This window comes from Phocoena phocoena, chromosome 4 (genome assembly GCF_963924675.1).
Source record: "Phocoena phocoena chromosome 4, mPhoPho1.1, whole genome shotgun sequence".
NCBI classification, from domain to species: domain Eukaryota; kingdom Metazoa; phylum Chordata; class Mammalia; order Artiodactyla; family Phocoenidae; genus Phocoena; species Phocoena phocoena.
Window position 1 is genome coordinate 59,877,931 of NC_089222.1, and position 72,089 is coordinate 59,950,019.

The window sequence follows — 72,089 nt, forward strand, 5'->3', positions numbered from 1 at the left end:
GCGTGAATTATATCTCAATAAAGCTGTTGGAAAAAAAGCAAACTAGGGCATTATAGTTCTGAAGGATCATAATAAGATGGTATATAAAGTGTTGGACACGTGAAGCCCTTAGTAAATGGTGGCTATTACTCATTGATGGGTTAGTGTGTTTGCGTTTTCCTCACAATGATGAACATTTTATAAAGAACATTCTGTACATAGCAATATGGTGCACTTTTGAAGCCTCCATTTCCTTTCCTAACCTTTGGAGATGTAGAAGTGCTGATGGAACGTTATGTACATTTTTAAAGGACACCCCCCCCTCCGCCCCCTTTCCCCAGAAAGGCTAGGGCAAGGCCAGTGGGCATTTCCTTGAGGCGGTAGAGTGCCAGCAGAGCATCCTTTTCCAGAGTTTTTCTGTCAAAACGGTAAGACAACACACAGAAAAGAATACTTCCACTATTATTTCCAAAGGTCTTGCTTTGGGAAAAACTTTTATTGTTAAAACAAATATTCAAAGTATCTCAATCATAACGCTTACGGTACTGCTGCAGGTTCTGGTAGAAAAGCCAAATTGGTTCTGCTCTTATCCTGTTTCTGGAAGTTCGCGTTCACTGCAGCGGGGGAAAACTTGCTCTCCCTCTCTCTCGTTTCCCTGATTACCTTCTAACAATGATATTACCCCCTACATTTTGCTGCGGCTTGTAAACACAGCTAAGTTGAACTGGACGTAATTAGTTTGACTTTTTAAACAGCTAAAGTGGTAACAGGTGAGGAGAGAGCGGGGCCGAACAGTGTGGAGTCAGGAGGAGGCCACCGATTTTTTTTTTAAGACCGAGGCGAGAGAATTTACAGCCCACTGTATATCCATTTTTTTTTTTTTTTTTTTGTATATCCATTTTGAGGCTCCCTCTTTCCCCCAAAGTTTGTGCCAGTGGGCGTCTGAAGCCCCCAGAGTGGGGGCTTCTCTGGGTGGGGAAGCTACTTCAGGGTTACCAACACCTCAAGGAAGTTTCAGGGCAGGATGCGCGAAACCGGCAGAACGCAGAAGCGTGGGACAGGCGGCGCCCGCCGGGCCAGTTTAGTCCCGGCTGGCTGGAAGCCCGCACAGGCTGGGGCTGGTAAGCTGCGGGCACTGGGGGGCGGGGACGTAGGGGCGGGTCAACAAGGTCGGGCGATTGTGTCGGGAGGCGAACAGGACGTTGCGGCGGCGGGCGGAGCCGGGGGCTAGCGATGTAAGCAGCGGGGGCATCCCGCTGGGAAAATCAGGACTGCGCGGTGAGACCCCAGGGGTGTGGGGCGGGGGATCCCAGTCCCCGCCCCGTTTTCCCCGTCCCTCCCCCTGCCTCCTTCACGCCCCTCCCCCTCCTCCTCTCTGGTTGGAAAGTTTCTAGAATCTCTTCCCAGCGGCCTTTGCGGTTCCAACATGGCGGAGCTGACGGTGGAGGTTCGCGGCTCCAACGGGGCTTTCTACAAGGTACCGACCCTCTTGCCGCTTTGTCGGGTCTTCTGGGGCCTGGGGCCGGTTTGAGGGAGGGTTGGTGGTCCTGGAGAGTGAGGTTTGGGGTCGAAAATGGCGGCTAGGCCAAAGCCCGAGGCCGCTAGGTTCATCGCTTCTCCCCCCTCCACCCGCGGTTTAACGGTCTCGGGGGCCCGGGCTCCGTTATGTTTTGAAACAACACGTCGGATATCTTTTGCGTATTCCTATTTATTAATCTTCTTCTTGGATGCTCGTGTGGCCCTTGGCGGGCCGGTGAGGAGAAGCCGAATGGCGGCAGGGAGCTCCCTGGGAGCAGGCCCGAGCTCCGGGAGGTTGGGGGCAGTCGTGAAAGGAGGTGGTGGGATTGTGTGGTCACAGCCGCTCCCCCGCCCCTCGGACTGGGCCGAGCGGGAGCGCCTCGGCCCGCTGCTCCGACCCCTCCCCACCCCCTTGGGGGGGGCGCCTCGCGGAATCTTAGGAATTCACCTTTGTACTAGGGTTTCGAGCTAATAAACTTCTGTGTCTGAAGGGGGAGCGGGTGCCGGATTGAGGGTTAGGATCGAAGAGAAAACTAGAAAATCTTGAAATGTGGCGGGTAGAAATATTTTTTGCGGCCTGGGAAATTGGGCGGCGCCTTAGCTCCTCTATTACGGAAGAAAAGGCGAGAGTTCTAGGCTTTAAGATTTAAAATGTGAAATGGATTAAGGAGACACAGGTGGGGAGGCGACTAGTTTCTGTATCAGTTGGTACCCAGTGTTTTGGGAAGGTGTTGACCACCCCCCCGAGGTTTTTTGTTTCCATCGGGTGGAAGGAGGTGCATTACTGTGGGATCGGATCTGGAAAACGGAAGAGGAATTCGAGAGTAGAGGAATTTAGTAGGGGCTTCCAGTGTAGGGGTGACATAGATGAAAATGAAATCCTTACAGTTTAGTTTTGCCATTATAACGGTCCTTTCTCCGGATTCTCCCTTTCTCCCAAAGTATGCCACGAGGTTACAAGATCAATACAAAATCTCCCCAGCTGTTGTCTGTCAGTCAGTGTCACTAAGCCAGCATCTCAAATGTTTGAGAGTCCTGGCTATTTTTATGAAGGGCCTTCTCCTAATACAGGAGTAGTATTGTGAGTACGCAGAATGTATTCTCTCTGGGTTTCGTTTCAGCGTGCCTTTTATCCCGCACAGAATTTTTTTAACTAGGTGGTCACAATTCCTAGTTTCAGCGTTGCTTTTCCTCTCCTAGTTTGCTAATTAGCTATGTGGAATTGGTTTAGCTATCACTTGGTAATAGCATGGTGGGGAATCACGGTTGGCTCTGAAGGATCTCCGTAAGTATTTACAAGTTTAAATCTTAGGTGGTTAGCATGAAGTAAAAACTGGGACTGCTTGGTGGAAAGGAGTCCTTTAATCCTTTAATGTGTGACTGGTTACATTATCAGTCTAGGTTTACAACTAGGTGTCAGAGGAAAGACTTGAGTAAAATTTGAGTAGATAATTAACTTCTGTTCTTTATTTGTTTAAGGTTTTCTTTGATGTGGACCATATTTTAAAAGTCTTTATTGAATTTGTTACCACTCTTCTGTTTTATGTTTTGGTTTTTTTTGGCTGAGAGGCATGTGGGATCTTAGTTCCCCTACCAGGGATCCGGCCCATACCCCCTGCATGGAAGGCGAAGTCTTAACCACTGCACTTCCACGGAAGTCCCCTTCTGTTCTTAAACCTAATGGCTGCCTTCTCTGAACGACAGCAGATACAATTGTGGCACGATGCACAAAGAATGTGCTTATACTTTTTCTTGTCAAGGGTAGATAAGGTTCATCATATTTGTATCATTTTTACTATTTGGCTATTCAGTTCTTGTGTAATGGAGGTATGCATTTTTTTCCTGGCATATCGAAATACAGAAAAGATTATTTTGCCTTAACAAATTATTTTCAGCGTGTTGATGGTAGATACAACACCATTTCTTTCTATCCAAGTGTATTTTATTTATGTTGTTCACCTGCTATACATTTATTATTTTTTTTTAATTTATAAGGTTGAATAAGATCGTCAGTTTGAATGTTTTAGTAAAGATTGTTTACCATCTTACTTTGGTTTCCCAAAGTTTTTTTGTTGTTTTATTTTGCTTTTGGCAATTCACGAATCAAATGCCGCCATTTTGGAACTCCAAAGTATTTGTTGTTGATACCTATCCATACTCTACAAAATCTGCTTGATTCTTAAAGAGACTTGGATTCCATTACCCATTTTTGCCTAACAAAGTAAAGTAAGGTGGTTTTTTGGCAGAGGTTGGGAAGGACCCTAGTCACGTTGTCTCTACTGAGATAGCACTTGAACGTTTGGAATTTTATGTCCTGCCATATTCCATTTGTACATGCACTATGTGTAAACTACGGTCTTCGAACTCTGGAAGAGTGAGCATGATGAAGTGGAAGGAGCCGTGCATTTGAAGTTAAACACATGGGAATTCTAGGTCTGTACATACTTCAGCTTACTTAATGTTGTCTAGCAATGTACCCTTGACCGAATATCCCTGGGCTATAGTCTTTTGTATAAAATGAGGCTTTTGAAGTAGTTCAGTAGTCTACAGTATTTTTTTTTTTTTTTTGCGGTACGTGGGCCTCTCACTGTTGTGGCCACTCCCGTTACGGAGCACAGGCTCCGGACGCGCAGGCTCAGCGGCCATGGCTCATGGGCCCAGCTGCTCCGAGGCATGTGGGATCCTCCCGGACCGGGGCACGAACTCGCGTCCCCTGCATCGGCAGGCGGACTCTCAACCAATGCGCCACCAGAGAAGCCCTACAGTATTTTTTATCCCATGAAACTGTCCGCTTGGAAAAAATATTGGCTCACCGCAGAAGCAGTTTTATTAATTTAATGAATTTTTTTGAGATTAATTTGCATATGGTAAAGTGCATCTTTTTTGACATACAGTTATGTGAGCTTTGATAAATGCTAACAGTTGTGTAACCACTACCACTAGCATGGAGGGATAGAATAGTTCCACCATCCCCTTAATTTCTGTCCTGCCCCTTTGCAGTCATCCTCTCTCCACAACCTCAGAACCTGGGGTGGTTTCTGTCCCCATAGTTTTGCCTTTTCCAGAATGTCCTAAACATAGAATCATACAGATACTGTGTAGAGTTTTCAGTTTGGCTTTTGTTTAGTGTGGAAGTAATTTTATTTTAAGTAATTTTTTTTTAATTTTAAAAATAATACATGGTCAGTGAGGGATTTTAGAAACTATCAGAAAAAACCAGAAGTTGCCTTGAGATAACAGCAGGTAACATTTTGGTGTATTCTTTTCTTTCAATGGTGGTTTTCAATATACAGGTGATTGTGATTTTCCTCCTCATTTTCTCCCCTTTTCTCTGCCCTGCCCACCCCCAGCACACTTGGCTGTAAATGCGAATTGCCATTGAAGAATTTCAAAGTCATGGGATTAGTAGCCAGTATCATCATGCTTGAGGCAGTGCGCTTACAGATATTGATTAAAGATTTTTAGTGGAACTGAAACTTAATTGCACAAAATAATTGGAACCGGTGAAGAAGATTCAACCCCAAAATAGGATAGTTTCTTTTTTCCCCCCAAATATTTACACAAATGATTGCATACTAAATACTTTGTTCTGCATCCTGCACTTTTTACTTAACAGTGGATCTATGGTAGTTAAAGACATAAAAACTTGATACACTCTTGTTTGAAGCCAGATAACTCTATAGGGGTTGGGAAGAATGGGAAATATGGTAATTAAGCACTTGATGGGGGATGTAATTTTATATAAAAATTCGCTTTTATAGCCTTTTTTATCTGGAGTGAGGCATCATAGGGTTTATACTACTGGTCATTTAAGATGCCTTTTTTCTTTTTGTTTCCTTTTTAAAGCTCTCAGATGGAATTTACATTCTCTGGTAGTGTATTTACAGAGCTGTGTAACCATTACCACAATCTTATTTTAGAACATTTTCGTTAACCCCAAAAAAGCCTTGTGCCCATTTGGGGTCATTAAAATGCTTTTTAACTGATGTATATGATTTTAAGCTTTGTAATAGCATTGCAGCTTGCATAGCCGTGAGCAGAATATAATTTTAAATAGAAGTTGAAAGTAAGTCACTCAATTTCTGGCTCTTGGAGAGGAAAGTTTCCATGGTGTTCCAGGGAAATGTGTGATCTCTAAGATGGCTGAATGAATTTTCAGGCCTTCTCTGTAGAAGATAGAATTACTTTTAGAGCTCCATGATTTCTGGTTTTGACTGTGTAATTGATCAACTATAGAACATTTTAAAGTGCTATAATATTTGTAATATTTCCTTTTTGCTTTAGTTTAATATTTAAATGAAATTTGAGAGTAAATTATGCAATAGGTTTATTATTGCTAATGATGATGTTCTGTAGAGTTACAATAAAGGAGTTGTGTTTTGAAAATGTACTGACTTCAGGTTAGTGTAGAATATTGTTGATTTCTTTGTGGAGATTAGTAATTGAGGAAAAGATGGTTGCTCTCTTACCAGGGACACTATTAAGTTAAGAACATACAGTTGCAGATGTTACGAAGCTATTGTTAGTTGTACATGTTTTAAAATGCAGTTTTTTAAATATGTAAAAGAACTAGGATTTAACTAAATGAAAAGGCCACTTAATTTTTTTTTTTTTTTTTTTTGCGGTACGCGGGCCTCTCACTGTTGTGTCCTCTCCCGTTACGGAGCACAGGCTCCGGACGCGCAGGCTCAGCGGCCATGGCTCACGGGCCCAGCCGCTCCGCGGCATGTGGGATCTTCCCAGACCAGGGCACGATCCCGTGTCCCTTGCATCAGCAGGCGGACTCTCAACCACTGCCCCACCAGGGAAGCCCTAATTTTTAAAAATTAAATTTAAATACTTTGCCTGTGAAGTTTTGTTTTTGTATTACAAGAACAATGTGTAATTAATGAAAAATCTGAAAACACAAAAGCAAAGAAAGAAAACTGTAATCTCGGCACTTCCCTGGTGGCGCAGTGGTTAAGAATCCACCTGCCAGTGGAGGGGACACGAGTTTGAACCCTGGTCCAGGAAGATCCCACATGCTGCGCCACAACTACCGAGCCTGCACTCTAGAGCCTGTGAGCCATAACTACTGAGCCCATGTGCCACAACTACTGAAGCCCACGCCTGTGCTCCGCAACAAGAGAAGTCACTGCAATGAGAAGCCTGTGCACCGCAACTAGAGAAAGCCTGTGCGCCGCAACTAGAGAAAGCCCGTGTGCAGCAACGAAGACCAAACACAACCCAAAATAAATAAATTTATTTTAAAAAACAAACCGTAATCTTACCTATCTAGAGAATTTGTTGTCAAGGCCTTGGCTTTACTTACAGAAAACATACTTTTTTCCATATTTTTCTTTCTATGCACCTTTATATTTTTTATATCTTCAGATATTTGTGTGTATTCTGCGAGTAAAATAGTTTACTATTATCTGTTTACTATTACTATTATCTGTTTACTGTGTATTCTTTGAGGCTTGTACATGTACTTCCTGATTTTGTTCTCTCAGGGACTGCATGAGGTATGTGTTTTTATCATTTTACATATTAGGAAACTGACAATAATGATTAAATAACGTTCCAGTTACACTGTAGCTGAAATGAGATTTAACGCCAGGGCTTCTCACTTCCAGTTACCTAGTTCAACATAGCTTGAGAAGTTCGCCAAAGGAAGTCTCACGGCAGTAAGCTTATGTTTTAGCTAGGAAGACAAGGCAGACACTTGACTGGATAATAACAACTCAAGAACTGAATTCTCTATCACAGTGTTAAGGATGTAGCAAACTTGCTTTTTTGTAGTTGAAGAGCAGTGTGTATTCTATGATTGACCCCTAATTCTCGTACTAGCTAGTTGGTGAGGGCTTAGGTTTTTCATCCGCAGTATGAGGCACTTGGATTTCTTTTGACAGTTTATCAAGTGGTGGAATCTGCTAGGTTGTTAGTTCACTAAGGTCCTATCTAGCTCTAACAACAATAACAGCTATTATCTATTGAGCACTCAGACTATCAGACTGTGTAGGTACTTTACATGAATTTATCTTACTTAGTCCTCTCAGTCACAGTGAAAGAGATAATGTTACCCCAGTTGAGGAAAGTGAGGCTAAGCGAATCTATCCATAAAATTAATAGGCTGATTCAAGATTCATAATGATGTTTGGGACTTCAGAGAGCCTGATCTCTAACCATTATGTGATTTTTTTTCCCCCAAGTACGAATATGGCTTATCAAATTATTAATTATAAATTCTGATCAATACAGTGGGAGTCAAGAGGACTGAATTGGGAGGATTCCTGGAGAAATGATTTGAGCTTTGCTTCACATTACAGAAATCTGCCCTTTCCAATGGTAGCCACTCCTCATGGGGCTGAAATATACTAGCCTGAGTTAAGATGTGCTTTAATTGTAAAAGTTATACTAGATTTCAAAGACTTAGTATGAAAAAAGGAATGTAAGACTGCAATTTTAAAATTTTGATTACATGTTGAAATAATATTTTGGATATATAGGGTTAAAATTATTAAAATTAACTTCACCTGTTGCTTTTTACTTATTTTAATATACTTAGAAATTTAAAAACTAGACATGGCTCAAATTATAATTTGTGCTGGATAGTTGTGATTTATACCATCCTTAATTGTTAGCTTTATAGTGTTTGTTACGTGTAAGGTATTTTGGGAAATGTTTGAAATGCTTTTTTATATATGTATATGTATGAAACGTCCTGTTCAAATTTTAAGGTGTGGCAAAGTAGTTATCAAAAGGCTTGAGAAAATTCTTTGGCAGATGTTTAGCTAATAGTAGTAAATTCTATTGTGACGCTGGTGTAAAATTTTCTAGGATCAAATCTAAATTTTCTAGGACCAAATAAAGGATAGCTTGAGCAAAACAAAATTAAGTAATGCAAAGCATTACTTTTGTTAATCTGTACGTGTAATATCTATTTACACGAACAACAGTCTCTTCAGTTTATTTTTCCTTACATTAAAGAGGCTGATAGCCATGGCAACATTGAACCAAAGTTAAATCTAAGTTAAATGTTAGTTGTTATAACTTGTCTTCCATACTATAGCCTCAGCATTTTTTGCTTAGCTTTTTTGGGAGCATGAGTAGAGGTCTCCCCAGTAATAACTATGAAATTTATAGTTGTTGTTGGCAAAGCAACATGGCATTTCCCTGTCAGTATTTCTTCAGAATCAGGAATCTCATTTTTTGGGTTCCTATCTCCGTGCCTTTCTTATTCTGGCTAATTAATAATAGTAAAACTTCTTGGGACTTCCTTGGTGGTCCAGCGGTTAAGACTCTGTGCTCCCAATGCAGGGGGCAGGGGTTCAGTCCGTGGTCGGGGAACTAAGATCCTGATGCTGCACAGCGTGGCCAAAAAAAAAAAAAAAAAAAAAAAAAAGTAGAACTTTTCTTGTTTCATAGCTTTTTGCTTTAATAGTTTTCCAGGTTATTTTCAAGTCTTAAGTTTTCCAGTGACTTGATATGTATAGTTAGTTCATTAGTAGACCTTCAGTACATATTTGTTGAATGAACAAATAGATCAGTCATTCTTGGTTTCGAGACACTCTTTTGACTTGTTAATATTTGTATAAATGCATATATACAAAACTAAATTATTTCTGATTTTGATTCAAACTGAACTTAAATTTTTTTTTGAGGGGTTATACATTGATCCTGGTCAAGCTCAGATATGTCCCAGAACTTTATGCATATATAGAATTATAGAGAACTTCCAACTCAACTCTTGGCAACAGGAAAGTCATTATGGTTTTTGTGTGGCCATTTGAAACCTCTGAGTCTTTCTATTTCAGGAACTGTTGGATATTATAAACTTGTGAAATTAATAAGCCAAGAACATTACTAGTATGTAAGCATTAGTAGATATTTATGTATTCTTAGGAAATCCTCACATTTTCATTGTCATTTTTTATTCAGAACAGTTAAATGTTCAGTACTAAGGGATGCTGAAGGCTTGCCTTGAGTTATTTTTTTCCTTAAAAGAACATACTCCATAATGATGCAATAATTTCTGTAATACATAATGTAATTAGTAAATTTGTGGAGTTTATTTGTAGAACATGTGTCCATTGATTGGAAATAATTTCCGGACATAGATGTAGGTCCTTTAAAAAAAAAAGCGTGTATTGTTTGAAGTTAAGAAAATTTTTGTTTGCAGCAGTCTTTTTTGGGGTACGCAGGCCTCTCCCTGCTGTGGCCTCTCCCATTGCGGAGCAACAGGCTCTGGACGCGCAGGCTCAGTGGCCATGGCTCACGGGCCCAGCCGCTCCGCGGCATGTGGGATCTTCCTGGACCGGGCACGAACCCGTGTCCGCTGCATCGGCAGGCGGACTCTCAACCACTGCGCCACCAGGGAAGCCCGATTGCAACAGTCTTGAATGTGCTCGTTACTGGAATCAAATAACAACCCAGATCTTTTAGGTGTTGTATGTAAACATCAAACAAACGAGTTTATTACTTAGAATGTGGATTTGAGATCACTAGAGATGGAAAAATTAAAAAGATGTGGGGAGTGGTAATGTGTGTATATATGTGCTGTATGGAAATAGTGCAGATTGACAGAGTATTAAGGATAATCTCAACTCTTTAAAAATATTTATACATGCATATGCAAGTGTGTAATTTTATACATATGTATAAGCATCTACAGACTTGCTTTATTGTAAATTTTTTTCTTTTTCCCTTCGTTTCCCTTTTCCACATGATCTCTCATTCACAATCCATTTAGGTAGCCTGTTTATAGCCAAGTATACATTGTGCCAGATTTTTCTTCATACTCAGAATGTACATAGATACACATTCAGATACAAATGTAGGTGTTTTTCAGTATTGCTCTATAAAAATAAGATAATCTACATCTTGGCCATTTTCTGTTGGAGTGTAATTTATTTTTTAATGGTTACATATTTCACCATAAGAATTACTGTGAAATCCAGCCATTCCCTAGTTAATAGACATTTTGTTTTCAGTTTTTTTCTGCTCCATGTGTGTTTCCATTGGATAGGTTTCAAAGAGTGAGATAGCTTGGTGGAAGGGAACTTTTACCTGTTAACTCTAATAAATGTTAACAGATTGCATTCTGAAAAGCTTAACACTTTGTATTTTCTCAATTGATGAATGTCAGCTTTTTTTTTTATTACATCCTTGCCAGAAATAGGCATTATAATCTTTGATTTTTTGTGAATCTCTTGGATGTAAAGGTTGCAACTTTGATTTGCAAATCCCCACATGTGAATTTTAATGTTTGTTGGCCATTTGGATTTGCTTTTCCATAAATTACTTGTTTTTCCCCATTTTCCTTCTGGGATGTCATTTTTTGCTTTTTGAGATTTCTTAGGACTCATTATATGAATACCCCCTCCCCATCTATAATTTAACTCTCTGGTATCCTGGGCCATAGAGAAGTTCTGTTTTTTACATACTGAAGTACTTTTTCCCTGTTAAGGGTTCAGGGTTTCCAGCCTGGTTAAGACAGCCTGTGTCCAGATTATACATACAGTTCTTTAGGTTTTCTTAAAGTGTTTTATTTATTTCATATTTACTACATCAAGTCTTATTTTGAATATCATAGGCAGTTGTGCCTGCACCATGTATTAAATAATAATTCTCTGTTTTAAAGTTTTTTTTTGTTTCGTTTTTGTTTGCACATGGGGAAATTAGGTACTGTACTCATCAGCCAGATCTTCCTCACTTTTAAGATTGGGATGGGAGGAAGTCTACCATCTAGGAGAGCTGGGTCCCATTCAGGATTGATAGAACCTTCTGAGAATTGCTCCAAAAAGTCTCTGGGGTGCTCTGGGAAGACCATAAAGAGTTCCTAAAGGAGGACATTGTGACTTGCTTTTGGGCAAGTAAAGCCAGTTAAAAGAGTCTTATTTTCCTTACCTTACTGCTCTGGGCCCTCTCTTTTACCTACTGCATAGTAAGTAGTGGACCTGAGACCAGTCTTAACAGTAAAACCAGTGTATTGTATTGCTCAGTAAGTGTTTTTTTCCCTTTCCCTAATAAGGAGTTCTTTCTTTATCTGTTAAATGTATACACAGTCCAGAAACATAAAGTGTTTATTAAATTCTTTAAATTACTTGACATAAAAGTTCCAGGAAGATTAACCGTAGTATTTTGGGGGGGGAGAAGGAGAGGCTTTAAGTACTCTTGGCACACCTTTGAGTGCCTAGGAATTACCTTAGTTTAAGAAGCTTCAACTCCTTCAGTTTGCAGACTGAGACTCGTGTAAAATTGCTTAGGTCTGGGAGTCCCTAAGTCAGTTTTCTCAACCTTATAGTTTTTCATCTGAACTATAAAGCAGAGGAACACCGTTTTCTCAATTCTTCCAAGGATTGTGCATGGCTAGTACTATTCTAGATGCATGGGAGAGAAGTTCATTACACACAATGAATGACTTAGTGATTGGGCTGTATTCTCATAGAACCCTGATTAAGAAATAGTTTGCCGTATTCACTTTTTTTTTAATCCTGTAAAATGGATCATACATGTGTAGAGTGCAAAAGCAGGACAGCAGATGATACTGACTGTTGACACGTTGATTGATTTTAGGTATAAAAGTAAGCCATGGGTGGAGATGTGTAATTGGAAGTTGGGTTTTAGAGTCCAGGGAACAGGTTATTTTTCCATATGTAGATTTGGGAAATCAGTGGAAGAGCCATACAATTTCATTTTATTTAAAATGGCATCCAAAAAAAAATAAAAAAATAAAATGGCATCAGTTGTAAGAGGCACTAAAAAAGAAGAAATGTTGCCAATTGATTTATGAGTGGTAGTTTTATCTTTTAAAATTCTTTTCTATATCACCTGAAAGATTATTTTTAAACATTTGCATACATAAGGAAAATAGAAGCAAAATAAATTGAATAAAACATTTTCAGGTTCAGATGATTGTGTTTCTTCTCACAATATCTTCCTCAGTGCCATGGAGAGCATTGATGTTGCAAGCATACTTTAAAAGAGCTCTCCTCTATTATCTCCAGGATTTTCTTCCAAGAATTTTCACCCACTCTGCAAGTTTTGATGCTGGTGCTTTCTTGATTTTATCAGAAGGTGTCAACAGAACAACCTTCTGGTAAGAAACCTAAATCCTTCCTAAAATGTTACTTCATTGGTTTGCTGAATGAACTATTGAGGGGTTGCAATCAAGTGCCACAGAAAATTGCAAGCAAACCAAGTTTGAGCATGCTTAACAGTGACATTTATATCCTGGCAGCCATTCAGCTATTGGCTATCCTAAGATGCCATCAATTGTAGGAAGCATCCTGATTGCAGGGATGCAGAATTGTTAGAATTGATGGGCTGGGAAAGTAGACTGGGGCCAGAGAATGAATCACTAAACAAACTGATAATTGATCAAAGAATAACAAGTCATCATCCATTTTGTCAGTTCTTGAAAAACAAAAACCTGAGGCGAATTTTGCATAAATTATGCTATTAACTTTTCTTTTTTCATGGGTTATGGTTTTGTAATTACATTTATCCACAGCAGCAAATTTTAACTGTGGAGTTTGGGAAAATGGAGAGTTTACCCAGTCAGAGGAAAGGCCCTACAGGATCTAACAAACTGATTCCAGTGCCTCTTAATGTTCTGAGAATTTATTTTAAACAGTTTATTTTTATTTATTTTTTAAAAATTTTATTTTATTGAAGTGGAGTTGATTTACAACGCATTTCTGCTGTACAGCAGTGATTTGGTTATGCGTATATATATTTTTCATATTCTTTTCCATTATGGTTTATCACAGGACATTGGATATAGTTCCCTGTGCTATACAGTAGGACCTTGTTGTTTATCCATTCTGTATAAAATAGTTTGCATCTGCTAATGTCAAACTCCCAATCCATCCCTCCCCCACCCCCCCTCCCCCTTGGCAACCACAAGTCTGTTCTCTGTCAGTTTATTTTTAGAAATACAGCATTTTATCACAAATCTGCTTCAGTAATTGAGCCATCAACTGTAATGTCTTAATACATTGGAAAAGGGAACTAAAATTTATTTGACTGTTGTGCCAAATAAATATAAAATTTTTAAATGTCATACCAGTGATCCTGAGAAAGACTTCAAAGAGAAAAACTGGAGTAGATCTTAAATTATATAAGAATACTTGATCAGGTCTGAAGGAGGCAGTAATGTGACTGTGAGAACTTTTTGCTTGCTTAGGAGAATAAATGTGAACTAGAGGTTTGATTCCTGATGAATCCTTGCTTTTACCACTTGAGATAAGAGTCATTGAAAACATAGCCTCCATTTAGGAAGCTTGTTCTGTGTCTTGCTGGCCTTTTTTGCTCAGTCTATTGGCAATCAGTAAACTATTCTAACAAGAATTTTGAGGTTTAAGAGTTACAGCTTTAGGGTGTAAGTGTTGGGTTTTTGGGTATGGGCTTCCACTTTAAACCTCATTTTGAGGATTCAGGCTGTCTGACTTCTGGTAGTAGTTTGCTGAGTATTACGTTTTTTTTAATATAAATTTATTTATTTTTGGCTGTGTTCGGTCTTCATTGCTGTGCACAGGCTTTCTCTAGTTGCGGCGAGCAGGGGCTACTCTTCGTTGAGGTGTGCGGGCCTCTCATTGCGGTGGCTTCTCTTGTTGCGGAGCACAGGCTCTAGGCACATGGACTTCATTAGTTGCGGCGTGCGGGCTCAATAGTTGCGGCTGATGGGCTTAGTTGCTCCACAGCATGTGGGATCTTCCCGGACCAGGGCTCGAACCCACATCCCCTGCGTTGGCAGGCGGATTCTTAACCACTGCCCCACCAGGGAAGTCCCAGTATTAAGTTTTTTTAAGTTTCTACTTCCCCCTTTGTAAGATATGTGAATTTAGTGTTGTAATGAATTGTAATAATGGGAGGTCATTAGTGGATTTTTGAAAAATCTGAAGTAGCAGATGAATTTGAAATGATACTTTTCAAAGGAATTTTTTTTAGACTAGGATGATACGTTCCTAATGAGTTTAGTGGGAATGTTCTCAGAGGGATTCATGGATCTCTGTAGATTGCTCAGCCATCACTTAAGCAAAGCCTCTGATAAATTGATTAGTATATTAAACAAGGTAGCTGCCTTTCCAGTTGTAAATTAGATTTTGATATTTTGTTCTGGGACTTTGCCTTAAATAGGCTTTTTAGGAATGGTGCCTTATTTCTTCATAATAGTGTTGCTGCCAGACGTAACCTTTTAGAGTTTAAAGCTGTGAATTAGCAAAAGCATTTTGTCATTTAATTGATAATGATTTAATTGAAAAGAGTTCCAGACAGAAGATGAGGTTTTATTTATTTTTTTAAAACATACATTCATTTATTTTTTGGCTGTGTCAGGTCTTCGTTGTGGTCCCTGGGCTTCTCTCTAGTTGTGGTGCTCAGTAGTTGCCTGGTGTGGGCTTAGTTGCCCCGAGGCATGTGGGATTTTAGTTCCCAGACCAGGGATTGAACCATCATCCCCTGCATAGCAAAGACCGATTCTTAACCACTGGACTACTAGGAAACTCCCAGAAGATGAGGTTTTAAATTCAGTGTTTACAACCTCCTAGGGAATAAAACTTTGGGGCTATAATAGATGTATATAGTTTCAGCTTCTCTTTCTCTAAAATGAGGGATCTGGAAGGTCTGTAGAAGAAATAATGTTTCTCTTTGGAGTGGTTTTCCCACAGCCATCTGTTCTGACTTTATTTATAATCTCATTCTTTCAGTTCTTGAAGTTCATTCATACCATGTGTATTATTGCTTATCAATAGGATTTTTTCTCCCTGTGACTACCCTCATCGAGTTGAAAAACATTCTTTTCAGCTGTAGTGTTCTGTAACTTCAAAAATGTGTGTTTAAGTTAGGCAGATATCTGGAATGCACCTTGTTCTTTCCACAGGCCGTTGAAGCTCCCACCTCAAAATTGCCAAGCACCTTGTCTTTTTTGTCTTGATTATTGTAGCTTTAAAATAACTTTCAGTGTTTGGTACGGATAATGTTTTCTCATTATTCTCTACCCCCATTTAAAAGTTGCCTTACTGAATGCCTTCTTGTTTGTTTTTAAGATAGGCTTTGATGTAATTTTATTAAGGTTAACTCCTGTTCCCTCAACAGAATTACACATTCCTTTGTGTTTTAGTAGGATCCCATTTAGGGGCATGTTGAAAATTTTAAAATATCAAGAGTGCTTTACGTTTCCCTAAATAGTCTATTTCTATTCATTAGTCAAGTTTCACAGATGTCTGCACATAGGTCGTGTACATTTTTTTGTTGTTGAGGGCATTTCTAGGACCTTGCTGTTAGTAGAATATTTTTTTGTCTGTTTTATTTTCCAGTGCTTATTTTTAGCTAGAAAAGCTAATTTGGTTAACTTGCCACCTTACTAAATCTTTGGGTTTTCTTTTTACATTTTTATTTTAGGCTAGATTGGTTTTGAAAAAAAAAAATTCTTCAGTTAGTGCTTCCAGGGCTCAGAGATTCCTGCTATTCCCTCTGTTCCTCCCTTACTCCTAATTTACACATCATTTTTGGCATTCCTGGGTTTTTATTGTATGATGCTGTTTGTTATTTTGTCAGGGATAGCATTCTAAGATATTTTGATTACACTTTAAATATGTTAAAGTGCCTTGTTACTTATCTATAATTTTAAATTATAGTTAAGAGTTTCAAGTATAAACATATACCAGGCTTTGTGAATGAACAAATTAAGGGACCATTTTATGATGGCTTGGGCTTCCATGTTTGTAGCTGTATGGGGAGAAGAAAAAGAAATGTCATAGTATTCTAAGAAATACGGGTTCTGGACCAGATGAGTATGAATAGGAAAAGAGACCAAATCCCCAAAGGTTGGACTAACGAGAAGGACAGAAGTTATGGAGACTTAGTCATAAAGCCACCCCCCCCCCCCCGCCCTCCACCCACACCATGTGCAGGAAAATGTTGCCATTGTTATTTGGTGTCTCCTGACTTTCAAAACATTTTGGCAAAGACATAACCCTGCCGTTTTCCATCTCTTGAGTATATAGGGACCTGCCATTATTCTGGTGAATTGAAAAGTGTTGACTGTGTCCTGTATCAAATGCATCAATTTTATAGCGATCTGGCCATTAGAACCCCCTTATCCCTAGAATCTAGGGTTTGGGGATTAGAACATGTTTTCTGATTATTCACTACAGTCCAAATACACTTTATTTGGGTGTCACGTTTTTAGCTTGTTTAATCTGATGCCTGAAAGATATTAGCAATAAGAGTAGGTTCCAGAGCTGTATTTTTTCTTAAAGTGTGTGAACAGTGTGTGCACCCAGACAAAGATGATGCTGATGTTTGTGGTGGATGTAAAGTGGGGGTGGGGAGCAGTATAAGCACTGATTTTTAGATAGGAAAAAACCTTTTTATTATAACGAGTAGAATTTCCCAGTGATTTGGAGCTCTCATTTGCACTTATGCTGTATAAATTATACAGAAATGATAAAGATTAATGAAACATTTCAAACTATGAAAATTGTTTGTGAAGGACTAGAAAATGTTAGTGAAAGTATAAATATGACTAATCTATGATGGAAAGATGTTTTACTCTGATATTCATGAATTTGGTAATTCTTAGGTTATGAAAATAGTCCTTACAATTGGCAAGGGTATAATAGAGATGGATTTGCTGGTAACAGAACTATGAAAGTGCTGACCAAAATGATTGCTGAAAGTAGATGTGCGGATGAACTAGTAGAAATAGAGAAACTGGCCAGGAAGTCATTGTTGTAGCGTGATCAGATAATCACAACTTGAACTAGATGGCAGCTCTTAGTTTTTTAGCTTTGGGAGGAGAAAGAAGAACAAAAAATGTCTTCAGAATTGCAAGGCAAGAGCTACTTTAAATTTTCTGGCAGCCACTATATTTCTTTTATAAGTTTATTTTCGGCTGCTTTGGGTCTTCGTTGCTGCACACGGGCTTTCGTCTAGTTGAGGTGAGCGGCGGCTGCTCTTCCTTGCGGTGCACAGGCTTCTCATTGCGGTGGCTTCTCTTGTTGTGGAGCACAGACTCTAGGCACATGGGCTCAGTAGTTGTGGTGTACAGGCTTAGCTGTTCTGGCATGTTGGATCTTGCCAGACCAGGGATCGAACCCACGTCCCCTGCATTGGCAGGCAGGTGAATTCTTAACTGCTGTGCCACCAGGGAAACCCCAACTATAGCATTCTTGAAAGTATCTTGAGTTTTAGACCTCACATGAAGATATATGCATTGAAATTTCCCATAATACACAAGTTGACCACAGGCATTTCTCGCTGGAGAGAGATCAAGGCCAAATTACAGAATCATAAAATTTAGTAGCAAATGTGGGAGGAGGGTACTGAGAGGCTAGATACATGACTTATATACATTCTGTGATTGGTGATTGAAAATAAAATGATTTTATTTTCAGCTTCATCGGTTACCTTTTCCTCTATAAGACTTTATTCAGTTCCAAAGATTTTCTGGGGTGGCAGTGCTGATCTGTTTGCTTTTTGGTTTTTCCACCATCAGTTTGTTTCTTAGTCTTTGGTTTGCTAATTTGCTTAAAATAATATCTGACACATAGTGTTTAAATATTTTGGGAGGTAGATGAGGTAAACAGATGTACTCATTTTTGCCATGTTTTAACCAAGTACTGCAAGTGTGTGTATTTAATTAGTTTATAGTGTACATTATGGAGTGTAGTATGATAAAGACGTTTCAGAAAAGTTTTTGCTGAGTACCAAGTGGTTCAGAGTGTGTAAGCATTTGGCTAAGGTTGAGAACATTGCTCTTCTGATTGACAGTAGTACAGTGTTATTTAATGTCATTTGTAATCATGAAAGAGAGGTTAAGTAACTGCCAAGGTCAAACAGCTCATGAATGATGGAGATGGAAATCAAACCCAGATTAGCCTATTCCAAGCTCTGGGTTATTATTAGTACTCCATGTCATTTTTGTAGCTCTAATATAGTGGTTTAGAGTTAATGTAACATTTAATTGAATATTTATTTCCTTTTAATTTCTTTATAGGGATTTATCAAAGATGTTCATGAAGACTCTCTCACAGTTGTTTTTGAGAACAAGTAAGTTATTTTTTTATTGATAGAGATCCTAATTTTGAAGATTGGTAGTGCCAAACTGTTTGCTTTTGGCTGTTTCTATTGCCAGTGGAAAATGAGTGTGCTTTTGGGTGGGGGTCTTTGGTTTGATTATCTTTTTGAGTTCAAATAATTTTAGTTTTTGGTGACTTCACCTGGTTTTCTGCTCACAATTCACTTGGCACTTCTTCCAGGACCCCTTTCTTTGTCAAATCACATGTGGACGTGAATCAGTAAGTAGTTTTTGCAAAAATAGACGGCACGAATGGGATTATAATATGCTTCTTAAAAACGCAGAATTTTGAAATTATGCTGTAGATAAGTATTAGGCTGTCTTTAATTGATTATTCATAAGGAATAATAAAAAGTTGTATAGATATTGTAAAGGTTAGGTAAGTTGTGCTAAAAACGTTAAAGACTGTGTTCTGGGCTTGGTTAGGAAGGGTTATAAAGGAGCACTGTATAATTGAAGGTCAGAAAAGAAAACTGGTTAACTTTCACTTTTATGCTGCTTCTGTAACTGCCTGAATAGATATCGGCCCAACAGCTGTTTCTTGTAGAAACAAGTGTTGAGATGATTTCTGTCTTTTAGCAGCTGCCATTTAGACAGTAAAGATGAAAGAAAGCACTCAAATGTCTCTTTTTTTGCCCAGCGTTGGCACAGGGGAGCCATAGGAGTATTTTACGTGCTGCTCTACCTCCCAGGCACGTGAATGACCTATTAGAACTTAGAGTAGGAAAGCATTTTAGCTTTATCAACTTAGTTATAAAATACAACCCAAAAAATTAAGCAACAGCTCAAGTAGTAGTTTTAACACATTCGTATTTGCTACAAAGATTAAAAGTAAGTTTTTTCTAGGTTTTAATTACAATGTATGTGTTCATTGTAGAAAAATTCTGTGTAAGAAAATTAAATCCTTTCATAATTTAGCTATTCAGAATAATTGAGTAGTTTTCTATATTTCTGTGAACATGTACACTAAGAAATTATGCAGCTTATATTTTATAATCTCTGAAATTGTGTTCCTTAATAAATCATTGAGTGGCAAACGTGTTTGTAATAAGTTGATCCCACTATAGCAGTTTGTTACTCTGAACTTACCCTACTTCATTTGCAGAATAATGTATGTACTGTTACCTTAGGATGAGTAATTTGGAAGCAATATATAATTGTCAATGATGTTAACTATTTATAAACTTCACCAAGAGCCATGCAAAATCTGTTCTACCTCAGCAAACTACTTGGAAAAAGATTTAATACAGAGGTTGTTTTTCTTTGGGGAGAGCTAAATGATTGATTTGAAAAATATACAGTACTAAGCATAGACTACATAGCTTCTGTATTAGGGGCTATTAGAATAATGTATTTTAAAATTGTTAATTCCTTTTCTAATCCTTCAGTTGGCAACCGGAACGCCAGGTTCCATTTAATGAAGTTAGATTACCACCACCACCTGATATAAAAAAGGAAATTAGTGAAGGAGATGAAGTAGAGGTATGTATTTACAAGTTTATTTTCTTGTGTGCATATTTTTTTGTTTCAAATAAATATTCTTGTTGGAAAATCTGTTTAGCTGTTAGAGAATAAATCGAATTCCTTTTCTCCATTCGTTCTATTGGTAATGGCTGTGTAATGTAGCAATACTTGAGTTTTGGAGCCAGAACTGGGATTAATGTCTCAATGCTACCATTTTTAGGTTTGTAGCCTTGGTCAAGTTTTTTTGTTTTTAATGACTAAAGTGAAAATAATTTGAGAACTAAAGACAATAGTGCGTTTGAGTTTTGCACAGATTCTGGCAGAGACAACTATATGATGTTGGTCATTATTTTCCTTTTTTTTTTTTTTTTTTTTGCTGTTTTGCCTTGTGTTTTTTCCTCAGTATCTTTGTACAGTATTAGTAGCTATCCTTTATTGTAGTGATCATTAATATAGTTCCTGTGTAACAATATGAAATATTATAATTAGCATACTGCCTTTTTGAATATTCTAGAAATATTCAGAAAAATTTAAAAGGAAAAAACCAAAATCACTGCCCAGAGATAAAAACCACATTCCACGGTTTACATATTCTCAGGCTCTTCCTTTTTTCTCTTTTAAAAAAATAAAAATTTTACTGCTTCTTTGTATCTTGCTTTTTTCACATTTAGTAGGTCTTGAATGTCTGTCTTTTATATTTATTTTTGATTAACATGCCTGCTGTTATGTAAAAAGAAACTTGGAAATTGTCAAATAGAAGCATAATGAGTTTGTTGGAGATAGAAAATTTGATTTTCGATTTTTAAGAAATTGATACCTCCAAGGAGCTCAAATATACTAAAATGTATTTCTCACAAGGAATTGTCTTGATAGTGTTGAAAGAGATTTTCAAATCTCATTTGTACCTAATTTATGTAGGCTGGGGTAGGAGAACTGGGAACATGGGTCAATCTTTAGTGATGAAACAGCTATCTAAAAACACTTAACAGTATGTACTTTGTGCCATACACTGTTCTGAGTGCTTTGCACATGAACTCATTTAGTTACTTGCCATTTTTATTCTTCATAATTTTTTTAATGGTAAATTTTCTTTTGAGTTAATTGTAGATGTTAGGCTAGAATGTCAAATTGTAGGACTTTAACCCCTAACAACTTGAACTCACTTTCTAAAATTTTGCCTAGATTTTAATTCTTGCTCTAGGTAATTAGAGCAAGCATCCTTCTGCTTTTGCTAAATCAAAGCATGTTATAAACTTAATTGTGTCAGGGTGCCACATGTGTGGCGATCATTTCTGAGTAGTGCTTTTCATATTTTAAAAATTGTTGTTCAGACAGTTATTGTTAATGTAAAGGCTCAGTTTAAAGGAAAAACTTGGAGTGCTGAGGGTGTTGTTACAGTGTGCTTTCCTCAGTCTCAATCTGGGAAGATCCTGTCCAGTTCCTGGACCATCTTTATGGCTCGCCTCCCCAATTGTATACAAAACTTTATTGAATGATTTGGAAATTGATGATTACAGAGTGTTTTATTTCACTTTCTGTTTTATGGTTCAGTCTTGGTGAAATTTGTTCCTTAAAATTAATGAGAATCATGGTCTGGAATTAAGATATTACTGTTACTTTGTAATTTTTTTGTGCTTTTGAAATTTTTGAAAATTTATATAGGGAAGAAGTTTAAAATTAATCTTGCCACCTGTGGATTTCTTTTTTTGTTTTGCTTTTTTGCCAGCGTTAGGAATTTATTCTTATGCCATGGAATGAATGCTTAGGAATTATGGTTGTTAGTGCTTTATATTTTGAGCCAAATAACTTTATGTAAGCTCCCTACTCCCCAAATTCAAAGTAACAAAGCTTAATATAAAAAGTGAAATGATACAGAGTTACATAAAGTAAAAAGTGGGGCTTCCCTGGTGGCGCAGTGGTTGAGAGTCCGCCTGCCGATGCAGGGGATACGGGTTCGTGCCCCAGTCCGGGAGGATCCCACATGCCGCGGAGCGGCTGGGCCCGTGAGCCATGGCCGCTGAGCCTGCGCGTCCGGAGCCTGTGCTCCGCAACGGGAGAGGCCACAGCAGTGAGAGGCCTGCGTAACGCAAAAAAAAAAAAAAAAAAAAGTGAACCTTTCCTCTTAGTGTAGGTATGTAGGTGTGCTTATCTGCCCACCCCAGCTTAAATCTCATTTAAGAGATGTCTCTTTAGATATTTTTCTTTTAATTTATAAAGAATATGTGTGCTTTTTTAAGTTACAAAAATTGGGAATACATTTTATTTGTGATTTTTGTAGTCAGTTAATTAAGATACCATAGACATTTTCAAGTCTGCACATACAGATTTAACCTCATTTTTTCTCACCACCCCATGATACTTCTCCGTATAGGTGTATCATAATTAGAAGTTATTGAAAGTTGTTTTTTGCTTTTACCATCCCCCCCCAAAAAAGCAAGAGTTAATGTCCTTATATAAATCATTTTCTGTTAGTATAAATCTTGGTGGTTCAATAGCTGAATCAAAGGCATATATATTGAAAATTTTGATAATAGCAGAATATACCATTTTGTCCTCCAAAAATGCTTTTTGAATGACCACTTCATAGTTTTGCTAATACATTAAGGTGTTTGTTTCCTCATAGATTGACTGGCTGGATTATTATTAATCTCATCTGTAAGTTTTCATAAACATGATAGAAGAAAGCTGTTGTCTTCTCTGTTTTCTGAACCTTGATTACTAGTGATATGGAGTGTCTTTTAGATTAGTTTATTGGCTGTTAGCCCCTTGTTCTGTTTATTATCTATTTTATTTTTTGCCCGTGTAGTTTTCGATGTTGGAAATGTGTACATTTTATGGGTAAGTTCCTGTTATATATTGTGTTTTCTCCCAGGCATTCTTTAAAAAGCTGTGCTTTAGTGGCTTTTGCCATTAAGAATTTATATTTTTACTTATTCAGATCTGCCAATTTTCCCAGATTCAGATCTGCCAGTTTTCCCGGTGTGGCCTCCAAGATAACCCATTTTAGTACTTCTACAGAGATGCCCCCCCCCTTTTTTTTTGAAGAGTATTTAGGTTTTTAATATAACTTGATTCTTTTTAGGGTAATTTATTGCATAGTATATTGATTTTTTTTAAATTAAGTCATTGGCTACTGTTCTTTTTGTGCTAGTCGTAAATACTATAATAGCAGTGATAACAGCTGACACTAACCCATATAATATATATATAACTAACTGGCTTTTTAAACACATTCTATCAGTTTGACATAATAGTCTCTTGAGGGCCTCTTCTAAACTCTATGAATACTTTAATTAACCTTTCCAAAGTTCATGTAGCCTGAAGGTTAGGAAGTTGAATAACCAGTGTAAGTTTTTGTCCTGAATGTTATTCTTTCTAATAATATGTCATGCTGTATTACAGGGTGTTGTCAGTTTTGTGCCACATTCCCAACTCTTGTTCTTTTGCAGCTCTAGGAACCCTTCCTCTTTGAAGAATGGAAAGGTGACTATGATTTGGCCATTAGTAATTGATTTAGAACAGAAATGATCCAGAATGGAGCTTTTCATTAAGCTGTCCAGGCATTTATCTAAAGTTCAGCCATACAACAGAAGACCTAAATAGACATTTTTCCAGAAGACATACAGATGGCCAACGTACAGATGTTCAACATGGTTAATTATTAGAGAAATGCAAATCAAAACTACAATGAGGTATCACCTCACACCAGTCAGAATGGCCATTATCAAAAAGTCTACAAATAATAAATGCTAGAGGGGGTGTGGAAAAAAGGAACCCTCCTACACTGTTGGTGGGAATGTAAATTGGTGCAGCCACTATGGAAAACAGTATAGAGGCTCCTTTAAAAACTACAAATAGAATTACCATATGATCCAACAATCCCATTCCTGGGCATATATCTGGAGAAAACTGATTTGAAAAGATATAGGCACCCCAGTATTCACAGCAGCACTATTTACAATAGCCAAGACGTGGAAACAACCTAAATGTCCATTGGCAGATGAGTAGATAAAGAAGATATGGTGTGTGCGCGCGCGCACACACACACACACACGTATATATACATACACAATGGGATATTACTCAGCCATAAAAAAGAATGAAAGAATGCTATTTGCAGCAACATGGATGGAGCTAGGGATAATCATACTGAGTGAAGTAAGCCGAAGACAAATGTTTTATGATATGACTTATTTTTTTTAATTTTTATTTTTTTAATATTTTGGCTGCGCCAGGTGGCATGTGGGATCTTAGTTCCCCAACCAGGGATTGAACCCATGCCCTCTGAATTGGAAATGTGGAGTCTTAACCACTGGACTGCCAGGAAGTCCCCATATGATCTCACTTATATGTGGAATCTAAAATATGACATAAGTGAACTTATTTACTAAACAGACTCAAAGACATACAAAACAAAGTTGGATTACCAAAGGGGAAGGGGTGGGGGATAAATTAGGAATTTGGGATTAACAGATACACACTACTATATATAAAATAAACAAGGACTTATATAGCACAGAGAACTATATTCAATATTTTGTAATAGCCTATAATGGAAAAGAATCTGAAAAAGAACATATACACATATATATGTATATATACACACACAGATATACACATATATATATACAAAACTGCATCAGTTTGCTGTATACCTGAAACTAACACAATATTGTAAGTCAACTATGCTTCTATTAAAAAATAATAATCATTAAAAAATTCAGCCATATGAACTTTCCATTCTTGTAGGTCAGGTATGGTTAAATATTGGCGATTTCACATGGCTTACTCTAAAATTTTATTACTTTACAAACATGTTTGGCTACATCAGGCTTGCCCTTTCCAGCCAATTTATGAGACTTAGATGAAATTATAAAACATAAATTAGTGTCTGGTAGTGGCCTCAAGAAGACACTATATGGCTTATAATAGAAAGTTGGTTTTGAAAAGTCTTAAGATTCAAAGGTTTATTTTTAAACCTAATTGGTGGCTTTGTGTTGATAAAAACTGGCATATATTTTCAAATCTTTAAAGTATTTAATATAATTAATTTTTTTTGATAAGTGTCTGCTTAATAGTTGATTTCGTTAACTAAAGATTGCTAAGAAAATTGGTAATTCCCTGGTGGTCCAGTGGTTAAGACTCTGTGCTTTCACTGCTGAGGGCCTGGGTTCGATCTCTGGTCAGGGAAATAAGATCCCACAGGCTAGCTGCGTGGCATGGCCAAAAAAAAAAGATTGCTAAGAAAATAATTCTCAGCTTGTAAAGTTGGAGATGATGGGAAAATGAAGAGTTCTTTAGATTCTCTTAAGCTGGATGTATAGTATAATGTTCTGGGATATTGGAAGGGCAGTAGAAAGAGTTTTTCCCCAGTGATTTCACATGTGAGGTGCCTTATTTTTTATTTTAAGATGCCTACCTTATTCAGCAAGTTAGTAACACACACAAACGTGTTACATAGGAAGCCTGACATCTCAAGCTAATAGATAATTTTATAAGACTTTTTAAGTTTTTCCTCTTGGGCTTAACGTATTTGATATATAAAAACTTTTTTTTTGAATTGTGAAGTCTTCTGGTTGAAATACGGACAGGCAAGTTTTTGTTCTTGTGACATACGCCTTTTCTTCCATCTTTTATGGCAGATAGTCAGACATTATGGTTCTACATCTTAATAATTTAGTTATAATCTTGGGATAGGTCCCTTGAGAGAAATTTAATAAAGGGATTAAGAATAATTTGATGTAGAACACTCCCTTACCTTACAATTTCTTTTTTTAATTTGGCCATGCCACATGGCATGCAGGATCTTAGTTCCCTGGCCAGGGGATCAAACCCGAGTCCCCCTGCAGTGGAAGCACAGGGTCTTAAACCACTGGACTGCCAGGGAAGCCCCCTTACCGTACAGTTTTTTAATTTAGTATTTTACTTATAAGACAAATACAATATATATGTATAATTTACATCTTACCTTTAAAAATGTATCAGTTTGATTCTTGCAACCAGTCTGAAAATTTTAGCTGTCTGTAGTTAGTCTTTCTCATAATACGAAGTCAGCATTGTTAGTCTTAGTGCTTGGGAATGCTCATACGTTAAAGAATAGGTGAACATATTCTTTATTACTTTTATCTTTTTCTTTTGGGGAATGGGCAGTTTCCAAGACTTATGAAACCCATTTGTTAAAGTATCAGCCACAAACACTAATGAGATAATAACTGTTGTGTAAGTAGATAAATCACATTAGTGTTTTCTAGATGTTAAGCTTGCTTTCCTAATGTACATTTTCTATTTCTTCATAGATTGTAATGAGATAAAATAGATATGAATAGTACTCAATAAATGTCTTTCATGTAGTTGTAAAACAGGTCATTATGATTAAGCATTCAGTTTAATGCTTAACATTATTTAGAATTAGGTAAAAACTGGTAGAAATTGTCTACTGGTGGTGTTCACATTATTTCTATTTGGTTATAACTTTGAAAGGCATCGTTGAACATTATTAACTTGAATGAAAAGCTGATAACATTAGGATCCAGACTGGAATTTCATTTAAGTCATAATTTGGTTGTGTGCTGGAATTTGGAGGCCAGTAAGGTTTGACTTGGATTCATTTGGTAGAAAGAATACTGAAATAGGCTTTTGGAATTTAATTCTTCCATGAAACTGTAGCCTTCTTCAATCTGGGTACTGTTGTGTTTTTAGATCTCTCATGGGCACTCCTTAGTCTTTTTTTAAAGCTCTTTCTTGGATTTGAAGAAACTTAGAATGTTAGAGAAATGAGGGCCATTGCCTTAGAGTGTGAATTGCTTTCTTGGAATAGTTTGGGGATTTAAGTGAATTGAAATCTGAAGTAAGGGAATTTCTGTGAGGTGCTTTTACTCCAATGATGTAGTCATAAATAAATTCAGTAATCTACATCTCGGACATAGTATGCTAGGGCACGGTTTTAACACTTGGTTATTAAAACGACTTTTTATTGTGTTGAGTACACTGTTCATTTTGTAAAGGATGTTATTTGACCCACAACACAAAAGTGGAGGCAAATTCATAGCATTTTGATTTGAGCCAGGAACTTAGTTTAATTTGGCTTTATGAGAGAGGCTTTGTCTTTCAGGGATCAGTTATTAATGAAGTTTACAGAGATGGATGTGAGTATAAAATGGAATCCAGCATTTTAATGTTCAGTGAGAACTAAAGCTGCAAGACAGTCCACAATGTTTTATTCTTTTTTGTAGGTAAACTTACATAGAAAGCCAGATTCCTAGACGGTTATTCTTTGGTGAAACAGAACAGGTAGTTTATTTTAAGACGCATTTTTCAGCATTCAAGCTTGAGGCACCCATCCACTGTAGATCAACAAGAGATATACCAGTCTGTTTAGCTGAACTGCCTTTCTAAGATAGTGCTTGGAAAGGGCACTTTCCTTCTTGTTCTCAGGGTTTTCTTTTTGTTTTTTTAATTCTCAGTATACTAGGGAAAATAGTCAGCACTTACCATTTGAGTCTAATGGCCCATTTTTATTGTTTTTTATATTTTTAAGTCATTTTACATGTAAATTTACAGAAGTAAGAATAAAAGGATGGTGAAGATAAACATTATTAGATATTTTAATAAGCATTTAAACAAAGAAATCCAAGTTTTTATTTCATGTTTTCCTGGTTTTTGACGATACATGTACCTAAAATGAGCAAAGTTTTCTGAATATTAACTTATTGCTCATCAGCTATCATGCATAAACCCAGAACATACCCATCTTGTAAATGCTGATATCAGATTTAAAGTCCATCTCTGGTATGTTCTAGTTTATCATTTCTTCTGTTTCATCTTACACACTTGAATTATCAGAATGCAGTGGTTTAAATACAGTTGACTCTTGAACAACATGGGTTTGAACTGCATGGGTCCATGTATACTCGGATCCCACCCTCCCCTGCAGCTTGTGGAAGTCTTAGTTCCCTGACCAGAGATTGAACCTGGGCCCTCAGCAGTGAAAGTGTAGAGTCTTGACCACTGGACCACCAGGGAATTCCCACTCAGATTATTTTCAATAGAAAATGCTACAGTACTGCATGATCAGTGGTTGGTTGAGTTTGCAGATGTGGAACTGCATATACAGAAGGCCGTCTGTGTTACACTCAGCTTTCAACTGCATGGAGGGTTGATACCCCTAACCCCTTTGTTGTTCAAGGGTCGATTGTATTTTGGAACTTCTGATAGCTTCTGATTTTATCGAATAGAATGTTAGCATCTTTGCCCTATAATTACACCACTCTCATATTTAACCAATTGGATTGACTAATGTGCATTTCTTCGTCATCTGTTTCTTTCTAGTCACAGAAGATGGCAGAGTATTTTAGGATGTAGGAAAAATAAGGTTCCTGGATTCTGTCTTAGGTTTATGTAAGGGTTCATTGGATGCTTAATAACAATTGCAAGACAGGATGAGTTTTATTCTATTCTAAAAAAAAGGTAAAATTTTCTTTTATTTTGGAAGATCTGAAGAAAGGATAGAGTCAAGAAATAGTTAGATTTACTCATATAAGAAATGCAGAAGCTAAAATTGAGTTCACTGGAGCTTCATTGGTATATAGGCTTTTTTTCCCCCTCAGCTTTTCTGTAATCATGGTATGCAGTAAAGTTGATCATGAAGTTTTGGCTTATTTATTTTTAGTTCCAGTATTCCACCACTTCAAAGATTACTCTCATTATCATCTTGATAGAAGCTTCAGGCTTTCCAAAACTGTTTGCCTATCAGTAGTTGTTTACATTATTTCACAAATGGCTGTTAACATGTATTGATTGGTAGATTTCTCTGTCCACCTGTGTAGGGGCAACCTTAGTTTAATCAAGATTTTTGTGAGTGTTTCTTAGTCATCTCTTCCCAGCCGCCCCCCCTCCACTTTCTCATGTATTGAAAATATATCAAACAAACTGCTGTGTCGTAAGAAATAACTCTAATTCTCAATGGAAACTTTTCTAATGTATTATATTTCAAAATACTTGGTAATTATAGAATACGTAAGATACAGGGTTTTTTTTGCATAGGAGGTTTTGTAAGGTATGTACTCTGCTAGATGGACTAAATGTGTGTATAATTTTTTTGTTAGACTTTTAGTACATTTAAGTTCCTCAGCAAGGGATTTAAATGTCATACCTTGAAGGAATTTTAAAATAGGAAGAAATCTTAAAAACTTTTTAAAAACAGTTCTTAATTTCAACATTTTATAAATACTGATAACAGATTTAAAATACACCTTATTAAGGTTCTAGCTTATCCTTACTTCTGATACTTGAATCATCAGAATGCCATGCTCGAAGATGAACAGTGTTGACAGAAACTGAAAGACCTATGTTTTACACTATGTAAAACTGTCTTGTAAGAAGCATTTCTTTAAAATAATACTTATTGGGACTTCCCTGGTGGCACAGTGGTTAAGAATCCGCCTGCCAATGCAGGGGACACGGGTTCCATCCCTGGTCCAGGAAGATCCCACATGCTACGGAGCAACTAAGCCCGTGCGCCACAACTAATGAGCCTGCGCTCTAGAGCCCGCGAGCCACAGCTACCAAGCCTCCGTGCCTAGATAGAGCCCATGCTCCGCAGCAAGAGAAGCCATTGCAATGAGAAGCCTGCGTACCACAATGAAGAGTAGCTCCTGCTCGCCACAACTACAGAAAGCCTGTGCAGCAACGAAGACCCAATGCAGCCAAAAAAAATATAAAAATAAATAAATCTCTTGAAAAAAAAAATAATATTTATGTTTAGTAAACCCTCTTGAATTTGGAATTCGATTTCCAAGGAGCCAAATTGCCCAAAGAGGGTTCAGTTTTATTTTTCAGTAGTAAAATTTAAGCGTATATAACTTTTATTAAATCATGTTAAGTACACCAGTTTCATTTTGTTCACAATATTTTTTTTTAATTTATTTTGGGCTGTGTTGGGTCTTCGTTGCTGTGTGCGGGCTTTCTCTAGTTGCGGTGAGCAGGGGCTATTCTTTGTATTATTCTTCACAATAAAATTTTTGATTCTTGATTTTAATGGAAGTTTGCGCTTATAATAAGTCATTGTCTATAGTGTTGAAATCTTTTTGGATGAAGGAATAAGGGCATTTTTTTTCTTGTCAGGTCTATTCAAGAGCAAATGATCAAGAACCATGTGGATGGTGGTTGGCTAAAGTTCGAATGATGAAAGGGGAAGTAAGTGATGTTGAAACTTGCTTTGTGACTGATTTTCAAGGAAATACCTCCACTCCTGGTTCTGTAGATGTTACTCTAACTCTTATTTGTTAAAAGCCTACTTCAGAAATAGTTAATCATACCTTTCAAAAAGTCATGAGACCAGTAATTTATATTTGTGTTCTGGATTTGCAAACACCAAAGCTGCTCTCCAGAGGTATAAATAACGCAGGTGTGTGAGGACCACCATAGTTCATGCTTGTAAGAATGTATAATCTAGTTTAGGCAAATCAGATTGATGTAACTAAGCTGTGCTTTAGTATTTGTGCCACAAGGGGGAGGGTCTACTGGTTAAGCTGAGCAAGGTAATTAGAACTTCATTTAAAGCTCATTATTTTTGTTCAGATGGGATTTTTAAAATATTTTGATGTCTTTTAGTTTTATGTCATTGAATATGCTGCTTGTGATGCCACTTACAATGAAATAGTCACATTTGAACGACTTCGGCCTGTCAATCAAAATAAAACTGTCAAAAAAAATACCTTCTTTAAATGCACAGTGGATGTTCCTGAGGATTTGAGAGAGGCGTGAGTAATTTTGTTTACTGTTGAATTGATTTGTGAATCAAGAGGATTTTTCAGTGCTACAAAGAACTTTTTTCCCCAGACGCCCAGTCAAAAACTTTGATAGAAAATCTTTTTAACAAACAAAAGTTTTAATGGGTGGTGTCAAAATGAAATACTGAGTTTTCATTATAATTGCCTTCTAAATTTAACCTATTATTTAGGTCTTACCCATGAATTACTTTCTCCCTAGGTGTGCTAATGAAAATGCACATAAAGATTTTAAGAAAGCAGTAGGAGCATGCAGAATTTTTTACCATCCAGAAACCACACAGCTAATGATACTGGTAAGGTAACTCCATATTTTAAGGTAGATAATGAATATTGTACAGATTTTATAAATATTTCAAAAGATAACTTGTTTTATAGTGACTTTATTAAAATACAGTGTGGGAGAAATTTTTTTGCAGTTATAAAGTTGTTAATTTGTAAATTTCTCTTGGAGTAAGGAGGAAAAATCAATATAATATTCTTTACATCATAAAATCCTTAATATATGGGATCCTGGATTCTACCTGCGCCCCCCAGTCATAATTTGAAGAGCAGATCTAAGTAATATGGAAATTAAGAAAACAAAGTAAGATTAACTTGTGGCGAGGGGTGGTGCATGTTAGGTGAGGAGAGAAGTATAGTAGACGAAAATCAAGGAAGGCCTTATATGGAAGGTTGTGTTTGTATTACCTTGAAAAAGGATTTAAGTTTTTGAGTGATTAACTTGTGTGTTTATAGTCTGCCAGTGAAGCAACTGTTAAGAGAGTAAATATTTTGAGTGACATGCATTTGCGAAGTATTCGTACGAAGTTGATGCTTATGTCCAGAAATGAAGAGGCCACTAAGCATTTAGAAGTAAGTGGGTTTACTTGTAAGAGGTTTTTTGCGTGTTCCATATAGTTTCATGAGTATATTATTCAAGTCCCATGGCTGAAACTACTTGACTGTTAGGTAAGGCAACTTGGGACCTGTTTTATGGCTAATAACTGGAGTCATTGTGTCATTAGAATTACTTTTTTCTATTATTTTTATCAAACATAGCCTTTTGTCTGCTAAATTCCTGTTGAGTTATTTGTTAGGACTTGGATGACAGGTGCCAAAGAGCTTAAAAACTCACTAGGGATTTCCAGTAGAACTTTATTGCTGGTTTTTACTGTCCTGTATCAGTCACAATGCATTTCCTTAGTAACTGGTTCACTATAACAACTCCTGGGTAAGAAGAGAGGAGGATACGTGGCTTACAGTTTTAAAAAAGAGCCTGTCATTGCTTCTCTCCATCCTAAGGTATTCCTGTTCTCTTCTTCGCTGCCACACTATTAGGAGATGTGTTCTCCCCACCCCCTCCCACACGCACTTGTGCACACACGCTGTCTTAGGGAAATTGGGGTACGTTTATCTTTAGGATAAGTACATGAATGCCCTTATTAATTTAAGAGTTCCAAACAAGGGATATGTGAATGAATTTTGAAACATAAATCATCTGAATTGGAGAGCTTCCTGTATCAGTAATTCTGGAAAATTGTTTTAGAATTACTGTTTTCTGTGACCATGATTAAATAGATGGGTCGACCTTTTTTCCCCTTCCATTATATGACCCCAAATGAATTTCCTTTCTTCCTTTTTCTCTTAGTTCTTTTTCTTTTTTAAAAAAAATTATAGTGAAATAAACATAAGATTTACCATCCTAACCATTTTTAAGTGTGCAGTTGATAGTGTTGAGAAGTGTATTCACATTGTTGATCAACCAATCTTCAGAACCTTTTCATCTTGCAAAAGTGAAACTCTGTGTCCCTTAAACAACTTCCCATTTCCCCTTCCTCCTAGCCCCAGATCACCACCGTTCTACTTTGTTTCTATAAATTTGAGTACTCTAAATACCTTTTGTAAGTGGAATCATGTAGTATTTGTCTTTTTGTGACTGGCTTATTTCACTAAGCATAATGTCCTCAATGTTTGTCCATGTCATAGCATGTATCAGAATTTCCTTTTTAAGGCTGAATAATTCTGGTTTTACTCACATATCACATTTTGTTTATCATTCAGTGGACATGTGGGTTGCTTTCTCCTCTTGACTGTTGTGAATAATACTATGAACATGGGTGTACAAATATTTTTTTTGATCTTTTATAATAAATTATAATTTGCCTCTTTTACTAGTGCACAAAGCAACTTGCAGCAGCTTTTCATGAGGAATTTGTTGTGAGAGAAGATTTGATGGGCCTGGCAATAGGAACACATGGTAGTAACATACAACAAGCTAGAAAGGTTCCTGGAGTTACAGCTATTGAGCTAGATGAAGATACTGGAACATTTAGAATCTATGGCGAGGTAAGCTGTTTGCCCCCCACCTTGGGTAACTTTCCTATAACATATTAACTATTGTCTGGAATTTCAGTTTCCGAAGGGTGAAACGCTTTAAATTAATCAGCCTGGCAATCGTTGCATGTATGTAGGGTGGATTAAAGGTTGTGTTTAATGTGTACTCTTCTCAAAAGTTACTTAATCAACTGCTTCTGAATTTTACTGTTTTATGTGCATTACAGATAATTTATTCAAATATTTTTTGAGTGCTTACTGTTGGGCACTGGCAGTTATAAATAGCATATAATAGAATAGCTTTTGTAGAACTTGAATTTGAATAATATTTTGTCACTGGTTAATTGTGACATCTGTGTGGACAGGAAAATAATTGGAAAAATAAATCAGACTTTTCTTCATTGAGACCATCCTTCACATTAGAGAAAATGAGTTTTTTGGGGGTGATAATTTCAAGTCTTGACTTTTCATTTGAGTCATATAGTAAATCTTACTAGAGGCCTGATTTTTACTTCCGAAACCGTTAGAAGTGGGCAGTATAACAAAGTAATTGAGATGAAAGGCTTTGGAGCCATACTGCCTGAATTGGAATTTTGTCTCTACCACTTTGAGAGGGCTTGGAGAAAGTTACTCAGCTTCCCTGCGTAATTTTCCGAATTGTAAAATGAGAATATTAATAGTGCTTACCTTACAGTTTATGAGGATTAAATACGGTTTAAAATTTTTTGCTGTGTATAATACAGGGAGCACACAACATACTTGACCTGTGGTTATTAAAGGACAAACATTAGAAGTGGAAGTTAACTGTTACTAGACTATAAATTCCTTTTGGAGAAGATACCCCCGCCCCCATCTTCTGGTCTTTTAAAATCATAACCATTAGCGATTAGGAATTTTAATGATGTTATCAGTAGGTAATTTTTTTTTAAATGCATCTGCAGAAACAACCTTTTAAATCATTTCTTACGTTGAGAATGAAAAAACAATGCAGATAGTACAGACAACATGAACAATTTTTTTTTTTTTTTTGCGGTGCGTGGGCCTCTCACTGTTGTGGCCTCTCCTGTTGCGGAGCACAAGCTCCAGACGCGCAGGCCCAGTGGCCGTGGCTCACAGGCCCAGCCGCTCAGCGGCATGTAGGATCCTCCCGGACCGGGGCATGAACCTGCGCCCCCTACATCGGCAGGCGGACTCTCAACCACTGCGCCACCAGGGAAGCACTGAACAATTTTTTTTTTTAACATTCACCTGGAGAATTCAGCATAGGAGTGTGGGCCAGATGTATTTAGGATTGGGTTAAAATTTGGCTAATGTAAGTAAGTTAAACTCTCTTAATTTTCTCAGGAGCTTAAAAGGGACCTTAGAGATGTCTAACATATTTTGGTTGTAAAAGACTCTTTCCTAGCTGTTTAATGATTACTGTGACTTTTTTTGGAAAAATACTTCATGAATTATTTGACTTGAAATGTCACTCTGGTGGTCTGAGCAGAATCTTGTACTAGAGCATAATAATTCAGTTTTTATTTTTGTTGTGGATTGTGGGTTTCTTCAAGGTGGAATTTCATGTTTGTTTCCCCTCTCTCCCCACCAGAGTGCTGATGCTGTAAAAAAGGCTAGAGGTTTTTTGGAATTTGTGGAGGATTTTATTCAGGTTCCTAGGAATCTTGTTGGTAAGTACTTCTGCTAAATGTTAAAATAAGTTAAATGTTACTTAATTACGTACAGTGACTTAATTGAAAATTAGAGTTTTCTGATATCTTAAAGTTATGTAGAGTATTTTTTTAATAACAGTTTGTCATTATAGTTTTTCTTAAGCCTTTTCATCCTTTGGCCTCTTTCTTAATATTTTCATTTGCTTGATGTCTTTATCATTCATATATCCATCACAATTGTCGTAGTACTTTTTGAGAAGGTATTTGTGGTAATTTTTTTCTTTTGTTTAATGTAGAAGAAAAAGTAAGAATGGACTAACAATAGGGTAATAAACTTCTACACAGTAGGCCTCGAGTAAGTAATAGTTGTTGCAAAGGCATAGAATAAAGTTTAAGAAGTCATAGGCAGGAGAGAAGGATGGTGATGATGATATGAGGGGAGGTTTCACTATTAAGTTTTTGACACTTAGGGAAAACTGCTGCGCCCATGGGTTATTAAGTTAAGTGGCAATTTTTGAATTTGAAGGTGCAGTTAAATGAGCATTATAGCTTGGGATTAGTTGTTTAACAGATTTGTTACTATCCTCTACATCTGTGCTGTCTTTTAAAATGCTGTTTGAGACATATGGGAGAAGCTTTGGTCACATGTTAAATACTTAGTGATTATCCTAGAAGTTTGACATAAATAAAGCATCAACATGATGTAGCAAAATTTACTAGGGGAATGGTTTTTTATGATTTTTTTGGTCATCTATTGAATCTCATTAGTTTTTTGACCTTAAATAGTTAGAGCCCCTTGGGCTCCATTTATATATAGTTACACCTATAGGAAGATTCTGTACATGTTTTACTTGTCAAATTCCATAAAACATTAGTAGGTGAAAATTTAAAAAAAAAAAACACTTCCACTATTAAAAAAGATGTTTGTTTTGGCCAGTAAAAAGTAGTGTGCTTGGGATAATAGTGTACAACACAAGAATTTGGACAGTTTCATGGTGTTCAACTATATAAAAATCTTTTCACTTCTGCCCAAACGTTTGGATGGGTATGATATATACTACCAGTTAAGAAAGCTCCACTTAATCTGTTCTTAGAAACCACTGTTCACTGTACACTGAATTGCTGGAGATTATGAGTTGAGAGGTTACAATTAAATGTAAGTCTCAGGAATTGTACATAATTTTAATAAATGTTAAGATACAAAAAGTTACCAAATGTTTATTGTTGCCTAATGAAATTGCCTTTGACAAGAAAGCTGCTTTTGAAAATGATCCCCTTTGTTGTTTATATAATGCTCTATTATTGACAGCTATCAGTACTAACATTTTGGTTGCTGCTTTTACAGAACATAATTTAACTTAAGATTTCTTCACTTGTAAAAATGATTTGGAGGTGAGTGTGTCCAAGGGAGTCAGGGTTCTTTCCAGCCCAACAATTCTATAGAAGATAGCCTTGGTCTTGTAGAATTTGTGGTAGTGTTAATTTTAAGTAAAAATTCCTGGTACTTCAGAAATAAGGAAATTGGATGTATTTGTAGCTCTCAGATTTTTCTCTTTATTCATTTATCTGTGCAGTGATGTGAGTACCTGTCATGTCTCTGTTTTTCCTCCACCCTGGCTTGGTTGGCTTTGGTGATTTGGGTTATTTGTTTACTGTTTAGAAAATAAATATTAGCAACTATTATGCGTTGGTGAAATACTCAGAAGTAAGGACTTCAGTTGGTTGGTGTGTATAATAGTAGTACTGCATCTTCCTCCAAAATGTTTTCTGGTTGAAGCAGTGTTTTGAAAAATAGTACCTTCTTAGTCCAAGTGAAAGAGAAAAAAAAGAGGACTGAGACATAAATGGGAATGAGGACTACTTGGTAGGTAAGTTTCAGAGAGGATTTCCGCACATATTCAGGTTCCAAGGGTTCTAGACTTGTTGACCATTCCCACCCTTCCCAAATCAAAAGTATTACATGAACATTGATTTGAAAATTAATTGAAACTTTTCACCTCCTGGAAGCCTTCCTTAATCACTTCTCTACTCTGTCCCTTCAGCATTTATGCTCAGTGCTCAAATTATACTACAGGTCTGCTTCAGTTTGTCAATATGCTTTGGAATTTAAACTGTGGAAATGATCAGTTAAAATACTGAAGGTCTCTGGTGGGACTAAATAAAACTTGCAGGTAGGTCCTTGCCACAGACCCCAGAAGGGTGATGGATATTCACTCACCACTGGTATAGTTCACAAGAAGGAAGGGGTAAAGATTTGGGGGAGGGGGTATGATATATCAATCTCATTTTTGTTTTTTTCGAAAAGATATTTGCTTATTTTTAGCAGGGTCAAGGATGGAGTTGCTGCTTGAGCTTCACTGTGTTAACATGAAGGTTGCTTTTATATGCTGCTGCTAGGGCTGTGCAGAGAAGACATACATCATGTGACTTCCCTGTCCTACTCCTTTGTTTTTTCTTTTTACCTGTTCAATTGCTGGTGCTTTTAAATTTAGGGTTATTGGGCAAGGAGGTTTGAAAATCCTATAATAGTGTCTGCTGTATTGACTGGCTTATTGTTGCCATTGTTTCCTTATTTATCTCCTTCCCCCCTTATTTATTCTTTATTGAGAACTGTTCTCTCAAGCATGCAATAGGAGAAACTTACATTTTAACCTCTTTCAACCAAAATTAATTTATTGGGGAAATAGATTGCTGATATAGTATAAAATTTTAATTAATTGAGGATTTGGACTTAACAAATAAGATGTTGCTGTTAACTTAGCATCTATTCCATATACTGGTAGTTACTTGAACATTTACTTCTGTTACCAGGTAACACTACCCAGTATTGCTTTGTTACTTTATGGGTGTATGTTAGCTTTATAAAAAGTGAGTTCCTAAGGGGAAGAGCATCTTCGTGTCCTCCTTTTAGTTTCTCCTCTAATTATTGGATACTTAGTAACTGCTATGTGACAGACTTACAAGTTAAGTGTGGAGAAGGTAAATAATTTGAATTTATGTCATTTTACAGTATTTCATATCTAGGAAGACAGCAAACCATATACATGTTGTATGTAGTTGTACACCTCTGCAGTACTTTAAAAACTTACAGGTGTAAAATGTAATACTTGTTAAATGTCAACATTTTATTTTGGTGAAGAGAATATTCATTTTAAAAGAATCTTGAAGTCACAGGTGTCTTTTGAACAAGTAGGAACTTAAAAGCCAGATTGATGACTTTGTTAGTTGTTTGAATAATAATATATGTAATATGTCATAAATGTAAACAAATTGATGTGATTAATGCCAAAATAAAAGTTTTCTTTTTGCCTTCATTTATATATCCAAGTTTTTGAAATAAATGGATTGGACTTGATATTTTAAAAATAGAAAAATGATATAGAACATATTAAAAAATACTTAGACATTGAAAATGGCTTACATTGTGAGTGGCACTGTCAATCTCAGTTAACAGTAGTTGCCTTGGGCGTACCAAAGTGAAGGTTTCATACCAAGGATAAAGTTCCTCAGTGGTCTTTAGGGTGAGTTAATTGAGAGTAAGAAGATGAAGTTTTGCTTGGTTTTTATAATTTGATAGTCAAATTATTTGGGCTGGTGTTGAAATGATAAGCAGTGTTGGTTTTTAACTTACCATTATATATGTTTTCTCTTATTAAAGGAAAAGTAATTGGGAAGAATGGCAAAGTTATTCAAGAAATAGTAGACAAATCTGGTGTGGTTCGGGTGAGAATTGAAGGAGACAATGAAAATAAACTACCTAGAGAAGATGTAAGTATTTAAAACATAATTTGCCTGTGTCGTGCGTCTCCCTCCTCCCGCCCCCGCCGCCCATTCTTTTTCTGGTTGACTTACAGTACTATTTTTTATATTTTGAAAATTGTTTTAGGAAAGTTATATCCGGTGAACTGCTTATGCTCTGCAGCAGATTTTTCTTTTTTAAAAAGTTCTGTTCCTTACAATGTTGCTTAACACACTTAGAAGACAAGTCATCTTTCAGTTGTTGGCCTTGGGCCCTTGGTTGGTTTCTCAGTATGTCAGTAAAAAAGCCAGTTTTGGGGGTAAAAAAAAAAAAAAGACTGATAAACCTAACAGTTCTTTTTTTTTGAACTTAGAGTGTAAAGAATTTGATATTCTAAACAAAACAGTCGGCTGTGAAGGAATTCTTGATACATAACACTTCCTTGACGTTTTTTTTTTTAGAATTTGTAAGCCCTAACCATTTCTTAATTGAAATCTTTAAGCTTTATGTTGCTAGTAATTCTGATACCAACTTTCTGAAATTTCTTTTTCAGTCTTTTTTTACATGTTGATGTCTTGTCCACAGTGCTGTATTTTTCCTTCTCATCCACCACTGTAAGCATCTCTCACCTTTGTGGCTCCAGTGGTCAACTCTGTATAAGTTGCATGTCTGAACATAAGGCAAGGATTTTCCCCCAGATTATCTCCCAGAAAGCAGTACATTCACACCTTCCTCAGTTTTGCATGATAACTAGAGTTTGTTTGCCTATCTGGCAGAGTAAGTTTTTTTTTAAAAAAAAAAAATAAAGAGACACACACACAGAGAAAATTGTAGATTTTGGCTCAGATAAATAGCCTCACAGCTGGTATTTGATGTTGTAAAGATGCCAATGAAAGATACCATTTTCTTTATTCCTTTTAATTAGTTAGAATGTGGAGGTAAAATACACACTTAAAAACAAATGAGAGAAAAGAAATGTCTTACTATTATACAAATGAGTACTTGTGGGTTGATTTCATCCTACACTGCTTCAAAAACTTCTGTGAACCTCAAGTAATTTTAACTTATTCTTAAGCAAACACCATGCCCCAAATGGGGGGGAAACCCCATTTTTTATTGAATTTAAGATGAGGATTAAAATCGAGGGTGTCATACTGTATAATTGGCACTGTCCCCATTTATACTTACTATATAAAATAATGGTGATCCATTTGGCATACAACCACTGCCTAAAATTGATCTGAAGATCAAGGTGTTTACTGGGCAGGGTCATTAATGACTCAATTATAAATTTCTTAGCTTGATACTAATATCTAGTCTTCCCTTAGCTTGACTTATTCCCAGTTGCTTTCCAGTATTTACCATCTTGTTGCAAGCTAATTCTTCTAGGCCCTCCTTCATAAATTAAGAAGTTATTGTATTCTCCTTTAGTTTTGGTCATTGTTACCTCCATTTGTGTGCCAGAGTTAAGAAATTTAAATGCTAAAAGATACCAAGCACATTATGTAAATTACGAAGCAAGTTGGGATGTACAAGATAGGAAAGGGAGGGCACACTGTGCCTTTCTATAAAAGAAACATGCTGCTCATGTTTAATCTGGTTGCTGTGTAGGAATGCATGTATTATGTGTTGCTGTTTCTTCCAATATTTTAAAGAAAAGCTGGAAACCTAAACAGTACACAAAATTTTTCAGTTTTCCAAACATTGCATGTGAAAACAAATCTGAAGGGTGATATTGGCTTATTTGGGGCCACCATTTCACAATTTAAGCTGTCTAGGGGCATTCCCTGGCGGTCCAGTGTTTAGGACTCTGCACTTTCACTGCTGTGGGCCTGGGTTCGATCCCTCATTGGGGAACTAAGATCTCGCAACCTGTGTGTCGTGGCCAAAAAGAAAGAAAGAAAAAAAGCTGTCTAAATCCCCTGGAGACTCAGTTTATAACTTGTTTACTCTGAAGTCTTCGGTGACTCACCTCTAGCCCAATATGACCTTTCCACCTGTATACCGTAGCTTTTATTGTCTATATAATTGTGTATTTAATGATTTTCTTTAAGTCTTGTATTTTGTTTTCTGGTTTATCTTAATGTCTCCAAGCCAGGTTATGGAGCTCTTTGAAGTCAAGAAATCAAATCTGAATTCTCATATTCTCCCTTCTTCCCTAGCATAATGAACTATATAGAGTAGGCACTTGGTAAATATTTAAAGTCAGTTAATTAAGTTTTTTTAAGATTAGATTTGAGTTTTTAATTGTAAAAGAAACATGGTTTATGTAAAGGTTAGAATAGCACAGAAAGGTATGGTGTAAAAAATAAATTATATTTATGTCCTGTCCATGTCTTTCTCTTTCCATCATGTCTAATAGATTTTAGACTTGTCAGGTTGCCTTTTTGTGTCTTCTGCTCTTAAAAATAATGTTGCAGCAAAGGTCCCTTGTGACTGAACAGTAAATTCCTGGAAATGCATTTGTTAGATCAAAGGCTATATGGCATTTAAATTTTTAGATCTTGTTAGTTTTCCCACACATTCGTCCACCAGTATAGAAAATGTCTGTATTCCACATATTTGCCAATACTGAGTTTTATCACAGTTTAATTAGTGCCATTCCAGAATATGTACATATTATCTTTCCATTTGCTTGAAAGACATTTTTTATAAACAGATTGTCCTTTGCATATTTTTTGTCATTTTTTATTACTAAAGTGTGTAAGCTTTTGCATTTTGAGTAAGTTAGTCTTTTTATGTATGTGGCAAATATTTTTGCCTTCTGACTTCTGCAGTTTTGTGTCATGTTTGGCAGGTCATAGATTGTTCAGAAGTGCATTTCTAGTTTTTTCCCTCCAGTTTTTTTTTTTTTTTTTTTTTTTTTTGGTGTAATGTTATCAGGAGCAGGATCAGTGTTATTTTTTTCTGAGTGCTAGTTTATCTCAGTGTCACCTGTTAACTATATATAATCAGTTTAAAAAATATTTTTAAATCTAGAAATTTCACTGAAATAACTTAGATGTAAACTCATACATTCAGTAATAATCATTTACTCTTTACTCCAGTTTTTTTGTTTTAATGGGTTATAATACCTATTAAAATAGTTGGTAAAATACGTGCAGTTAAGGATGCCTTTTTACTGCTCCTTTTCTTTGGAGGTAACTATTGGTTACTATCTCCAGTTGGGGGTCAAGGCATTCTATTTCTCTTAATCCTTGCAGATCAGCTGTTTGGAAAGACTTTACCGTTTTTATCTACTTGTAAAATTCTATTTATTTTTAATATTGACTTTAAATGACAATAATATTCTTATGAATTCCCCTAAATTTCTGGGATGGCATAATTCACATTCTACCTAATATTCCTGTGCTTTTAAAGTTCATAACACTAATGCTGTACAATGAGATTATTACAGGAAGGTTTATTATCTTTTCTGAGATTGTGATTACCTTTAGAACAGGGACTTTATTTATCCTATTCCTTAGCGTAGATTCTGGCAGTTAACACGTGGATGTTGTTTGGAATTAAGTAACTGGATATGAAATTGGCTGGGAGCAAATTGTTTTCTCAGCTGTAGAATTGGGATATTTCTTAAAGTGAATTTTTAATGAACATTAAATAATGAACGTAAATAATATAGTCCCAGAAATACAGTATGTGATTAAAACTTTTTAGATCTCTTTTTTTCCCCTCCCCTGTGTCTTTTATTCACTTTATATCCTCTGTTTTCTGCATGTGAATTTTTGAGGACACTGTCAAGACTTTCTCACTTCCTAATAAGCTTAAGTTAGAGTCCCTTGTTTCATGCCTTCCTAGTTGTAATTACTTCCTTATAGTCACTCGCTTTAAGCTCCATGATAGCTGTGCTCTGTACTGTAGCCTTAGCACCTGCCCTGGTCCATTTCTTCTTTTTGATCTCCCATACTAAAATTCAATTAAATTTTTAAAAAATTATTTTGGGGCTTCCCTAGTGGCGCAGTGGTTGGGAGTCCGCCTGCCGATGCAGGGGACACGGGTTCGTGCCCTGGTCTGGGAAGATCCCACACACCGCGGAGCGGCTGGGCCCCGTGAGCCATGGCAGCTGAGCCTGCGCGTCCGGAGCCTGTGCTCCACAACGGGAGAGGCCACAACAGTGAGAGGCCCGCGTACCACAAAAAAAAAAAAAAAAAAAATTATTTTGAAAATAAGTCACATAGTAGTTTCTTATATAGAATAAAAAGTTAAGCCACACTTAATTCCATATTTAGAATCCAAAGTTAAGCCAGTTTGTTTAGATAACTGTTAGGAACTATTCTGTAAAATCAAGAAAATGAGGAAAGACACTGTGATTGGGTGAGTTTATTTAGGATCTGTTCATTGCCCTTAGCCAGTAGGAAGCTGGAAGTTTACTTCTATAAAGGAAAAAAAAATTATCATCTTATTCTCCTCCTCACTTTTTTAAACCTTCCTCTTTTGAAATTCAGCTAAGTAAACCAGGTCTGGGTTAATCCTTCCATTTGTTTTAATAACTGGTGACTACTTGCCCATATCAGTAATTTCTTTACATTGCGTAAATATTGAGAGTCTATAGATGATGCTTCTATTAATGATCACGAAGTACTCCTTCCATTACACACATGTTGAAAGTTTTGCTATCTGAGCACATAATATAGGGATAACCTGGCTAATGGGTTTTATTACGTTTTTAAGGAAAGCACTACTAAAGTGATATATCTAGTCTGAAAATTCATGCCAGTTTGATGGAAAATTTCTTTAAAAGTTGGTTTATATACTTAAAAGATTAGATTGAATTAGAAATTAGAAAACATAAATATTAAATACTGAGGATGTTGTGTTTTCTTACAGGGGATGGTTCCATTTGTATTTGTTGGCACTAAAGAAAGCATTGGAAATGTGCAAGTTCTTTTAGAGTATCATATTGCTTATCTAAAGGTTTGTATAGTATTCATATCATGTTGCTCCACACGTTAAACTTTAATTTTATATTTGTAATAAATTTTAAGTCTTTAAATGTTTTTGTTAATTCAGCTTCATATTTGCCCTTTCTTTCTGCGTGAGAATATTAAAAGTCCTTTGCTGTAGTAAAATGATTGGCCTCGTGTACATTTTTTCTCTTTCCCTCTGTACTTTGACATTTCTTTCCGTACTGGTCACTCTTGTGTTTGATGCAGATAGGACACAGAACCAGGAATGAAGGTGGGCTTTCTTGGTAACTGATATTCTCTGAATCACGTGTATTACCCCCATAGATATCAGTTGATAATTCTTAACCATTTTTTTAAATATAGTCTGTCTGGGTTGATGAATAAAGAGAAAAGGTTTTAGAAAAGAAGTTCCCTATAAGTTGGAATTGTCATTTTCTACTCTTATTCCTGCTGCTTTTTTTCTTGTTTATAGTATCTCAACTGCTCTGTCTCTAGTTAATGTTTTCCTTTTAGTCACTCATATTGTTGGCTGCTGTGTTAATATTTTGAAAGCACCACTGATAATGTCATTCCTTTTTTTTAAAACTCATCTTTCCAATACTGTGCCTTTTAGCCAAGAGCTTTCTCTAGACACCTTACCTTCACATCCTGTAATGACCTCATTCTCTGAATGACCAAGTCTGCCAGTTCATCTAGGTCACAACTCAAGTGTCATTATTTTGATAGGAAAGTAGGTTATTAATAGTACCTGTCATAAATGGTACCTTACCTCATTTAGCAGAGTTTTTACTCCTGGAAGGCTAGATCTGGTAATTTTATGTAATTATTAGCTGTTTAAATAGGTTATTTCAGCACTTGTCTGTTGAACATCCCCTAGGTTATTCTAATGCTTGTGTGTAAACATTCTCTTGAAGGAGAAGAGTCATTGTCTTTTTATTTTGCATACCTGTAGCACTTAGCATGGTTGGCACGTGATGCTAAGGCATTTGTAAATGCTTGGTGAATTGAATTAGCAAATGACCTTGTAAATTGTGTTCACTAGGAATACAGTTATACTTTGCTGAATAACTGCCCAAGATCACAAGCTTCTTTCATTCGTAGGACTGGAGTATAGCTCAAGCTCTGGGCTTTAAGAAGACAAAAAAATACATGTAAGATTTATCCTTTTTTGTTTTGGTTATAGGAAGTAGAACAGCTAAGAATGGAACGCCTGCAGATTGATGAACAGCTACGACAGATTGGTATGGGTTTCAGACCTTCTTCCACCAGAGGGCCTGAAAAAGAGAAAGGATATGCCACTGATGAAAGTACCGTCTCTTCTGTACAAGGTTCTAGGTCTTATAGTGGAAGAGGCAGAGGTCGTCGGGGCCCTAATTACACCTCCGGTTATGGTAAAAAAAAAATTTTTTTTTTTTTGGTAGTGGTTTCAGTGATCCAGTACATTTTGCTTATTATTGTTTTTGGGGTTTTTTTAGGATTTATTTTTTATTTCATTTGATTGATTGATTGATTGATTGCCGCGTTGGGTCTTCATTGCTGTGCGTGGGGTTTTTTCCAGTTGCAGCAAGCGGGGGCTGCTCTTCGTTGCGGTGCGCAGGCTTCTCATTGCGGTGGCTTCTCTTGTTGCGGAGCACGGGCTCTAGGCGTGTGGGCTTTAGTAGTTGTGGCGCACGGGCTCAGTACTCGTGGCTTGTGGGCTCTAGAGCGCAGCAGGCTCAGTAGTTTTGGTGCGTGGGGTTAGTTGCTCCGTGGCATGTGGGGTCTTCCCGGACCAGGGCTCGTACCTGTGTCCCTGCATTGGCAGGCGGATTCTTAACCACTGTGCCACCAGGGAAGTCCTGCTTATTATTGTTTAGTTCATCACTTCATCTTGGCTTTGAGGGCAGGAAATAGTTCTGAGGTACATGTTTTAATAGTGACAGCATACTTTTTATATTAATGACAGTAAAAGGTTTATAGTGTTCAAGTAAAAGGTTTGTGTGTAATGAAATGAAACATGTTTTTGTTAAGTTTATAGCTCATGATCATGTTTGTTCTAAATATTTAGAATAAATATATATGCAACTTGTTTTCTCAGGTATTTTCTCTGTACAATTATATACATTTTCCAATAAAAACCTAGTGATGGTGGTGATGTTACTAGGATTTACCTTTTGCCTACCCTCTAGGAAAAGTAAAAATGAAAAAATACACTAATCACTGTGCCACGATTACATATAGCAAATCTGTACTGGTTTTTAAAAAATACTATATTGGTTCATTTGGCAGTTTTGAATATTAATATCTCACATCTGGAATTATTTTGTGAAATACAGCATTTCAATAATATGAGAGCTTTAAAAGTTAGAACCTAGTTAACATTTTATAAATGAACATTTTTCTAAAATGTGTTTCACTGAGAGGATGGGGCTTAACCTATATAGGAAGGGACCAGTGGATGGTGATTGTCAGCAATTCTCTAATCCTAAATTTCTCAGTTTGTCTTCAGCTTTGGAGTTGTTCCATTTTTCTGCATTTGGACTTGGATCTTAGCAGTGACCTGATTTTTTTCTTCCCTTCTCTCTGTCCTTCTCTCTTCTCTTCTCTCTTCTCTACTCCCCTATGCTCATCCTGACTGCTTTGGGAAAAAATTTCATAAGCCTTTTCCAGAATAGAAGGCATTTAGGGAAAACAAATACATGAAAGCTTTACAGTGTGCAGATTCCACTTCCACATTTCATGTTTGACCAAAGGATCGTCTGATGATGCCAGAGTTATATTAGATTTGTACTGTTTTTCATTTATTGTAGAGTTGGATGGTCAAGTTTCCCTTCCCCTTTTTTCATTATTTTAAAGTTAACCCTATATTGAAGCCTGAAAAGAAGAATTCCAGTTACTGTGTTCAGTATGTGAAGGACTGAGAATTGAGAACTATTAAAATCCTGAAAGCACATTTAATACAAAAGACAATCAGTAGTTAAATAGAAATTAAGTACATATTGAATGATTTTAGAGGTACAAATTACTAGTACAAATAATCAGATTTGGTTTTTTGGTTGATGAATTCATTGAACAATTTTATAAGCCTCTGGGAAGTCCACTTATTGATGAGAGGTCACTCTTCGGCAAAATGCTTTTGTTGACAGAAATAAATTTAAATGAGAATGGTAGAGGAATATCATTTGGATTGAAGAAAGCTATGCAGATTGTTCAGTAGATGGCACTCTTACCTCTGAATCTTTGCCAACTAGTAACATTGTATTTCTTGAAATAGCTGTTGAACTTAAAGTGGGCTCCAGAGAAATAAAAATTATTTGAATTTGGTTGTAGATGTTCTTGTCCACTTAATAGCAGAAGGTTTTTTAGGTGGTGAATATATATGTATAAGCTGTATAAGAATTTAACATCTCTGAAGTTATATGTGTTACAATGGATGATGTCTTACAACTTTAATTGGCAGCATTTTCTTTAAATGGCACACAAAATATGACTTAATGTTGGATTTGATAAAATGTGGGGCTTTAGCTGTTAATATTAAGTTCAGTATACGTGTTCATTTAAAAGGATGTGAACAGGGGCTTCCCTGGTGGCGCAGTGGTTGAGAGTCCGCCTGCAGATGCAGGGGACATGGGTTCGTGCCCCGGTCCGGGAAGATCCCACATGCCACGGAGCGGCTAGGCCCGTGAGCCATGACCGCTGAGCCTGCGCGTCCGGAGCCTATGCTCCACAACAGGAGAGGCCACAACAGTAAGAGGCCTGCTTACCGCAAAAAAAAAAAAAAAAAAAAAAGCTAAAAGGATGTGAACCATCTTCATAAGGTGGTTTTAGAAGTTTTAGGGGAAAATATGAGTTTAAATTCTGTTAAAAACAGGTCTTTTTATTTGTTGGAGCCATTACAAATTGAACCGGTTTCATGGATCATTTATAAAGCCTCCCCCCACCCTGACTTTTTGGATTCATGAACTTGTATTTTACAGAATTGAGATTGGAATGATTTTAACAGTATTTTTCTGTTGATTATGCAACAAATCATAATTTCAGAGGCTTTTACAATACTATTATAGTTCTGTAGGTCAGAAATCTGACATGAGTGTCATTGGGCTAAAATCTAAGTGTTGGCATGTCTGTATTTCCTTTTGGAGGCTCTAGGGAAAAATTTGTTCCTTTGACACTTCCAGCTTATAGAGACAATCTCTGTTCCTTGGCTTATTGACCGCTTCCTCCGTCTGATAAAGCTAGTAATTACAGAGAGTCCTTATGCTATCATCTCTGGTTCTCTGTAGTTGAGAATGGTTCTCTACTTTTTAAAGATCCATGTGATTAATTTGGCCTTACCTGGATGATCTAGGATAATCCTCCCACCTCAATATCCTTAACCTTAATTACATCTGCAGAGTTCCTTATGCCATCTCAGAAATGTTTAATATGAAGGAAGTGGAACACTAGCCAGTTCATTAGCTTTTTTTTTTGACCTTAATAGCTGTCTTTATCTACTGAAATCTATTTATGATTTAGACACCCTCTTTGAGTATCTTGAGTATTAGATTTAGGTTAAACCTAAGAAAATTTTTTTGCTTATGATACTGAATTAAATACTACACTGTATTTCTAAAGATAATTTGAAAGGAACTTCTGTTAAAAAATGAGATACTCATCTAACTTCAAATTTTGGTAATGTTTTCAGGCAGGATATATAGCTTTGTAAATAAATCCCAAAGTTCTGATACATTCCAAGGTTTTTTTTGATTGTTTTGTTTTGTTTTTTTTAGCTACTCATGAAATGATAAACTATCCTTATTCCACCAGACCATGACATCAGTTAACAAAGTTCTTTTTTGTCATTTGGAAAAATAAGTGTTTTAATTCATTCTCTACTATGAGACTCATTTCTTAACAAAGACTCGAATGTCAGTACTAGAAGCTTGCTATATGTTTCTTAAAATGTACGTCTAACGTATCCATTCTTATATAATGACTAGCTACATCTATATTTAATGGCATATGGAGAAAAAAAGATGATAGAAGACTTATCTTTAAAGGAGAAAGGAAGTTGGTAGGCTTGTTTTTAAACTTTACGTTTTAATCCCTGTACTTCAGTACGTAGCATTTTGTGTATCTGAAGAGCTCTTGTGTTTTGCTTTTATCATTAAATGACTATGGAGTTAATATAGTGTATTTCTAGTTTATCTTATTTGGGAGTTCAGCATAGGAACATCAAAATCATGCAGCAAATTCACATCTCAAGAGAAAATTGATATGCATGTTGCTAAGCTTCTGGGGGCATTTAGAGATACAAGACAGAGCTCTCCCCTTTATTATATTGTAGACCAAGTGGGAAGTAAATCCACACTGGAGAAAATAGAAAACAACACATGACAATACTTCATGATAGATACACATTAATTTTAAGGAAATAAGGGGAGAGGTCTGTTTTTAGTTAAATTGGTTGGAAGCTACAGACATTGAACTGGGCCCTTAAGGAGATAGATTTGCATGTATAGGTTTCCCACACTATCAGAAAGTAGAGTTTTCCTGTGAAACCTTTTGTAAGCTGAAATGGCATAAAGTGAAGAAGCAATTACCTTAGGACACATCTTGCTAATAGATGCACAAAATAATGTGAGATAAAGCACAGATGCTCACCGACACAGTTCAAAACTATGTTGGCTTGATGCTGAGTTTAGTTCCTGAGGAAGGAGCTGGGGTGTGCTGCTGTCACTGTTTGGGGTGCTTGCTGCCTCTATAATGGCTTGCAGCAAAGCAAATGCTGAAGGCTATTTTCTCTTCGTGCCTTTTTTTCCTAAAGCAGAAATCCTCTTTGATTTCTTTTGGTTAGCAAAAACAGGTATTTGTGGAGGTCTTTTGTAAAAGCAAAACGGTGTAAAATGGGCTTCTCTGGTGGCGCAATGGTTAAGAATCCGCCTGCCAATGCAGGGGACATGGGTTTGAGCCCTGGTCCAGAGACATCCCACGTGTCGCGGAGCAAAGAAGCCCGTGCACCACAACTACTGAGCCTGCGCTCTAGAGCTCGCGTGCCACAACTGCTGAAGCCCGCGTGCCTAGAGCCCGTGCTCCACAACAGGAGAAGCCACTGTAATGAGAAGTCCATGCACTGCAATGAAGAGTAGCCCCCGCTCGCTGCAACCAGAGAAGGCCCGTGCACAGCAACAAAGACCCAATGCAGCCAGGGAAAAAAAAAAAAGGTGTAAAATGAACTTTTGAAAAGCATAGAAGTGGGAATGAGTATGATAGTGATTGGGTCATATAAATCTGACACATTAATTGTGTTATCATAATAATGTAGGCTTTCATAGAATCTTTGCAGTGTTTACATTTTTAAAAGGTCACTATTGAAATTGGCCATTGGGATGTTAGAAAAAGTCCGTAAACTTTTAAAGTCATGCTGAAGTTTTGTTTCACTGATAATGGCTTAAACTCCATTGATTGTCAGGTTGAAGCTGTCTTTTCTTAGAGTAACCTAAAATTTGTTCAGTGATTTCAAACGCTGTATTCTTCAAACTTAAGACATTATTGTGCGAAAAACATAATTTTATGTAGAGCTACTAAAAATACACTCCTAGTTCATGAGACCATCAATTATAAGAAATATTCTTATTTCAGAGATGTTAAGTGTGAAAAAAAGGTGCCGCCTAGAATCAGTGAAATAATGGTAGAATATAGTATGCAGATAAAGTACTCATTCTTCTAAATATGATTAAATTTGCTTTTAAATATTGGATAGTGGTTATTTCTTATTATATTGGGTTGGCCAAACAGTTCGTTTGGTTAGTGAATGCATTGTGCAATAAAATTCTTGGTGAAAATGAAAAATGTGTCTTTTATTTTTACTTAAAACCAAATGAACTGTTTGGCCAACCCAATACTAACACTTTGTTAAAAACCTAAAAATGGGCAAAATTTAAAAAATATTTCCCTATATTAAGTGCATTTTCATATTGTATATGTGTAATGTTTTGTATGTTCTTTGCAAAATTCTATTGGCCATGTTTCTGCGCATCCAAACAGTTCAATTTTTAATCTATCTGACTAGGTAAATACTTTATTACTAGTATACGATATTAACATTCAGTTATTTCTTAGTTAATAAATTTCAAATTCATTAACATTTTTATTTCTCTTTGGAGCAGCCAATCAGTAGGGTTATTTAAACAATGATTAGCAGGAAATAATGTTGAAAATTTTCACTTTTTTCTTTAATAGAAATATAGTTGGCTTATGTTTTCTTCTTTCCCAAGGTACAAACTCTGAGCTGTCTAACCCATCTGAAACTGAATCTGAGCGTAAAGACGAGCTAAGTGATTGGTCATTGGCGGGAGAAGATGACCGAGAGAGCCGGCATCAGCGTGACAGCAGGAGACGCCCAGGAGGAAGAGGCAGAAGTGTTTCAGGGGGTCGAGGTCGTGGTGGACCACGTGGTGGCAAATCTTCCATCAGTTCTGGTAGTCTTTTATATACTATGTCAGAATCCTTTCTTGGTAAACAGTATAATTATATATACGTTAATTCATTTACCAGGGCCACTCGTTTTTGGAAGTTTCTCTTTTAACTGTCTGAGGAAAATAGTAGAATATATATATACACACACATACACATAGCAACATAAGGAAAAGCACTATAGAGTGTTTCTCAGTGAAAGTTTAGTTAGAATATTCAGAATGTTCTTGCTTAGTATAATGGGCTGGGGGGAGAATTGAGAATTGTCAGGGATCCATGGACTAGATCCATAGCATATTATTGTATGGCAACTTTTAATAAAACCACTCTTAATAAATTTTTTAAAAAGGCTGGATCAAATCACACCTTTTACGGGACTTTAAAGTACTCTCTAGTTCTAGTGATATTCTTCAAGTCCTAAAGTTCAGTTTACAGACTTCCAGGGAAGCAGTTTTTTATATTTTAGTATATTGTTCACTCTTACCAAGGTTTATAAAATTATAGTATGCTGAATTACAAAGTAAATGTACTTTACCTAGTGTTTATGATTAATGGATAAACTTAGTGTCTTTTGCAAAGATGCTAGCTTGCTAGCTGTTACCAAAGGAAACTTAGAAAGGAAAAATCGTGATTAGGTGAATTTCTTCTATAATTTGATTGGTGGAAGCAATAAATGCACATAGGTAAGATGGGTATTTTTTTTTCTTATAAATTATATCTTAAAACCTTTCCTTTCCCACCCTCACCCCACCTTACTCCCCCTTCACTCTTTCTTTCTGGAGATGGGAGTACTACTCAACATTCATTTCCACATTTTCCTATAACCAGTTAGAATTTCAAATTTTTTAGTATGCTTTTTTGTGTAGACTTGCTTTGCTTGCTTCAGTTCATAGTAAGAGATTTCTGTTATGTCACGGAGTGCAGGTGTTGAATATTATTTGGAAATAGTTCATTAACATTGGCACAAAGAAGCAGCAACCACATTGAACTCAGTTATGGAGACAAAAAGCTGTTTCGTGGAATTGATTCATTTTAGCTGAATATTTGTTTTCATTTTTATTTCTCTAGCCTCTGGGCAGGATTAGCTAGGAATGTGAATGTAAAAAGTAGCATGTAATAATATACTAGTTCCTCATACGTTTTCAAAAACAAGTCAAAGAGAAATGGTAGAAAGCCAAGTTGTCTGCCCATCTTCTGTTTTAATATTTCATTGCCATTTAAAGGTTTTTATATTTGTTGTTTTTCAGGTAAAATAGTGATACAGAAAACATTTTATCTGAAGACAGAGAGGGTATATTTTTACCTGGGGAAAATTGAAGTTTCTTATCATTAATTGATATAGTTCAATATAGGTCAGAGTATTCCTAATAACTGCAGCTCTCTTAAACAAATATTTCTTGCCTCTGACATGCATATAGTGCTCAAAGATCCAGACAGCAATCCATACAGCTTACTTGATAATACAGAATCAGATCAGACTGCAGACACTGATGCCAGCGAATCTCATCACAGTACTAACCGTCGTAGGCGGTCTCGTAGACGAAGGACTGATGAAGATGCTGTTCTGATGGATGGGATGACTGAATCTGATACAGCTTCAGTTAATGAAAATGGGCTAGGTATGTAAGCACTTAGGGAAAAGATACATATTATTGTATAATATTGTTAATGTGTGAAGCTTTTTTTTTTAAAAAAAAAATCCCAAACATACGCAATTCACAAGTTGAATTTTTCCTAGTGTTTACTTCAGATGAGGTAGATGGCTTTGTGTCTGTCTTAAATGTCTAGTTCTAAGATTTGTATAGCCAAATAATTTGAAACTGGGAAGGTATATTAAAATGCCCTTTGATGCCATTAAAACAATACAAATATTCAAACTGCAAGGCACTTAATACTCTTACTGTTCTAAACCAAAATTGGGCTTTCAGTTTGCCTCTTTAAATGTTATAAATGACACTAATGAAGGTGTGTATACTGAGTAGGAATTGATTTCCAGAGGGCTAAAGTGTCATTAACTTTGGTAAAAAAAAGGAAAACTTTATTCCTGAATGATGATAATTAAGTCTTAGAGTTTGTTTAATCAAGAGTTAAAACCCTCTTAATTTCTGGATGATAATTCCATATTTAATGTAGTAGGAATGTTTTAAACTACAAAAGTATTTTTCCTGTGAGTAATGTGTATTGTTTTATTTTTTCTGTTTAATTAAAAGGTTCTTTTCCCTTCTTTAAATCTTTGAAGGAAAGAAGTTTTTTTTTTTTTTTTTTTTTTTGCTTTGTTTTTGTCAGAATAGTTCATGGTGAACTTTGCAATTACAGATGATAGTGAAAAAAAACCCCAGCGACGCAATCGTAGCCGCAGGCGTCGTTTCAGGGGTCAGGCAGAAGATAGACAGCCAGGTAACTTGCGTGGACCTGTTGCCAACACCAGGTTACAAGCATGAAAAAAAAATGTCATGTGTCTGCTTTCTAAATATATTATACTTACATGTACACCTGTGCATATACATTCAAGATGTGCATTGCATAAATTGTTTACTCAACTAATACGACTACTACTCTTAAGAAAATGCATTCTTCCTTCACACCGTAAATGTGTAGTAAACCCGTCTAATTGAACTAATGTTGTGTCTCAATTTTTTTACATGGAAATACTGTTGAGAATACCGTTATTTTGTCCACTTGGCAGATTCTGCATTCTTGAGTTGGGGCCTGCCATCCCAGGAACTATGTTGTAGATTGTGATTGAGGTTGATTGGCAAAACTGGGCAGCTTTTGCATGGTGCCTGCTTGCTATATCTGGGTTCAGCACCTCATTTTTGTGGGGTTTCTCATACCCACAGTTTAAAAAAAAGTATAAATGAAAAAAATACTTGAAAGTGTCTTTTTCCTAGTAAGAGGAATGCATGTTATGTTTTTGTTTATTGTAGTGTGATGCCTTTTCCCTTACACCTACTAACTATTCAAATTAATAGTACTTACTTAGTTTTAGAATGTTAATTTAAGTAGATATAATTTTTAGTAACTTCAAAGAAACTTGTTTGCTGTGTCTATACTATCTTGAACATAATTCCATTTCCTTTGTATGGAGAATCACATGTATATTTACAATGAAGAAACTGTGTGCACCAGAAATAAACCCCTTTTAAACTAATCAATTTTGCATTCTTTCCAAAGCAAATTCTTGTGTTTTCCCCAAATAAAGAATGTAAATTCCAGTATCTTTATTTAGAATTTTAAGTTTAGTGGTTGTAGAGACATTTGAGAAAACTGGTTAAGGGTATTAGTTTCCATTCTTGGGGAAAAAAAAGTTGATGTTTTAAACATAGTTGTAAATTTAAAAGGAATTAAATATTGTCAAAATAGGTTCCAGGAAATGTTATTGTTTTCTCTTCTTTTCTCTCTCTTTAGTGTTAGAAATATCTTTTAGATGAAGAGATTGTATTTATTTTGTTTTTTGAAGCTGGCATAGCAGTGCATACACTTTTTGGCTGTACTTTACAAATAAGGAAATTTAAGCTGTTAGTAGGTTGGGCTTGAGATAGAATAAATTACAACATAATTTATTAACTAGGTGGATGGTGGTTCATTACTAAGTCAAAGGACATAAAGGGAATAACATAAAAGCCTTTGATAAAGATGAGGAAGAGATTTCTGCATGGTATTAATTGAAACGAGTAATTTAGAGTTTTAAATAATTAAGCAATGATTTGTGTTCTTTACTGCATTTATTCCTGTTTTACTCTGTTCTTTGGAAGTACTAATTTCCTCTTTAGAACTCATTGCCTTTCTCAGCGTGCCCCCTACCCCCCAAACCAAGACACACACACACAGACAGACACACACACACACACACGATAGGTGGAAAAAGCACATCATTTTCTCCTTTGCCCCTGGAAGGAGTTCTACGAAGGCAGCTTCTATCCAAAGTTAATGTCAACATTCTCTGAAATAAACAAATATTTGCTCAGAATTTCTTGTTGCCCTTAGTATAAATTAAGCAGTGAGTATTCTTTACTAAGAAAAGAATGACAGTATACTGGTGTCCAGTGGATTAACTTTGGAGCCCTTAAATTCTAGAGTCCAAATTATGCTGCACAAAGTGCCTCAATTTTTTTCTAGATATTGTAAATACCTATTAATCTGTTTTGAACTTTTTTAAAGACTGGCTATAAACAGGTTTTTCTTTGAATTAACTGAGGTTATTTTTAGTTTTACCTCCCTTTGGTAGGGGAGGGGCACTAATAAATTTTTACCTTTCCAGCTAAGTGCCTATTAATTAATTGATAAACTGTATCAAAGTATACTATTCTCTGCACATAGTGGATGAAGAGTTCTAAGAATTGTCACGTGTTCAAATTTAGCAGTATGCGTGTCTATGCATCAGGGTTTCCAGGTAGCTGAGTTCTTCCAGGTGTCACTGAGGGCTCAACCATGGAAACAGAATGAATTCATTAAGGTGCTCTCCAAACCAGAATAGGATGCTTTTGCTTCTGTGTATGTAGATATAATGATGAAGTGGATTTGATAGTATCCCTCTCCCCAATTTTGGAAACTTATTAAATGTATTTATAAATTCATTTACAGTGAATTTAAATGACCATTTATAAAGCTCCAAAATGAGTACATTGAGTTTCTTATGGGAAAGAGACAGTTTTAGACATGAAACATCTTTATTTAGTGGTGTTTCTAAAGATGTGTATTAGTTCTGAATTAAGTTGTTTCCTTGGGATTTAAAAAGATTCATTTTAATAGTTCTATCTATGTCAGAATCCTTTCTTGGTAAACAGTATAATTTTAGAAAGTTCTTGAAAGTTCTAGAAAGTTCTTGGATCTTATAAAGAAAGGTGTTAGCATGTTAATTCATGATTAAGAAAAATGAATTGTAAATACAATCCAGCTTTTTATTATATTAAAATGATTTATTTTCATATAATTTGAACCTGATGGACTAGCTCTTCCTGTACACAGTGACTTTAAATTTTAAATTTACCCAAGTTTTAATTCTTTCGTAATTTACCTGCTTCCATAATTTAAAGTACACCGTATTCCACATAATCAGGGATTTTTCTTCACCAGTTTCTGAGGGAAAGTAAATACTTTGAAAGGAAGAGGGTGATTATTTTGATATTTCTTCAAATCAGTGAATTCTAAGTTGCAGGTCCTTGAAGAGAAAGTTCTGCAGTATAAAGTGAGGCCAGTCCAGTGTACTAGCAGACCAGAGGTAGTTTGTTGTAGTTGGGTTGGCAGTAGGGTGTTAGTGTGGGTTAGTCTTTTCGCCTTTGCGTTAGTCTTTTCCCTGCATCCCTACTGCCATTGCAAACACAAACACCTTTTCAGTCAGTCGCTTGAAAGATTGGCAAGATGGGGAAAGGGAGTGGTTACTGAATTAATGGTGGACCTTTTCCCACCATGATCAATGGCCACAATTTTAGGTTGGTGTTCTGTCATCTTTAGTTTGCTTGCAGTTTTTTTAGATTACTCAGAATGGTCTCTAGTGTGAAATGTGAAAAAGGAACCATAAAATACACTTGGATATCTTACTGTGCTTTTAAAGAAAATGTTAAAAAAAACCAGAACAACTAATTTCTGAGTAAATCTTTTACATCTTTGATGAAAATTTCAAATTGAAGCATGCTACACCACGATTTGACCCAGTTTGCCCCATTTTTTCCCCCACTGATAAGTGCAAACACTGGGCTTACAATGCTGCATTCTCTATTCTTGGTTGTGGATTTCTATGTCAGACTTAACCCCACAACTGTAGACTAACAAGAAACAAATGGCTGGACTCTTGTTGAAGAGGACTTTAATCTAGGCTTCCTTGCCTTTCCAGCTTGAAATCTTCTGTAGTAAGCACTAAACCACAGGCACATTTTTCAGGGTTAGTTTTTGGTTGGAGGTGGTACCCAGCTTAAGAAAATTTTGAAATTGGGTAACCCACCATTAATTTATTTTAAAAGTAAAATTACTCTTTATCCATAAATAAACTTTAGAAGTACTTTTTCAACACCTGTAATTTTTTTCTCATCTTCAACAGTCACAGTTGCAGATTATATTTCTAGAGCTGAGTCTCAGAGCAGACAAAGAAACCTCCCAAGGGAAACTTTGGCTAAAAACAAGAAAGAAATGGTAAGGAGAATTTAACCTGTAGGTTTTGGTGTTTTTGTTTTTGTTTTTGGTATGGTTTAGTTTTATTTTCACTTCTTAACTTACTTGTATGATCACTTGTTTCCCCAATTAGACCAGTAATATTTTAGTTAAAGACTACTCTTGATTTTGTTTTTGGCCCCAGGTAACTGAAGATATGCATGCTTGAGCCTGAAATACTTTTCATTTAGAACTCTAAATAGCATTCGTAAAATTCAGTCTGCCCCAAGATACTGGGCATAGAGACTGTTGCCTTAATTTGGGGAACAATAGGCTGAATATATCTCTTCTCAGTGGTGGATAAAGACCTTTAAGTTTCAGTTCTTTTAAATATTTTAAGGGATTTGATATGTAAATGTGAGTTCCAAAAAAAAGGTGAGTAAGTAGGTGGTTATTTGCGTTACTTAGGGTATTAATGTTTATATCTTTTATATGGTGAGCATTCCAGTGGTTAAAATGAAAGTAGGTGCAAGTTTTCAGTAAACAGGTACAGATTCTTCCTGTGGTTTATGCACCGCTAGATACTAGAGATAAAGAGTTGAAAAGCCCAGAGAGGTGGAGTACATTGGTATTTGTTTTGAATTTTAAGAATGTTTTAATTCTTTGATCCATTGTGGTATGTGAAAACTAAAATTGTTTATTAGCTAATTAATGTTTATGTAGCTATTGTCCTCCTCAGCTATAGATTTCATTTATAAAGAAGTTGAAAAAGTTGTCTCCCTTTGGCAGGCAAAAGATGTGATTGAAGAGCATGGTCCTTCAGAAAAGGCAATAAATGGCCCAACTAGTGCTTCTGGCGATGAAATTTCTAAGCTACAGCGTACTCCAGGAGAAGAAAAGATTAATACCTTAAAAGAAGAAAATACTCAAGAAGCAGCAGTCCTGAATGGTGTTTCATAAACTGAAGAAGTTCCTAGTTTACAGTTCTTTTACATTACATTTTACAATAGTGCTTGTACAAGCTTGCCAAAGATAGAATTATGGATCGCCAGTCTTTACATCGCACTTTCAGTTCCTCCATTTGGAATTCAGAAAGGGGAGGGATCCTGAAGAAATCATATGTTAAACATACTTTGACACCTACTGTGTTATAAAATATATCATCAGATGTGCCTTGAGAATAGTATATGTAACATTAAAAAAAGTTGCTGGCTATAGGAAATGTTATTTTGTTTTCAAAATATGGCAGAGATGGGGGGAGGTGGGTGGGGGGTGGGATCCCTAAGGGAATATTCTTTATGAAAGCATTAGCTGCTTTTGTTACATTTTTAATAATATGCAACCACTTCTTCACCTGAGGAAAACTAGAGTGAAATGCAGTCTAAGATATTTTGCACTGAATTGTAATTTCTTCATTAGTTTAGTCTGGAAACTGGTCTGTTTTAATGTGTTTTTAAAATGCTGTATGTAGAGGAAAATCTGCAGGCCACTGGAATACATTTGTTAAATTCTCATCTGCAGGGACACTGGGTGATATTGGCAGTGACTGTTCTACATTGAGGCTTTGTTTGGTTTATTTATTAAAGTGTACAGTATTTAAAAAATCAAACATAGCTTTAGTTAAAACACTAAGCTGAATTAGTCATGTCCATTCAGACATAACCTGAACTACTGAAAAGATCAATTTCCAGAAGGTTTATTCTGTATAAACTACATGTTAGTCTTCAGTAGAGTATCTTTTCTTTTTTCCCCCTTTTTTCTTTTTTTTCCCTTTTTCCTTTTTTTTTTTTTTTTTTTTTTTTGATTTTGGTTGTTTGATGTGCAATATGTTTTTGTATGCAGGTAGTAAATAAACTTTGATCTTCCATTTGCTGATTTTTAACTTTCTACTTTTTATACCAACTGTTGAAAAGTAGTTGGACCTACTTAAAGGCCTAGAGTAGTATTCTGATTGCTTTTTAAGATGCATTTATACTTGCTCATAAGTAGTAGTAAAATATTAGCTGGTCAATTTATCATTTTGTAATGAATCATCTGAAATCTTAGTACTTAAAAAAATTTAGTGTGTTAGAATAGAATGGTTTAGGGAATTGATCAGAGATTTGATATTAGGAAAGTCTTTGTAACAAAATTCTAATCATAGGCAACTTTTGGAAGGCATTGGGGTAAAATCCAGAATTTTACTTTTGCCTTTGATTCTTTATTAAAGTTATTTTTATAAAGAAGTATAATGAGCAGTTTTTAAATAAGGAATGTCACGAATTTGATTTTTGGTTCTCAAGGAAATAATTTTAAAGGTTCTTATACTAATGAATGGATTTTTGGTAAATATTTTAGCCAGATGTCTTAATAAACGAAGTGTGTTGCAAGGTGATATCAAGTAATTGAGGGTTTATGGGAGTTGCTCTACAATATTATATAAAGACTACTGAGCAAGAAGAAAGCTCTTTCACTTGGCATCTGAAAAGTATTTTTATGTGCATAATTTATGTTAATTTATGTGCATAAAAAAGCTAAGTGATTTTAATTTATGGCTGAAGGACAATTCAGGTTATAGTTAAAAATATTTGCCAGGTCAGTGTATGTAAAACCCTAGCCCTGAAATTTATTACTGTTGAGGTTAAAGTTGTGATGATATTACATGCTTTTTCCTAAAACCCTGATAACTGAAAATTTTAAGGTGTAGTGTGAATAGTGCAGTCCTTGAACATTGAATAAATAATATCAAGTAATTTCATATCCTAATAAAATTACCCACAAATGTCTTTTTTTTAATCCACCAAAGTCAGAAACATGTAAAATTGTTGGCCTTTTTATTCTTCTCTTCAGTAGTAGAGTTACAAATTAATTATAAGGTATGAGAAGAATTTTCATTAATCCCCAAATCGGTAAATATGCTATAAAGAAAATACGATTTTTCATTTTCTTCCAGGTAGAATATTCAGTAAAATCCTCCTATAAAGACTGTTTCAATGGGAACGGAAGAAACACAAAATCATCTTAAGTGGGTTTAGCCCAGGGAGCTTTTTTAGAACTAATAACCTGATTCTAGGAAGTAAGTATTAAGATTTCATTATTTACAAATGACTAATCCCAATGTCCCTTAGAAATATGTACTGCAGAATCATGATAGGCCTTTTATTTATTATTTTTTTTAATAGCACATGCTCAGATTCAGAACTGAAAAGCCCGCTCCCCAAAGGTAACTATTCTTGATAGAGGTAGCCTTCCAAACTTAGTTTGAGAGGAGTGCATCTTTTTTGGCTACAAGTTACATGGAATGTTGCTATGGGAAAACTTGCCAGCCCCCCAGCCCCGCCCCCCCAAAGGTTTTGTGCAGCTTAAGTATTGTTTCAGCATACATATATGAAATCGTGTATGATATCTGAACTAAATCATGAATTAAGAGCTGAGATTACATGGGGGTGAAAATGGTCTTTTCCTGAAGCCTTGGGAAGCCTAGGATTCTTGGGTTTGGCATCACTCTTTTAAGCCTTCCACGGGCCTAAAACTTTCACAAAATGGTATGGGTTTCTGTTGACAGGTCAGTCACCACTGTTAAAATTATAATAGGGATACATAAAAGTATTAATTTTAAGTAACTATTTTAATGTGGAGGTAACAGCATATCAAACCAGTGAGTTCCTGAAAACTGAGACGTTGCTTAGGACAAGGCTGAGGGAGGTAGTAGCTTAAGTAAATATTCTTTAAAAAGCAAGTCCAGGTATATACAGACAAGCAAAATAACCAAAGAACAGGAAAACACTAAGCTGGTGTTTTACTATTTGTCCTGGATCTCCATTCATGTCAGCCGTTCTTTTGTGGCTGGGATCCATCACCTTTGGAAGTATTTTTGTAGCTACTGTTTGCTATGAGTCTAGTGTTTAACCTCAGAAGGGTCTCTGCAAAGTTGGTATGTTAACTGAATGTTGCTGGTAGATTGGGAAATAGTACCTACCATTTGTGTCCTCTGCAAACAGATTGACTTTTTTCAGGTTGAAACCAACTATTGTTGAAACCAACAATTCTTATAGGCTGTGCCTACAATGAGCTTATGCTGTAAGCAGATGATTGGCGGTTACTGGAAATGAATAAAGGAAGATTACTTGTATATTTAGATTTTCTAAGGCTTCAAGGAACTTGAATTGGATCTGTGGGTTTGGCAAAATTCCAAGAGGCAACAAGTAGGGTGTTCATTGTAAAGTCTCAGTTTCCCTATCTTTGCTATTTACAACTTGGATCCCCTGTACCCTTTATAAGGATATCTGATATGGTGAATTTGCAGGTCCCTTATTTTAAAATTTTAGTTTTTTACTAGTATGCTTGAATGGATAATATTCACTTATAACCCATGATTAACCTATGACAGCATTTGGGTTTTATTTCAGGGAACTGTTGCAATAAAGCAATAATTGCAATCTGCTATAGTAAAACTTTTGGCAAGTGGTGGTAATTTGAAACTGCACTCAACTGCTTGTTGAAAACATCAGTTATGTTGAACCATAGGAAATTGCTGGGAGCTGACCAGTTTTGACCCACAGAAGAGACAACCTAATAATACGTTTTAAGGTATAATCATTTACTCCAGAAATCCAAGCAAGGGTCTAATCATCCAGAAAAGCCCTAATTATTGGATGAGGGAGGTGTATATAAGGAAAATATTAATTTTGTTTTTTAAAATGGTTTATCAGTGGGTCACTTTAGATTCAGATTCATCTGTATCTTCTATATTACTGTTTCAGGCTACTGAAGCACAGAATTGGGAGTTACTATCTTAGTTGTACAAACTTTTTCTATATTCCGTTTCATCCAACTAGAGAGGCCTAGACTAGGTGATCCCATAAAGGCCTTTCCAATATAATATAACTTGAGTGTAATCATATGTTAGATCCTGTGTGATACTTAACCATGTACTCTTAAGGAGTATGCTGAATTAAAATGGTGTTTGTTTTCTATTTATATCTGTCCCAGACATTTCCAGCTATATTGTATACAATCTAAAGATAAAAGAAGGGCAGAATTATTTTTCACTAACATTCTCAATTTCAAAGTCCCACTATTAAGTATACTAGTTAGCAGTTTCTCAAATTAGGGTGAAACCACAGGGATATTTTCTGAATGTTTCATACCCTTTTTACTTGATGGATTGTCAAATGTAGCTACTTATTTTCTAGGTTAGAGACTGTTTTCATCACAGAAATTTTCCCATAGTTTTTCTAGATGAACTAATCTATGCTTAATTGTTCCCTGGAGCTCATACCTCAACCTCTTTGAACTTCATTTTTCACCTGGCTGTTTTCAGGTTGTAAAGAAAAATACGTAAATACTTCACTTGAAATTCCATTAACTGAAACAGCACTAAGGTCACAGCAAGTGTTAACTTGTTCCAGATTATACCCTAACACTGGACTACGACCTTGTCATTGGGTCAGGAATAACAGGTTAACACTGGATAGCTCTTTCTATATCCTGTTGCTAAAGCAACAGTTGGCTCTAAGCAGATACACAACACTGGACAGCAGTGCCAGCAACAAAAAAGCAGAGCTTAAGTCATTTAAGTTTCCTGGTACTCAAGGTTACTCTCAGTCCAGGGTTCTTTAACTAAAAACCTATTCTAGCATTCTAAGTAAGTGCTTTTTACTTTACCTCAGATTTATAGATTTCTTTCTACCATATTCTGGCCTTTTAAGTTTTGGAGCCAACTTCTAAATTTTCATTGTAATTAACATTTGGGGGATCATTTATGCTGAACAAAATAATGACCCCATCACACACTTCTGAAATGCAAAACAACTTTTATAGGTTGTTAACAACAGAAAGGTGCCTTATAAATTCTCATTGAAACAGTAGAACTCAGTATTTTAGCCTGAAGTGTTTAAACTTAAGCTTGGTTAACTCTTAAATGAAGCATTCTGCCTGGATTAATTTAAATTACTTCTGATACAAGGTTTTCTTTAAGGTAGAAAATAAATTTTCAGTGTGCCGAATACTACATAGCTTTTTAGTGTGGCATAGTCCAACATGTTTAGGTTTTTACCCTGTGTTAAGATACTAGTTATCCAGTTTCTTCCACTTCTCATTTTACATCTAGCTGCCTTTTACCCTTCTTGCTTCTGTTTGTTGTGATTTAGAGCACAGGAAATTAAGGATAGCAGAGAAAACTATATAAACAAGCTTCTAGAATCAGAAAATGGGCTTGTGTTCCATTTTCATACATGTTCTCAATTATTTCTTGAATGGTTTGGGTCTGTATGACTTGTTAAATGCTTCTATAGATATTCCCATCATTTGTAAAACAGCTGAAGGCAAGAGAATTTGCTTAAAAATAAGGGTGGGAAAAGATTCGACTTCAGGACCACCCATTACAGCCTACTTTCATCACCAGCAAAGCAGGTTTATAAAGTTTATTAAGTAGCATAGGACTCATCTGTTGTCAACCTAGAGGCCCAGTGAAGGCAAAAGGAAAGAGGCTAAGTAACGAAACTAAAGCTCTGGTATGCCAGTTCTAAACATTAAGGCTGTGAATAGGCATGTATTAAGGACTAATATATAGAGAACCAAATTATAAATAAAGATAGTAAATTGGAGAAGATATTCAGGGCTTATAGTTTCAGTAGCTGTGCAACTTCAGAAAGCATTTGCTCTAGTTTTTCAATTTCCTATCCATAAAGTGGAGAAATCTTCACAATTTAAGTTGGCTGTTATTCCCCCCCCCCCCCCCCGCCGCCTAACAGATGAGGAAGCAGAGAGCCCTAAGTGCATAGATACCTTGCTCAAAGTTGCCTGGCTATGAAGTTTCACTTGAAACCTGTACCTCCTATTCCTAGTCCTATATTCAACCATTATCTTCCTCCCTTTTAAAGAAGTCTATATCTGAAGGGACCCGTGGATAAAAAGGGCCTAAGGTAGAAGTGTAATGACAAGTACGAGACACACATCTCAGTACCACCAAGGAAAACATCCCTGGGTTATCAGATACTTGTGAAAGGTACCACAGTGTGGAGGTTAACAGCGTAGAACTTCCGGTTTGAGAAAGATCAGTTTTCTCAGCCAGCATGTTGCTTTGGGCAAGTATCTTAACCTCACTGAACTTCAATTTCATTACTTGTAAAATGTACTTTAATAGTAACTACTACTGGGTAAGGGGGAAATGCTTAGCACAACGCTAGCACATTGTAAACAGTCAATAAATGTTAATACACAAGCATTTTGTAAGAAAATACCATTAAAAGATGAAGGCTCTCTTACAGATCATCATACTTGCATCAATTACCATGATCTAGAGCCTTCATAAAAAAGGTGACTTTTTTACCCAAGAAAAATGGTAGGTTTGCCTAACGGCTTTTAGTGAAATATGGATTCTTCTACTTGAAAAAGGTAAGCCTAGAGAAAATAAAACATTACTATGAAAGAAAAATGTGGTCTGCTGTGCTCCTTAGTATTATTTTAAAGTGGTATCTTAGAAACAGGTATGCTGTGTTTGCATTAAACACTCAAAAGTGTACCTTCAACATGAAGTTTTCCTTTTTAAAGTTAATGCTTGATTGCCTTTGGGCATATCTTCTATTCGTCTGAAAAATTTGCTTTTTAGTTGATAATATCTCTTTTCCTTAATTAAAGCTCTTGTTCATAAACTTCTTTTTGACTAGTCCAAAGGACTGAAATAAAAGGCTAGTAAGCCAAAATACAGTTGATCCTCATTATTAGCGATTCCTTATTTTCAAGTTCATACCTCCAAAGTCAACAATCACGGCGATTTCCTGGTTGGTTGTGGACATGCAAAGTGTGAAAATGAGTCACCCGGTACCTACAAAGTTATGCTTTGCCTTGTTTCAGTTTTCCTACTGTAAATAAGCATTCTTTTCATGGTCCATTTAATGCCAAGTTTTTTGCATTTTTGTCCTTTTTATTGGTGATTTCACTGTTTAAGATGGCCCCCAAGCGTAGTGAAGTGCTGCCGCCTAAGGTTCCTAAATGCAAGAAGGCTGTGATGGATTGGCATGAGTTATAATGTTATTGGCTGTGAATTTAATGTTAATGAATCAACAATATATATTAAATAAGATGTCTTAAGCAGAAACACTTGTAAACAAGGTTATATATTTACTGGTTGACAAAAATATTGTGACCAGAGGCTCACAGGAAACCCCTATGAACAGTGGTTCAGGATTCACTAATTTAGTGTTCTCAGTGACTTTATACAACACAACTACTTTGAATAACATGAATCAGCTGTACCTTCATACCCCCTTGTCCCTGGAAATAGCCAAGTGCTTCATCATACTCTAAATCATGACAAATGAACTTGATCAGATTTTGAATGAGGAAATGGGATGGAAAATAAAAGCAGATACACCTCCATTTTGAAATGTCCGTAAACACATTCCAGTGCTAAATATGACCACCTCCATTATTTTGACCTTGAAAGTCTTTGTGTTCCCCATTAACAGTTAAGAACTTTAGGATGATTTAAGAAAGTTTAGATTGTAGGTAGTAGTATTTTATCATCTTAGAACTGAAAATTAAGTATTCTGGCTGACCACAAAATAGCTATCTTAACCTCACATGTTTTAGGTAGGTCCTCTGGTTATCCTTAGATATTTTTTGTTAGACCAACAGCTATTAACCCTGAAATGTCATTTAAATATATCAGTGTATGAATTATCGAGTCCTTCGTTATATTTTGATAACTGAGAGCTTTTCAGTTTCACTAATTGTGTTTTAACAGATGTGAAACGATTATGTAAAAAAATAAAGTTTATAAATGGTCAGTCTCTTTAAGGGGTTAGCTAAATAAAATATACATACTTTCTTGATTAAAAACAGGACTTGTATTCTCAAATCTTTATCATACTGTTACAGTTTTTACTGTATGAAATCTGAAACAATTCAGATTTATCACTGACAAAGTGATAAATACATACCTAGATGAATTTCTCAGGTTAAGTTGTGGCTAAATTCACTTTTTTTTTTTTTTTTTTTTTTTTTTTGCGGTACGCGGGCCTCTCACTGTTGTGGCCTCTCCCGTTGCGAAGCACAGGCTCTGGACGCGCAGGCTCACCGGCCATGGCTCACGGGCCCAGCCACTCCGCGGCATGTGGGATCTTCCTGGACCGGGGCACGGACCCGTGTTCCCTGCATCGGCAGGTGGACTCTCGACCACTGCGCCACCAGGGAAGCCCTAAATCCACTTTTAAGTTCAAGTTTCTAAGTGGCTGGGGGAGTCCTCTGTACCTTGAACAGCCACCTGTCTTAATGAGATGAGCCCCTACTATAACAACTTGTGCTAATTCCATCATATTTATTACATTGTATTTTAATTATTTTCACATTGTATTTTAATTATCAGTTTATCAATCTCCCATCAGATTGGGGATTCCTTCAGGGAGAGACTACCTTGTTCACTTTGTCTTGACATAGGTACCAAATTATTTGACAAATGAGTAACAAACACTTCAAATGGCATGCACTTATCCATAATTATTGAGTATTAACCTACAAATATTCTAAAATCCGATTTTAAATCCTCAAATTTATATCAAGGCTTTCATTTAGCTTATGTTAATTTTTAAAATATGTAGCTTTGAGGCATTTTATTATAAAAAGCTGGTACTCATATACATAAATGAATAGGAACTTAAAATTCATCATACATTTACTTCACTTTTTAGCTTGACCTTCTAGTAAATCTTTAGCTTCGTTGATTTTGGCTGCTATATAAGGAGATCCTCCTACAGGAAGAAAAAAAGGAATAGTTACAATATGGACTCTCCCATTTCTGCTTAGTGAAAAGCTATTCTCTTGCTTCAAGAATTCCTATGCTTATCTAAGAGGTGAAATGAGCAGAAATGAAATTTTGACTTTTTAAAATAACTATGACACTGGAACCGGATGACCAAAAACATGGTTAATATATTTGACCAAGTGGGAGGGAGATTTCCACAAAAAATGGCACCTTTTGAAAAAGCTTAAACTGATAGAAATAAAATTTAAGAAAATTCTCATACTTATGTGACTTTGAAATAGTGTAAGTTAACTTTTCATGACGATCACAAATCATAAACACCAATTTATTGTACTGTGTTATTTTAAAACCATGAAATTTTCAGAGGTGCTGAGCTTAGTTGGGAAGACCCCACTTTGCTTTATATCCTTTTCCTGTTACCAACAGTCCCTTCACGATGTCACCTACATCTCCTTTCCTACTAAACTGCAGCAGTGATTTGAGTGATTCTCAAAAAAGTGTGGCCCTCAGACCAGCAAGCACCAGCAATCAGTAAAAAGCTTAGTTAGGATGCAAATTTATGGACCTACAGAATCAAGAGCCTTCCAGTTAGTATAAGCTAAGTTTTGTAAAAGGTTATGCATTCAGATACCAAACAATTACAACCCTGTTTAAACTCAAAACCCTCTTTCTTAAAGAGAGGCTTCTCCTGTAAAGTAAAAGGACTTAAACACTGGAACGTGGATTTTGTGGTCTACATTTTGGTATTCCATTTGATCTTTCAACTCAGCCTAGGCTGCTTAGAAGTGTATCAGAAACTAATACATCCTATAGGTTTCTAACTAGGTAACCACTAGTTAAAAGGTCTAAATGTATAGGGAAAAAGTTAAAAGTTTTATTAGTTTCATTAACTGAAATTCAACATTTTCCTTAGGTAAGAATGTAGACACCCCCCACCCCAAACAGTAGTAGTAGCAGTATTTGAGACTCACTACTGTAAGTCACATCACAACTGCAGATCTCAAAACACAGTTAATGCTTATCACTACTTCCAAATTATAGTAGTTACTAGATCTGCTTATTAGTCTATAAATTTTTCACTCAGAACTTACTCTTTTAAGATACCTAAACAAATGGATCCAGCCTGGGAGACAGTGCTCACAAACAGATCTAGGCATTTCCCTTATAATAGCCAAGAATTAGATACAAAATTATCCCACTAATAGTTACTCCAACAAAATGTGTTAACAATAGTTTAATGATACTTACCCTTGTCTGGGTGATTTAAAAGCATAATTCGTCGATGAGCATCTCTTATTTTTCCCTTATTGGCAGTAGGGCTAATTTAAAAAGGAAAAGGTATTGTATACTTCAGAGTAGATCTGGGTCACATTAAAAAACTATATAAAGGTCGATTAAAAATTGTGAAACAAAATTGTGAAACTGGAGTAAGTCACAACAGTATGAAAAGCTATTTGGGAACCTCTAACACACTAGGAAGATTAATATTCTGAATCACAGAACTAAACAGAGCTCCTTAAAAAATAAGGCATTCTTAAAAATTTAGTTGAACTTTTAACTATTCATTACAACAATCCTTTTATCGAAAAGTATGTTTAAGTATTTGGAAATGAAGGCAGAATTTCATCACAAAACTGTTACTCCGTTATAGAGAACAATATTGAGCACTGTGATTATCTGTTGAAAAATCTACCTTCAATGAGTTAAAAAGTACTCATGCGTCATTAGGCCTTCTCATTGGACTTTTGTAGGGAATGTTTAGATCTTAAAAATGTAATAGATGGAACGTCCCTGGCAGTCCAGTGGTTAAAACTCCATGCTCCTACTGCAGGGGGTGTGGATTAGATCCCTGGTCAGGGACCTAATATCCCGCATGCCACACAGTGCAGCCAAAAAATAATAATAAAAAAATTTTTTTAAATGTACACAATAGAATAACTCTCCTAATAAAAGAGAGAAGGTCTTTCTTACACTTGCTTATAGCTCTAAATTTGGAAGAAAAATATTAAAAATGTGAGAAATTATTTTACCTTACACCTAGTATTAATGCTGCTTCCCGTTTTGTCATTTTGGGTTCAAACCCACCTCTGTAATAGCCACCACTGAAGGCCTGAAAGTGGAAATACATTTGTAAGAAAAGATTATCAAAATAAACTGAAAGCTGCTAAAAAAACGTCTATAAGTGTTCATAGAACCAGCGGAAAAACTAAGACACTTCAGAAAACTAAGTGCAATTCCTATGGGGTTTTTTTTCTTTTTCTTTTTTTTTTCTGTACGTGGGCCTCTCACTGCTGTGGCCTCTCCCATTGTGGAGCACAGGCTCCGGACGCGCAGGCTCAGCGGCCATGGCTCACGGGCCCAGCCGCTCCGCGGCATGTGGGATCATCCCGGACCAGGGCACGAACCCGCGTCCCCTGCATCGGCAGGCGGACTCTCAACCACTGCGCCACCAGGGAAGCCCCCTATGGTATTTTAACTTTATAAATAGCAACAAATATTTTAATGATCATTAAACATCCATTTCCAACCCCCCCACCCCCGGAGCATCTAAACTGTCTTGAAGATACAAGACAAAATAACAGTGCCTTAAAGCCAGTTCTTCTGGGAGTGAGGGGAAGAGTATTCCAAGCTAGCCATGTTCTAGATAAAAATTTAATCTCAGAATATGACTACATGTTTTAGAACAAGTGCTTCAGAGGATTCAGAGATCTTTTGAGACAAGTGGTTCAAGGACATTTTGAGGTTCAAGGCAACTACTAAAACAAGACTTTAAGATATATATATTGAGAAAATCAGGCTATTAGATCCACTGACCTTGGTATGTCAGAAATTATACTGGTAAAACCTACCATTACTCTACTACTCTGTCACATTCAATCATAACAATAAAAAGCAATACTCTACAGGTTGTCAAAATCATATTCATTCTGAATTTTGACCACAGAATGTATGATCATCACATTCAGTCATACTCTAGAGCCCAATTAACTAAAGTGTTATCCAAGTAATCTCTGTTAGGGAGTGCCAGAGCCACACAGTAAAAATGGATCCCTTCAGACCCCTAGATCCCTGTGTTTGTGATGCAGAGCAAATGATGCTGAAGGTAATGGTGTATGAACAATAAAGTGGTATTAACTTTCATGATACTAAAACTGTTAACACCTCTTCCCCAAATCGGTCACATGTAACATTTGATTCTTTAGGGTAGCACCATTACAAAGCTCAGAACTTCTAAACCTTCTTTGTGGCAAGCAAGAGAAGGGGTCCAAAGCAATCACTTAGAACTTCATGGATGTCTGGCTCTAGGCTTCATACACAGACAGCAAAGAATTAGCAAAAATGGTGAATAAGAAGCCTTACAGATTTTGGTAGACTTTGAAAAACTTGTTTTACTTGAGGCTCCATATGCTTCATGGCTTGCAAAGCGTAACGGCCTAAAAACAAAAGCAATAAAATAAAAAGTCCGCAACCTCCTCTACTTCAGTTCCACCCCCAAACCATAAACAAACCTGCAAATCCTGCAGCAGCAATGGTCAGTCCAACTGCTACCACTGTACTGGCCTGGTAAAGGGAAGCAGAGTAAATATTCATTTCTCTCATTCTCACCCTTCCCTATCATGCCCATTCTCCCATTCCAACTTATTACAAGTTTTATTTCAACGGGAGAAATAACTTTTAGGATGAAAACATTCTGCCCAATGAGCCTGCAAATTTTATATCCAATGCATTTAAAAGGTATGGGATTTTTCACTAAGAAAAAAAAAGGCAAGTCGATTTTCTTATTTACTTATACAACAGTGAAAAAGATAATTCCCCTCCCCTTGAAAACTTCTTTCACCTCCGGGCAAGTGAAGTCACATTAAAATTCAATCAAGAGCAACGGAAATAAAGTTTCTGCCAGAGAAGGGAAAACTGTTTACAGAGGATTCCCGTAAATTCTGATTCACCGTTAAACGTAGGCTTAACTAAGAGACTAGCTTCTCATAGCACCTTCGGCCAAATATGTTCAGGAATCGAGAAGAAGTGTGTCAGCAAGAGAAAAGGGGAAAGACAGAGCGATGTAGAGAAAGGGCTGCGAGGATGTGTTAGGGGACCAGCAGGTATAATCAAATGCGTTTCCACTAACCTCCGAGCCCCATGGACGGCAGGCACAAAGGCCCGAGAGGGGTGAGGCAACAGCACTGTGTCCCAGAGGGTGACTCTCCGGGGCGCTACACCCCCAGCTCTGAGTCGCATTAGGGAGACATCTGCGGCTCCTCTCCTCCCAGACCTTGAGCAGAGGTTAAGGCCTGGGCCTGAGATCGCCCAAGAGGCCGGAAGGCGGAACTCACCATGGTTCCCGCTCGGCTCCTCTGCTTCCACCGGGAGCGCGGTACATCCCACCCCACCAGCTCTACGCCTCTACCACAAAGCGACGCGGCCACCACCAGCATGTACAAACCGCCCAGACACAGGCGCCCCAGGAAATACGGCAGTGGCGGCCGTAAACTAGGCCGGAAAACTGTCGTAAAAGGCGACAGCGGACGGGAATGAAAAGGTCGCTCAAGCCGTGGGCAGGTGGAGAACACGACTTCGGATTGGTTGGTGGGTGGGCGGATCACCTCCGTACTGGGCTCAAAGGTGGGGCTTCTTGTTTTGTCCTTTGCGCCTGGGCCTAGAGTATTTGGAAATTCTTTCGGGGAAAGGTATTGATATAGAAGGGCATGAGCAAATACTGTGTAGCTACACTCTGAAAGTTTTTTTTTTTGTCTGCATCTTAGCATCTCCATTTGGCATTTATTTTGTTTATAACTGCCAAGAGTAATGAATATTCTTAAACATGCTGTAACAAGTCCACCATGAAGCCAAATAAGTATGTAGCGGCACAGTATAGCAAAAAGATGTTCCAGAAAATCAAAGGAGCAAACCACATTGTTTCGGGGGTTCTGTAGCATTCATTTATTTAGAATAATTTGTTTAAAATGTGACTTGACAGGAACTTGTGTGAATGTTTGGGGTTTGGTTTTGTGGAATGGAATTACTACTTCAAGGACAGTTAATACTCTGATCATGGGATCTCAAAATCACCACAACTGAAGAATGCTATTTAAAATTTCTCCCCTTCTCAAAGTAAAAAGTAGGGTTTGGTTTTGCCTTTACAGAGTATCAGTTTCATATATCCCTACATAAAAGGAGAAGAGAAAAATAATGGAGACAGTAATGGAAATTTTACAATGTGATGTTTGGATGATCAAAATAAATTTGGAGTTAATTCCCACTTCGAACTTACAAAGTATTAGGAGTCTGTTTACATTGCAATGAAATTCTGCTTTGATGAGGTCGTTGGTTATTAAACAAATATGTGAATTTGTTGGCTTTCTTTTCCTCATGTATAAAAAGATTCTGCGTTTGGATCT

General features: G+C 36.4%; 2 protein-coding genes across 5 annotated transcripts; one reads left to right on the forward strand and one right to left on the reverse strand.

The window, feature by feature from the left end:
* The first annotated feature begins 1,396 nt into the window (after window positions 1-1,396).
* On the forward strand, window positions 1,397-58,165 carry FXR1 (FMR1 autosomal homolog 1). Of its 4 annotated transcripts, none has more exons than XM_065876563.1 (17): window positions 1,397-1,456; window positions 18,482-18,534; window positions 19,951-20,044; window positions 30,149-30,220; window positions 30,638-30,786; window positions 31,016-31,109; window positions 31,552-31,668; window positions 32,971-33,141; window positions 34,721-34,799; window positions 38,440-38,549; window positions 43,348-43,434; window positions 44,611-44,668; window positions 44,756-44,818; window positions 50,663-50,866; window positions 52,280-52,480; window positions 56,899-56,990; window positions 57,738-58,165. In XM_065876563.1, the coding sequence occupies exons 1-17, from the start codon at window positions 1,406-1,408 to the stop codon at window positions 57,906-57,908; spliced, it is 1,866 nt and encodes a 621-aa protein (XP_065732635.1). In that variant the 5' UTR covers window positions 1,397-1,405; the 3' UTR covers window positions 57,909-58,165. The 4 variants fall into 4 exon arrangements, with proteins under 4 accessions (XP_065732635.1, XP_065732636.1, XP_065732638.1 ...); XM_065876566.1 differs by lacking the exon at window positions 1,397-1,456 and adding an exon at window positions 53,178-53,258 and having other exon boundaries at window positions 18,488-18,534; window positions 57,738-57,908; XM_065876564.1 differs by lacking the exon at window positions 56,899-56,990.
* An 8,361-nt stretch (window positions 58,166-66,526) lies between these two features.
* Window positions 66,527-71,132, reverse strand: DNAJC19 (DnaJ heat shock protein family (Hsp40) member C19). Its single transcript, XM_065876823.1, has 6 exons — window positions 71,025-71,132; window positions 70,203-70,254; window positions 70,054-70,127; window positions 68,724-68,803; window positions 67,942-68,012; window positions 66,527-66,679 (listed from the first exon to the last, which is right to left on the reverse strand). The coding sequence occupies exons 1-6, from the start codon at window positions 71,124-71,126 to the stop codon at window positions 66,609-66,611; spliced, it is 450 nt and encodes a 149-aa protein (XP_065732895.1). The 5' UTR covers window positions 71,127-71,132; the 3' UTR covers window positions 66,527-66,608.
* Window positions 71,133-72,089: the final 957 nt, after the last annotated feature.

What these genes read in the sequence shown, in the direction of transcription:
- FXR1 (XM_065876563.1), top strand. Translation starts at nt 1,406, where the DNA reads ATGGCGGAGCTGACGGTGGAGGTTCGCGGCTCCAACGGGGCTTTCTAC. An exon ending in TTCGAATGATGAAAGGGGAA is followed by an intron (nt 30,221 to 30,637) that starts GTAAGTGATGTT and finishes GATGTCTTTTAG; the next exon opens with TTTTATGTCATTGAATATGC. An exon ending in AGGCCACTAAGCATTTAGAA is followed by an intron (nt 31,669 to 32,970) that starts GTAAGTGGGTTT and finishes CTCTTTTACTAG; the next exon opens with TGCACAAAGCAACTTGCAGC.
- DNAJC19 (XM_065876823.1), bottom strand. Translation starts at nt 71,126, where the DNA reads ATGCTGGTGGTGGCCGCGTCGCTTTGTGGTAGAGGCGTAGAGCTGGTG. An exon ending in TGCTGCTGCAGGATTTGCAG is followed by an intron (nt 70,128 to 70,202) that starts GTTTGTTTATGG and finishes TTTTGTTTTTAG; the next exon opens with GCCGTTACGCTTTGCAAGCC. An exon ending in GCATTAATACTAGGTGTAAG is followed by an intron (nt 68,013 to 68,723) that starts GTAAAATAATTT and finishes TTTTTAAATTAG; the next exon opens with CCCTACTGCCAATAAGGGAA.